At 36.3% G+C, this 63,058-nt stretch overlaps 1 protein-coding gene and 1 long non-coding RNA gene across 2 annotated transcripts; both read left to right on the top strand.

Moving 5' to 3' along the window:
- The first annotated feature begins 6,748 nt into the window (after nt 1-6,748).
- Nucleotides 6,749-31,684, top strand: LOC121728258 (D(4) dopamine receptor). The gene is made up of 2 exons (XM_042116399.1): nt 6,749-7,041; nt 30,227-31,684. The coding sequence occupies exons 1-2, from the start codon at nt 6,917-6,919 to the stop codon at nt 31,443-31,445; spliced, it is 1,344 nt and encodes a 447-aa protein (XP_041972333.1). The 5' UTR covers nt 6,749-6,916; the 3' UTR covers nt 31,446-31,684.
- Nucleotides 31,685-41,023: 9,339 nt separating this feature from the next.
- Nucleotides 41,024-58,534, top strand: LOC121727981. Its single transcript, XR_006035753.1, has 3 exons — nt 41,024-41,143; nt 51,141-51,143; nt 58,524-58,534. It is a non-coding gene; the product is annotated as an uncharacterized LOC121727981 (long non-coding RNA).
- Nucleotides 58,535-63,058: the final 4,524 nt, after the last annotated feature.

Genomic DNA, 63,058 nt, shown 5'->3' with positions numbered 1-63,058 from the left:
CGCACTTTTACACAAAAAAGCTTTGGGAGATAGATTCCGCTGACCTGAAGATTATATAGAATAGAAGAGTCTTAGAATATAATGATGGTAGTACCCCCCTACTCACTAAAAACTCGGCGGTAGGTACTCTACGTGGTTTTTATACCCAGGGTTTATCTACAGCCTACATCATCTTACATCCCATCCAAGACGTTGAGTGAAGATCAATTTATCTGAGGTGTAATACAATGAGGGATGAAATTATATTTGTCACCGGGTGCCGCCATGTAGGCGTCAGGTCTATCGTGTCAAATCGACATATTATCGTGATAGATGGCAGCTATATCGTGACATGTGACAGCAGTTTGACACTATAGATCTGACGGCTACATCGCGGCACTCGGTGGCAAATTTTTAGATTTTCAACCTCTATAAAAAAAAATCATTGGATTTTATTAGAAAAAAGTTTATTAAAAATTATAACAACTAACAAGCATTCTATATTCTAGAATCTAGAGGAACAAAGAGGTAGTAAGTCTGAATAAAACTAAATAAACAGCAAAATCAAAGGTAAAATTAATAAGGACCTTGCACGGAAACGTGGAATATAAATGGTTTAATCATTTTATAATAGCATCTCGCTTTATAAATCAAACCAACTGGAAGACAAAGCATATTTAACATGACACTTTCGATTTTTCACGCCGTGATGAGCAAAAAATTAAAAGTAACAAAGAACCCGTCACACCTTATATAGAGTGCTGCGTCAGAAAGTCAAGGGCCATAATGATGACGTCAGCCCTTTAGGGCGAGGAAACTTTTTAGGGATTTTAGGAGTTCCGGTGTAGAAAAGATCCTAAAATTTCCAACGCTTTTGGAAAATGTGTGTCATTCTGTCCCGCTTACACCGAAGTTAGCGTTTCCGACAGTTTATGCCACAAATCATAATCTTAGTGTCTGCGGCAGAAAAGTTTAAGCCTGCTATGGAGAGTTGCCAGTTGCCACTCATCAAAGTGATGAGGATATAAAAAGAGTATTTACACTTTGCAATAATCACAAAGTATTTAGTCAATTGTACGAAACGCGAGTCCGACTTACACTTAACCTGTCTATCTTTTTTTCTCTCCGCAAAACATTTTATTTTACCTATGAAAGGCCTTGAAAGGTTAGACTCATCCGATGACGTCAAAGCCTAGGAAGTTCTAGATTATGTATCATGCTGTCGGGGTGAAAAATCGCCTGAAGTTTGGTCACAATTATTTGGATCATAAATTCTTGGATTATAGGATTTAGATGTGGGGATTTATAGTCTATACTGATAAGTGAAGTATGCGATTAGGTGTTATCTACTAATATGAAAATATTTCTGTCAGTATGTTTTTATACTTAATTTGTGAATGGAGTAATAAGTGTAAAAAAATTGAAGTAATATTTTAAATTTCAAAAAAGGAGGCAATTAGTATTTTATAACATTTGTTTGGGTTCCGTAGTGATTATTTTACTTTTCTGACAAAATATAATATTTCGAAAGCAAAGTTGGGTTAAACAACTAGTCTTATGTCTATTACGAGGTAAGTCTCTTCTATCATACAGGGATCTGGAAAAGGCCACAGTTGCGATTTTAATGATTACAATTCAGAGCCTTGATGACATAAGTTTATGGCTTACATTTATTCTTTGTTGGATATCATCTTTATGACTTCGCAGTGAATCTTGATTCGTGAGTCGTGACTCGTGGGTGCGTTTGTTATGTCAAAACTGAAAATAGATGCAGAGATCCTTTACAGCAGTGGTTCCCAACCTGGGAGTAATTACCCCCGCGGGGGTAAAATAGCTATTCTAAAGGGGTAACAGAGGTGATACCTAAAATAGATGAATTGGCAGAAAAAAATATAAACTCTGTACATTTTGGAGAATAACAGCAACGGAATACCCTATCATTGCAGTCAGAGATCTGAAAATGTTGGTACCGTTAGCTACCACTTGTAAATGCGAGAGCGGCCTCTCAACTCTGGTAATATTTAAAAAAGGCAAGAAACCGCCTGAACGTGGATCATGATAATATGAGATTATGAGATGCGCGTTAAGTATAACTGAAGCCTGAACCTAATTATATTAAAAAACTTGAGAATGTACCAATACAAATTTATAAAGTTGTTTTCAATTGGAGGGGTTACATCAGTTTCTTCAACAGGCCATAGGGGTAACAGCTCTAAAAAGGCGAAATTATGCAAAGATTCCTTATAGTTAGCACAGAACCCTAAAAATTTAAGTAACCAGCTGGTTAAAATTCATAATGGCCCCAGGAGTCCAGGACTTTTGGTTCTAATCATGACATTTTCGCTATACGGATGTTGGCTTTGACCCAGAAGCTTGGTTCGGTCGTTTACACGCGTCCACCAGCAGTGAGCACCCTGGACTGTCGCCAAAACGCTTTCTTCGACATATTGTAATAGATCTAAGATCGAACATTGGGATTTTATTTCACAATGGAACTTAGAAAAACTTTCTCACTTCGGGGGAGCCGGCAGAAGTGATAACGAACAACAGAGAGAGAAGGAGAAAATTACTTACGCTCGTACGCCGCGCCGGCGGTCTATACCTCCTCTGTTTTACAAATTTTCGCTCAGGTCACGCTTCATGACGAGAATTTCACATTTTTGTACCCATCCCAAACGCTCAACGGCGCTTTGTCTTCAAAAACAAAACTCAAATGAGTGAGTGAAATATAATCAGTATAATATGGAATGAAAAATGAGTAAGTAGTTAAAATATTGGCAATCAGCCTGGTCGTTCAGATGGTTTCACCATAATATTATACTCATCTGCATAGAGTATACGTAGGTAAATATAAAATTGTGCTTATACTAGACAGAATGGCTCTACACACAAGTCGTTGGGTTTATATAAACCTAAATCTGAAATACTGAATAATTGAAAGCTGTACAGTGTACACTATACCAGCGGTTCTCAAACTTTTTTGTGGCGGAATGAACGTGTAACGAAGTGACATTTTTGACGGACCACCCAAAAAAAGAATATTCAAAGACCATTGAATGATATGTCTCCATCTTCTGTGGTCTCCATGCTGTACATAACATTTCTAAAAATCGGCCAAGTGCGAGTCGGACTCGCGCACGAAGGGTACCGTACCGTTATAAGAGCAAAAATAGCCCAAAAATGTGATTATTGTATGGGAACCCCCCTTAAATATATGCTATTTTATTTTAATTTTATTATCAATTATTAAAGTACAAATATAATTAAGGATTTTGTAAAAATTTCAAGTGCCTAGCTATAGCCATTATTGATATCGAGCAAAAAAATGTTGTATGGGAGCCCCACTTAAATATTAATTTTATTTTGTTTTAGTATTAATTTGTTGTTATAGCAGCAACAGAATAAATATATACACATTCTGTAAAAATTTCATAACTCTACCTATAGTTATAGCCGATCTAGAGATACAGCCTGGAGACAGACAGACGGACAGCCCCCGTAGACAAGTGGCAAAACGCTTACGCTAACGCTAACGCTAGCGCTACAAAATGTATGGATTTGACATTAGTATTCGCTAGCGAAGCGATGACTTATGTCAAATCGCATACATTTTGTAGCGCTTGCGTTAGCGTTAGCGCTTTGCCACTTGTCTACAGGCCCTGCAGACATCGAAGTTTTAGTAATAAAGTCCCGTTTTTACCCTTTGGGTACGGAACCCTAAAAATTACGAATCTCAGACCATACTTTGAGAAGGGCTGCACTATACAATAAACATCATACAGTATACGGTATACGACATACAGTAAGGGTCAATTCAGACCGCATGCAACGTGACGAGGCGAGGCGCGGCGCGACGCGACCTAAATTTGTATGGATTTGACAGATGTCGTCAGCGTGAGACGGCTTGCGAATCTGTCAAATCCATACTAATTTAGAAATGCATCTACGCATCGCGTTGCCGTCTGAATTGACCCTAAGCTTTCATAGGAGAGCTTTTTGAGTAAAGTTATTAGTAGCACATCTCATCAATCCCAAATCACAAAATTCATCATAATGATAATAAAATCTTATATTTGCGATTCATATTTTGTTATCGACTGCAAATAATTCATGTTTTTGTTCATGCATTAAAAATTAAAGTGGGGGCAGGGGGCGTCTGTCGAACATACAATGAATTTTAAGGAGTTTAGGATTCTACTCAAAATTCAACTGAGCTCCGAAATGAAAATATGTAATTTGAATATTTTTTTGTATTATTATACAAAAAATATTCATTACATTTCATTTCGGATTCTTTGCGGAGCTTCGTATTTACTCGATATATTTATCGAGTAAATACGAAGCTCCATTAATAATGCTACATTAAAATATTATTATGTACCTAGTAGAAACGTTTACGGAGTAAGGTTTTGCGTTCGTCGCAAACATCTAGTTAGTTGAAAAAAGGCAATTCTAAAGACAATAAAAGATTAAATCTTGATCAAATCACAAAACAGACTTGAGACACACGGAAAACTATGAACCGGAAAATGTAAACCGACAGTTTTCGTGAAAATATTGTACAAAACAAAGCAGAGGAAAATTGTTAGAGAAGTGTCCTACTTGCAAACGCAGAAATTAAAATTGACTTGTTTTTTGGGGTTCCGTAACTTTAGCAACTGAGAGCTGTTTGTTCGTCTGTCTGTATCCTGTATGTAGCAGAATAGAAGATCACATTAAATATTTTAAACAGAATAAAGAAATATTGTAAAACCACATACCAGTACATAGTGTATTTCAACAGAAAATAAATTCATACGCGAGTACAACAGACCCTTGATCGGTTTAATCATTTTTTTTACTTTTATCTTTTTTGGCCTCATAGTGATAAAATATTGTAATAATTATTATAATCTCGACATCCTTCAACAAAAATGTATACCCCTAAGAATCAAGGCCCCCTAAAACTAATCCAAGTATACACTTGGTGCTAATTAAAATAGACTTAAATAGATTAACAATGGATTTGTCCAATACAAGACATTTGTATAGGACAAGTCCATTGTTGCGTAAGAAACGTATAAATTACTCATTTCATATTTTACCTAATCCTTGAAAGTTGAAAATTAATGCTCTTGCCGTAACTAGCGTTGTAAAAATGGTTTTTCCCACAATATAATATTATATGGTTTTTCAGTGATATTATCTCATTAGATAAGTGTTATGTATTATCAATTATGTTAAGGCGACGCCTTGATAATTTGGCTCTAGCGATATTTTTTCTCAGCAAACATTTTTCTCAGCAATGACTAAAGCTAAGGAATTAAAGTTCATTGTCAGTATTTATCATGTAAATATCAGTCTTTGAATCACCCATAGCATAACACGATTGGTCAACTTTCCAAAAAAAGGATTCCTATTTAGCCAACAGAGGAGAGTGATTAAACAAATTTTGACCGGCCGGGCCGGCCTCTCATAGAAAACAAGCAATCGAAAACATATCCAACACGGTTTTTTTACTTTAACGCGGCGTCACCTTAATCAATATGTACAAGGTACCGGCCCGGCCGGCCTCTCATAGAAAACAAGCAATCGAAAACATATCCAACACGGTTTTTTTACTTTAACGCGGCGTCACCTTAATCAATATGTACAAGGTAACTTTTATATAATTTTATATAATTACAATAAACGTAAGAAGGTGAGGGGAAAATTCTCTCAAAAACGGCCATAATATTATACTAGTTCTTTTTATATTATTCTGACCACAGCGACATTATGTAGAGTATCCCTAAAATATATTATCTGATTCTATAGCAGTTGTACCTACAGTTACATTCGTTATTTATTTACGTTATTAACCATTCAACTAGCGATAAGAAATATAATCAAAAGCCGGGGACCCGATGTAGCTCCTTGCGGCACTCCGATTCCGGAGTAAATGACAAATTGTAAATATGTGCACGGTATTTCCATTCCTCTTATCTTTTTAATTGTCATCCCGCCTAGCGTAAACATATTTTGAATTCTGTAGTAAGATTGCGATTCCAATGTTATTTACGTCTTGGAAATAATAAATTAATATTTTGCTCACAACGAATTTTTAGATTTACAAAAACTTTTTAACTTACTTTCCTTGGAGGTTTCAAAGCAGTTTAGATGATAATACTAAATAAAGGATTGGTTGAATATTTTGCAGTATCTAGAAAATTACAAGTAAAAGTAAGGAATGAGACTCTACAATCTGGCAAGAGTTCAAAGACCGTAAAACAAGTTAAAGAGAACGATAATTCTTAATATTACACTAAAGGCTGTGTCGATATTTTGAGCTTGGGAACGAATAACGATCAATTTTTGTACGTAAATGGAGGCTTATATTATGTAGAGACGTATGCAGAGAATAGAGATTTTCAAAGGTTAAAGCAAAAAATTTGAAATCCGACTAAATTGTTATTGAATTTTAATATGGTAGGTTATATTTTATTTTTGTTTCAGTTTAATCTCATATATATAAAAGCTACAGCCAGCCCGCAGCAAAAACTCGAAAGAATAGATACACACAGATTTTACGGATAGCCTGATTTTCTTTGTCCATCTTTCACTATTCAACCGTACATACTCTTTCAATGGCGGCCACGCTGATGATGCTAGTGGATATCTTTCCACGATTTTGCAAATGACTGAAATCGCTTTGAACTGTATCGCGTGGACGATAAGGTCGACGTGCGAAAGCTCGGCGCTGCTCTACAGCTCTACCAGGCGTCAGAACTCAGAAGTGGGGATGCCGCGCGCCACGCGCGTCTCGCGGCGAGCGGCAGACGGCCCAGTTGTCATCCGACAGTGCTGAGAGAAAGACGCGGTCGCTCGATCGGCGTGTTCTCCAAACTTGACGAAACTTTGTGAAGTGAAGTGATGAATCCCACCCGGATCCGCCGGACCCTGGACTAAGTCAGAGGGGATGGCACAGGACCGCCTGGTGGAGGAGATAGTGCTCCTCGCTCTGTTCCTGGTCTCCACGGCGGGAAATTCCCTGGCTCTTTTGGTATTTTACCGCCGACCTGGATTGAGGACTGTTTCGAATCGGTAAGTTATTTATATCGGACTAGTTCTGCTAAGGGAATGGCGAAATCGAATGCGATTTTCTTTAGAAAAGTTTTACAACGCGAAACGATTTCGCTATTTTCGGCGATAATAAATATTCGAGTTTCTTAGAATACGGAAAATTTATTGTCTAGTTTGAAGCTGGTAACTATAGTTATAAATTTATATTTATTAAAAATATTAATTCTGCAAATTAAAATATAAAGCCAGTATAACGAGAATAGTAAAGATTAATTGAAAGAGTTAATAACGAGTTTTATGAGGACATCGAGACGAAGGTCGGCTCGGTGGTTAAAAAGTCCATTAATTTACCTGATACATACTTCTAAATTCCTATGCATCATGGATTCCAAATAGTGAGTCTACCTGCACAAATGTTTTGTTCCAAAACATGTCTTAAGTCTTGGGTCCAAGCGTCATATTTGATCAACTGTTTCCAAGAAAAAAGGCAAAGATCCGTTCGTTTCATCAGAAGGTCATGTCGTAAAAACTATCAATGAAACAATTGATTGTTAATTGAACTGATTGTGATATCAAAGGCTTATGTAAAGTCCTTTCCGATGGAAAATTTCGCACCGGATCCATACTGCCATTGACAAATAAAAATTAACTTACAAATATATATTGTTTTTGTCTTATACGTTGGAGTTGACTGGCAAATTCAATTTTTAAAAAGGTTTTAAAAAGGTAGATTGCAGTAATTGACGTCAGTAAAACTGTAGATTATTATTGTCAAAATTATCATTGGCTTCGATATAAATTCTTTCTTACTATCGAAAAACGATAAAATATAATTGGGTGCGTTTGAATTCCTTTGTTTATTATTGACTATAAATAATCCATTTTAACATCCAAATCATTATGCAGTTTTTAATGATGTAAAAAGAGCCTAGTCGAGTCGTTTTGTTTACCGCTTCTTTATAGAATCGCCGATCACAATGTATGGGATTGACATGAGCATTCGTAAATATAAAGTTGACGTTCGACTAGTGCTAATTCCATACAATTTGATCGGCAATTCTATAAAGAGGCGATAAAGAAAACGTCTTGACTTGGGGCTAAGTTTCTTTCATTCAAGTCCCTGGTCAAAATCAGATAATATTGCGAGGTTAGATTCTATAAGATATCGTTATCGTAATTCAAGGGACTACCCTGGGATGTCGTAACGACTACACAATCGTATTTATTACATCTTACGACATTGTACTACACAATTGCAAGGTGGCTCTAAGAAGTCTAAGAACGGTATTCTTTTGTTTTGCTATTCGCACCAAAACGGACTTAAAAATGTCACTTTGAAATAGATTTGTTTCGGTCTCATGGGGGGAGAAAACTAAAATATTTAGATTAATGGCAGTTTTTTGCCGGCTTTATCTTTTTTTTTGTTTTTAAATTACCGAAATAGTTCACTTGCTAACTAACAAACTTGTTTACAAAGTTTACCATTTTCTTCTAGGTTTTCATAATTTGTAATGTAACGAAAATTTACATCACCATATTCTTTTGTAACTTACAGTTAAATAATACGCATTTTGTCATAAGTACATCTCATGTGTTTTGACTCATCGATTTTTTTGTTAATACTAAAGCAATGATTAGGCATAATAATAAAACGTGGTATAAAACGACGTCTATAAACGCTTTAGATCTTAAGAAAATGAAATTACGGTTACTGACTTGTAAAGTTTTTATAACAGTCATCGTTATGTGCACAGTTTTGTTTTGGGGTAGGATAACTCTGAACCTTAGACTTTAGACATGACAAAAAACGTCCTCAAAATATGGGACCAATTCGTCATTGTTTGGAGCCATTTGATTATGTGATTTTTTGCACTGGCGATTTACGACGGAGCTATTTTAAAAAGTGAAGAAGAAGAACATTTTTTTAAATTTTCTGTCAAATATATGAATACGTGGCGCCTTCCCGAGTTTTTAACTATTTGCTCTGAATGGAAAATGTTTAAAATAATAAAGCGCAAATTGAATGCTGACCACGTGCCTCTATGGAAATAATAAAGGGACTTTGATCGCATTAATATTTGGCCGTCAAGTCCTAACTCCTAACCAATCAGTTATTGATATCATTAACAAATAAACATAGTTATTAGTTAATATGCGTAAATATAGATAACTACTTAATGTGTTTTTCCTATTTGAGTGCAATACTCAAATCGGGACATAATATTACTCTACTAGAACTCTATATTTTACTTTATTTAGTAGCTGTGCTATAAAATAACAGCTAGTCATAGCTTCAGGTCAGTTCTGTTTACAAGGAAACATGCCTTTGAACTTTAAAATAAACTATTCTCTTTTCAAAAATAGACGCTCTCCCCAAATTGTTTCTGACCAGTTAAGTGCATCCGCTCGCTCAATTGAAAATGGAATTGCCGTGGCACGAGCTGAGCAATCTGCTTCTCACATAATTGTTGCCAGCCAGCATTTGACGGAAAAAAATATGTTCTTCTCTTCAAAAATTCAAAAAAACTTGTTATTGGCCACTAATATAATAAAAAAATATAATATGATTCTTTGCCCAAAAAACTAATAAAAAAAGCTATTGTGGCCAGCCACCATAATATATAGTGAAGGAAATAAAAGAAACATTAATAATACATTCTATGCGAAAAATCGTTATTTGGAAAAAAAATGATTGGTCAACTCAAGAATTGTTGATAACATTCATTTGTTGTTATTATGCAATTATGTGGTGATTTACGATATTTTGTTTGTTTTCAACAAACCGGTACGGAAGTACGCGTTTTGCGGAAGATTTAGAATTTCAATACGTTGTCACTTTGTTTTTATATAGAATTGGCAGAATCTCAAACCCGTTTCGCGATTCCCGAGATTTTAACATTAATTTCGTGGTTGTATAATAGTAAGTGTAATTACGCAATACTTACAAATATTGCCGGAGGACAAACACGCGCCGACGGCTATTGTTTAAGATATCAAACATACAAAACTATATACGATAAATTGATACAGATGCTTAAATTGTGTTAAAATGACGTACAATGATATTATATGAAAAACTCAAAGATGACGTGCATAATATCAGTTATCATACGTACTATTTAAACAAGAAGCCAGTCAATAACAAAATAAAACAAAAACGCAACTTGCTACATTTTCAAAGGCGAAAGAGAATAATATAAACTATGTATGTGGTAGAGTTACGGTGGGTTGATCGTGTCCGTGAATGTGCCTAGATAGTAGATCCTCGGAGAGTCCCACATACCCCGGCCGATGTCCCCAATCCACCGGGGATGCGCAAAGCATTTCCCCATGTAAAAAAAAAGAAAAAAAAGGCGTATGAGGAAAATACAGTACAAGCGTTGATTTTTAAGAACCCTTCCATCTTGAGTTGTATCATTGTATGTCAATTCACTAAACACATTTTAATATTTCTGTATAATTGTGTCACAATAGCTAGATGATCACGTACGGGCGTGTCGAAATGCACCGAGATACTTGTATCTAATCACGGAGTTCTCCACCACTATCTCACCTAAACCTTTGTTTGACACGAAACATGCGAATTCACGTGCAAATTACATCACTTTGGGTATATCAGAGTTGACAGAACTAAGGCTATTACAGATTTTAAAATTAAAAAAGTCGGTATTTAAACGAAATAATTACGATAAAGTGTGAAAAAACTCTGTTGCTTGTGTATTATTATTTTACATACATTATTATTATATTCTGTATTTTATAGCAAAAACTAGTTCCTTGTTGAGTTGGGTCATACGCAAGATAGAATTCTTGAAGAATGAAATAAATCACGTGATCAAAGTTAAGTAATAATTATTATACTTACGTCGAGTGCGATAGATACACAATTAAAATGCCATAATAAGATTACAAATTGCATTTTAACGATTTGTTTTATTTTCTAAGAAAATAAAATGTAACTTAATAGATAAATATTTAGCGTAATTTTCATAAAGTAAAATTCGTAAGTATTAGAATACCAAGCGAATACAAAAAATTCTGTCATATTTTTCAAATTTGAAAATATGTGAAACCTAATTTTATAATATTGTAGTTTGATTAAAATGTTAAACTTGATTTAATGCATATTTTCAGCATTAAATTTGAAAATAGAGAAGATTCCATCTCAACCAACATATTTTCATGTAAAATAATGCTAAGACCAAAATATTATCTGGGAGCACGGCAGTGCTCCAGCCATTTGTATTACAGCAATAATTATTATCAACAATAATAAGCCTAAAAAATCAATATCTGACAAAATAGTTGAGACCGGTTATATGTTTATTTATAAAACTACCTAACAACATATCATTATAGAGAAGGATATTAGTTTTGCCTCAATATTATGTAAATTAAATTTGTTTATAAATCACTTTACTTATTAAAAAAAAAATGACACTTGAACCAAACTTTTGTAACCACGAGGCAATTCTAAAAAAACCTTACAAAACCAATAAAATTCGTCTATGGAGGTAACTATATACATTTTTTTATACTGTATTTAACTAGATGACCCGGTGAACTTTGTTCCCCCCTAACAAATATCCCTTCCTTCCCTGGACTCCCACAAATATTTCAAGACTAAAATTTGCCAAATCGGTTCAGCCGTTCTCGAGTTATAGCGAGACTAACTAAATGTAAAATTAATATTTGTATAGATATTCGCGACCAAAACACTCGTTCGACCTGGAGAAAGTTTAAATGACCATAACTTTTATTTTGGCCTTTGTCGACAATTTTTCCACAGAAATGAGGACGATCAGAATCTTGTTCATTGTTAACATATTGTTTACAACAATTATTATCCATTCATTGTCGTTACAATTACGAACAAGAGGGTATCCATGCGGAAAAAGCACTTTTTCTTCATTACCCCTTCATGACATTTTGTCATGAAGGAACAAAGTCTTGTTAAAACCGACCTATGTTCTTCTTTCAAAAAAAGTCAGAAACAGGTAATTATTGTTATCATAAAATTAGGTAATTTTATGATAACAATAATTGTCATACCGCCGTACTCAGGGACATTTCATTTTTAATGAAGAGTTTGACCAATCATATTCTTTACGTTTTCTTATTATTATCATTGAGTTTGACAGATAATGTATGGGGTTTATATAAAAATTTTGAATTGCTCTATCGACTCCACCTATTTTTTAGGTTTATATACTTTATAGTAAAAATAAAATAAGACGTTCCGTTTATCTAAGAAATGCATAAACGTCGGATCATATCGAAACATGTATGTCAAGAGCATAATGTACTAATTGAAATAAGGTCGTGCACACACTCCGTAAACATTGTAAATTATAAATTATGAAACAAACGAATAAAACCTTCAAGGTGTTACCACAGAGTATTTAATTACTAAATAAATATCAATCATAATAATATTATGATCCATTCTGCTGCTTAAATAGCCATTTTTCTCGCATTTTTTTAAAGTGGACCATAGACTGATATCTAATATGATATGGCATGTTACAAAATGTAAGGAAGTAAGAGGTATACCGTATACCTAAAGGATATAAAAATAATATGCTTTTTATCAGATATCATTGACCTTTCAGAGAAAAACATAATATCAAGTCCAAGCCCACAAACACTCATCAACTTTTTACTTCCTACGTACTTTATTACGGATTTATTGCCTTATGGCTTTTAGGTGGATAAATTTTAATACTTCGTAAACTTTTTTTTTCAGGAAACCGTTTTCTTATTGTAATGAATCGTGTCTTAATTTTTACAGCTTCGTGAGTACAAAATACAAATACATTATCTGTGACTGAAATAACTAGAAAGTGTTACGAAAGTTATGTAATTTTACTACAAAATAAACTCTAGTGTTGAGAACTTTACAAGGTAGACAGTTGGTCTCCCAGAAATACGTTAAAACTGTACATTTTGTGAATTAATGTTTCTAAAACGAGTTCTAAATTTGAAACTAGAAAGAACCGGACATATCTAGGATGATAATTATTTTAAATTTATTTTAATATTGCTTATGAGTAAGTCAAATTCGAATAAGGCTTTGATTATAATATTATTTTTGCCTCCTACTGGTTTATAGGATGAATCAGCACAGTCTGTCGAGCCATAGTTACTACAAGTTTTTGTAACGAGCGTTTTTTTAACCTTATACTTCAACTAGACATTTGGTATGGATGGTTTGTGGAAAGATTTATCTAGCATGTTTAGGTCCAGGAAAACAGCACATGTTGGGAAAAATATGAGATTTTAATTTTATAACAGACAATGTTCATAATACAATTTATATTCCAAATAGATATAATACCTACTTGAAAGCTGAAACCTAAAAATAAAACAAATTTGGGAGTCGGGACTAATATCCGTTAATTTGTCGATTCGTCTCGAACCTAATAATTATCATACGTTAAATATAGAGACAAATCTTGCAGAACTTAGTTGGATTACCGCCAGGCATTGTTCACTGGTTGAAATAAATACTTTTGCACATTTCACGAAAAATCAAACATTGATTTACTAAAAGCTCTGAAATAGATCACATTGTTGAAGATAATTATTCCAGGGTATGTGTGATTCGAATTTCAAATGTTTCGCTATGAGCTCTACCGAACTCTGCTCTCTGACAGCTGAAAAATGTTTCTACGCATTTTTGTGTGACTATCCTTATAGTTATTGAGTTGAAATAGTTATATACGCAGGTATTCAAGTATTACCATATGAATAATTACTGGATTTTGTAACTATTTTAAATGATTTTGCTTTGACGTATAAATATTATATATTATACACCTTAGCCGGAAGATCGAGCAAGATAAAAAAAATAACATTCAAAATTTAAAACATTTTAAGAGTGCTCCAAATTCGAAAACGTGCATAAATTTAAATGAACGCTCGAAAAATTTTCCATTCAGTTCAATCACCGAATGCCTGGATATTGTCGATCGCCTGCTTAATATGCTACAAAAGTCACGACATAATTAAAACTAATATATTATGGCAGCTGAAACAATATAACATGACAATGGCTTATTGTTAGTTTTATAAAAAAAGAATGTGACGAATTCGACGTTCAAAAATTAAGGTGCCAAACATGAAATGTCAAATTTTGCCGCGAAAATACATTTTGCCTAATTTATTCGATGTCACTGACCTCTTTAAGCGTATACTACCAAAATTCTGGCTACATTCCTGCTCCTATTTAGCTCATTAATATTAAATTATTTTTAAAGGTCATCGAAGATGGTTCAGGCGGATATATTTTCGTGTTTAATTTGCATTTGAATCACAACGGAAACGAGTTAAAGTGATCTTGACTCGATCATTTCGGTTATTGATAAAGTATTTTTTATAAAAGACATTCTTCTTGTTAGTAGGTAGTTTAAAATAACTTTATTAAAAAAATCACTGAACTCGTGTCGAGTTCAGTGATTTAAAAAAAAAGGTATATTTTTTAAATTAGGAAGGGTGCTCTACGTAGATAGAGAGGAAGCGAAGTTGAAGTTCTCTCTCTTTCTACTAATTCTAAAACGTCTCAAATTCTGCAAACTATAATACAAAAGCAAGTTGTCTAACAATGTAAGAGTGATTAAATTACATGATCTTGGAAAATTGATGAATGAACGAGATTAGAATCTGAACCGATGACTCATACAAATAGTATTGATCATTGATGTCACGGCTAGACGGTCTGTTACAAGACCCAAATATTATTTTAATCTTCATTAGCTAGAAGAAGCAAGAAGCTAACATTGCATAATATCTTTCAGACCTATTTCTAAAATAAAAAAAATAAAATGAGTGTAAGATATTATGGAACATATAGAACAAAATTTAGGTTAAAATGTTTATCGAAGGCTATGTGTGTCTGATATCGGAAAGCCAACGCCTATACTATCACTTGATAGACAACTTTGCGAACGAAGTTCGAAAACTCACGCCCCCGTGAAAATGTCATCCCAGTGCCGCAGCCAGTGCCTCAAGTTGTCAGCTTATAGACGGAAGACTCATGAGTTAATCACAGACAAAAATAGACTGCCGCCCACTTTTTCTTCCTTGGCAACTTTTTATCCGTCTGTTTACGTTTTTAATTATCGCAGATTAATAATAATAATAATATCTATGGACGCTTCACACCACGTCAGTCTGGCCCCGTGCTAAGCACCTAAAGGACTTGTGTTACAGGAACCAGACAACGGAAATATATTTAATACTTTTATACTATACATATATTTAAGATTTTTATTATATCATACACATATTTAATACACATCCAGACCCATTGAAAGAGGGAACATTGAAAACTATTTTGTTCCGTCGGCGGGATTCGAACCCGCGACCCCCGGCTTGAGCTACCAACGTGCTCACCACTGAGCCACAGAGGTCGTCAAATTAAAAAAAAAAGTCGTAAAGATTATAGTATCGTTTGCTACGAATAATAAATAGTTTTTATTATTCGTAGATCGTTTGGTTATTTTTATCGATCGTTTAAGACAAAAACTTGTAGAGAAGTCTATACAATGCGGTTACTTAGTCATCACACGTTTGTGCCCTTAAAAATCTTTATGTAACTACTTCTTATAGCGTCTGAAATTTCAAGCATTTTAGTTTACCTATTGCTAGTTTATTTGATGCATAATTACTTAATTTGAATTGCGAAACAAAATTGGAGGCAAGATAATTGACGTAGAGTAGACCTGACGTTCACTGCCAAGGTGATCCCACAGAACTGACATTGCAGTGTCGTTGGCATATAACGAAATGTTACGTTTTATAAATTTCATGTGAAATGAATTCAGAAATTGAGGACAGATTTTTTAATCAGTACCTATTAAATAACTATAAAAAATAAATTTTGCGTCAAATATTTAATTCGTATAGGTAAAAGTTATTCAGCAATTGAAATTAATCCTAATTGAGACTATCTATTCAGTCGATTTTAGATTTTTAAGAAAAAAATAATCATGACGTTAAAATATGGCGCCAATTTTGTGATATTTTTGACAGATTCTGACTGCCGTGCCATGACAGGTGTTCTTTACTTCCCGCTAAAACGTTTAAGCCTACCCCACACAGGCGATAATAACGATCGGTCGATGATATCGCATGCGTTATTGCGATAATATCTATTCCTACTTCCATTGCGGCGTTATTATCGCAGCAGTGTGTAACTAAATGAACATCATAATACAAAATGTACTGAAAACAGATATTGCAATAACACATGCGATATTATCGACCGATAAGAACGCGCCTTTATGAAAAACTATACTATTTTGTATTCTCATTATAAAACGATTGCTATATTACTTAAATGGTTTCGTGATTATTTACATTAATAACAATTCTGCACGCTTACCAGTACCACACGATATTTTTTTAATTGTCTGACCATGAGCACAGTCGGAAGTTGGTATTGACAAGCGTTTATAATTTTTATTGCCAAATTTATTGCATTTTTAACATTACTAATGCATTTACATAAATTAAGTTAACCTATTTATCGTATTTACCCTCTGTACTTATATAAAAAAACTGCTAAAAATTAATAATATAGACGTGACGAGAACGTAGCGAAAAAGGAACCAACGCTGCCGTCATACGGAAACCCCATTTTTGACATGTTTTTGACAGTTCTCCTTTACCGGCAGGCTGGCAGGCGGCAGCCCACGTTCATATATTTAAAAGCCTTGTCGGTCTATAAAATCCTTGTTACTGTACTTAATTTTTTTGGCTTCTTTAATTATTAAGTGAACACAGAATTGCTGTAATCACTAATCAGTTAATCAAAAAGCAAAAAAAAATAAAAACTAAAGTGATTTTGTTTTCAGTTATTCAAAAGTAATTCAAAAACAAAAAGTTTTAAGGATTTATTCATTTTGAAAATCATTTAAATGGTTTATACATTTTTATTTTAATGGTTCATAATCATTTAAATGGTTTATAAATTTTTATTTTATAAAATCAGTAAAATATGTTTAAATATATATTTAAACATATTTTACTGATTTTATAAAATAAAAATTTATAAACCATTTAAATGATTTTCAAAAATATGTTTAAATATTAATATGTAAACATATTTTACTGATTTTATAAAATAAAAATTTATAAACCATTTAAATGATTTTCAAAACGACATACGAAATCAAGTTTCTCTGGTTTGTGTCACACATTTGTATGACACTGTCGTGCAATTTGCAAATAACCGATTAAGTATACTTTAATATTAATTTTAAATATATTTTGGAAAGTAGTCTAGAATTTAATCTAAAATCTTTAGAATAATTAATAATAATGAGAAAAAGTTCGAGCTATTTAAAAGTTAAGTTTTTTGAAGTTAGAGATTGCAGTTTGTAGAGTAAGAGACTTGGCTCCATTTTTGTTTCATTTTTGCTGTCAAAAACTTTTTGATTGGACATTTAAATATTAATTAATCTCTGAATAACAATTGCTTACATAATAATTATTAATATATTCAATACTATTAATTTACCTAAAGTTGTAAATACAATATTGATTTTATTATTGTTGCACATTAAAATGAAACAAAAACTTTAATGTTTTTATAATTGACATTATTAATATTACATTCATATTTTTTGTTTCTCTTACGTAAAGAGTTTGATTAGAATGACTATTGTGAGTAATATACAGGACTCTAGTTTAATAGTCAGAAATTCTAACTTAGAATATCAAAAACAACATAATATTATTGGAAAAGTTTTGGGTTTTTACGCGTTCTCATTTTGTAACGTAAACAAGACAATTTTGCGGTTGGATACTTTATAGAACGATTTAATAGAATAAGATAAACATTATAAATTATACTTGGTACAACTCCCAAATGTAGAGTCGATTTTCGTAGTCCGTATTTGAATTAGAAATTAGAATGTTACAAATTACAATAGTATTTCCGTAGACATATTGTGTCTTTTAGTAAGAACCTGGAGGCATGGTAGTGCCCCGCCAAGATTATTCAAAGCACAAGGGCACTATCACACTATCTATATCGATATATATATAAAACTCAAAGGTGACTGACTGATTGACATAGTGCTCTATCAACGCACAGCCCAAACCACTGGACGGATCGGGCTGAAATTTGGCATGCAGGTAGATGTTATGACGTAGGCATCCGCTAAGAAAGGATTTTGATAAATTTTAACCCCAAGGGGTTCAAATAGGGGATGAAAGTTTGTGTATAACAATACTTCTTAACGCGAGCGAAGCCGCGGGCAAAAGCTCGTATGTATATAAAACTCAAAAGTGACTGACTGACATGGTGATCTATCAACGCACAGCCAACACCACTGGACGGATCGGGTTGAAATTTGGCATGTAGGTAGATGTTATGACGTAGGCATCCGCTAAGCAAGGATTTTGATCAATTCTACCCCCAAGGGGTCAAAATAGGGGATGAAAGTTTGTGTATAATAATACTTCTTAACGCGAGCGAAGCCGCGGGCAAAAGCTCGTTTTATATTTATCTCAAAATATATTATTAATTTACTAAGCGACAATAGACCTAGTCTCGATAGCCATGACAAATGCTAAGAATTGCGCCGGAAAATTCTCATATTTTCCCGCTTTTACTCTCAGACTTTTCCGAGTGGTAATGATAGTCCTTCATTACTATTGACCTAAATATTAGTAAAATAATGTTGACAGTTTGTAGGGCTGACCCTGAAATTACTATATTAACTCGACCATTACAAAATAATGTTTAATGTTGAATTTTTAGTACCTGCCTACCTAATATTATAACAATAAAAAAATTATTGTTTGTTGTATTGCAGTAATAACATTCATTGTAATAGTATAGTATTAAAAGATGAATATGATTTTTTTAAATAATAGTACGTTGACAATATACAACGTTAACAATAGCATAATATAATACTTTATTTCTATTTATTTTTATAGATTATATAATCTTGTTATGGTTATTTTTTAATAGATAATGAATAGGTTAACCCTCGATTAAGAAAATAATATTAGAAACTGACAGAGAAGGCTATTGGAATTTTTGTTCCCGACAATGCATTCTAATTTAAAATCAATGATGCCCATACGATATAAATATGTTTTAAATGAAATTAGGTCACGACAAACATATTCAGTATTTCTAGGTTAAGGTTATTCAATACTCCTGTATTCATATTGATAGGCATTAGAATTTCATACGCCATTTGCAAGTTAAAAATAAGAAATTAGTAGTTCGTTGCATGCAGCCAAGTGTGAAAAAAACTTTCTGTCACATTTTGAAAACTGCGGGCCCGAAAAGGAAAAAAAATGCTAACGAAACTTGAACAAAACCCTCATATCTTATTAACTTAATTATTTCGTTTATTTAAGCACAAACATAATTTAAATAAAGGCCTGAAATCTGAATTTTTTTTTGCTACGGTAAACCATTTATAATTTGGCATAACATTAAAGTTTAAACTATTTGAACCTAAGGTTACGAGTGCCAACAAATCGAAGGAAAGTATAATTTTGTTCACGGTCTGGTTATAAGTGCGGCCAGGAAAGTAACTCGTAAACTATACGGAAACAATATTCCGTTTCAATTCATTTTGTTCCTAATATAAACAATATACATATAATAATTTTAATGTTACGTTATATTTAAAGAATTAGCAAAATCACTCTGCATTAGCAACTTGAAACAATTACATATTCATTAAACGCTAATGTATTATTTTTAATCACAAAATAGCACGTGTTTTTATTGCTGGGGAGCGGGGGCACGGTAGTAACACTGCCAATATTAGGTACCATACCTTTAATCGTTTCGCCATATTGCGCTACATACTCGAAATATGGGTTGAAACTAATAATGGTTGGTAGTTAAAATGCAATAAGGTAAAATTTCCCAACGTCCTTTAAACTAAAAACTCATTACCACAATCACCATTCGTTCAATGACACCAAAACACTAGATAAAGAATACTAACATTTTAGGCATTAAGTGTTTGAAACATTAAAACAATTGGTAAGGAAATTAATGCAATTCATGTGTTACAACATCACGAACGTGAAAGTGTTACCTCTTCGCGCCTAAACCACTAAACCGATTTTAAATAAATTGAGTACCAATATATTAAATAGTCCAGGATTGTTTTTAGAAAAAAAAAGTATAGCAATAAATGAATGAATTAATAAAAACGTCTTGTAACTATAATATAATTTCTCAAGATATAAGAAACCAGTAAGTATTGCAGATTATTGATACATAAGCGGTACTTAACTGAGTGGCGTGGGTCGAGTAGCCCAAGTACGCGATACCGCGAACGGTCTTTGTTATCACCTGATATGGTCGTGCGCGTGCGCGAACAATGCTCTTCCGCCATTACATACAATTCTTATGAAGCAATATTTGCAAACAAATACGAACCGGTCTTGGCGAATTCGTTTTTATACATCACTTGATGTTATCGAGTTCATGACGCCGAAATTGATTTATTTTGTGGATACTGCACATTTAACGGGATAAAAAACTAAAAACTATCTTAAGTCCTTTCACGGGACTCACAGTACCTCTCCACACGCACACAGTTTTACTGTAAATATACTTACGTAGGTATTATTAGTGTGGATGTTAAGTAAAGTGACTAATTTGAGGCGAACAAAAGTATTCTTGCAAGTGACTTTAATTTTAGCCGCAGTTTATACTTACCTTAAGATATTTTTTAATTAAAAATCATATTAGATAATAACTAATAATACTTCTGTTGTGTCCTGTTTCACGGTCAGTGACATACAAGAAAAATTTAATTTAAGTATGAAACATCTACAACATACCGCGTACAATGAAATTTCAAAGAAATATGACGAACTTACATGAACTTTATTAGATACGAGCTTTTGCCCGCGGCTTCGCTCGCGTTAAGTAGTATTATTATATACAAACTTTCATCCCCTATTTTAACCCCTTGGAGGTGTTTTGTTGAGGTGTTGAATTGATCAAAATCCTTTCTTAGCGGATGCCTACGTCATAATATCTACCTGCATGTCAAATTTTAGCCCGAACGGTCCAGTGGTTTGGGCTGTGCGTTGATAGATCACCATGTATATATTACGAGCTTTTGCCCGCGGCTTCGCTCGCGTTAAGAAGTATTATTAAATACAAACTTTCATCCCCTATTTGAACCCCTTGGGGTTGGAATTTGTCGAAATCCTTTCTTAGCGGATGCCTACGTTATAACATCTACCTGCATGCCAAATTTCAGCCCGATCCGTCCAGTGGTTTGGGCTGTGCGTTGATAGATCACTATGTCAATCAGTCAGTTTGAGTTTTATATATATATATATATATATATATATGTCGTAGGATGATTTGATAAATCCGTGTTTTCGCGAAATCCCTAGAATTTTCGCGAAAATTCGATTTATCAAATCATCCTACGACATCGTAGGATGATTTGATAAATCGAATTTTCGCGAAAATTCTAGGGATTTCGCGAAAACACGGATTTATCAAATCATCCTACGACATATATAGATTAAGTATTTCAGCGAAGGAATTTTCTATTTTCTCAGCTAGGGTTGAGTTGTTTTAGTGAAAATAATTACTAATTTTAACTTAGGCGTACTTTACATTTCTGTAAGGCTTAATTTTTAAATTAGAACTTGGGTAGGTATATTATTTAACTTTTTGTACGAATTTTTGAAGGGTTTCAATTTTTAGGTAGTAAGTAATTATACAAATCGTAAACTACTAACAGCTAAATACTTGTATCCGGCTTGACTCACTTAATATTGTCAGTTTATTTGATAACAAGTGACGTCAAGTTCTATGACACAGGTTCTAAGGAATTATGAATAGCAATTTATGAATTTAATAAATTGCAAATAACTAATCATTTAGTTAAAAATAAACTATACTGATCAATCACGTAAATGCTAACATGCTGATGTTTCTAAGCAGTGCTCTTTGTTACTGTCAAAGAAACATGTTAGACCAACACATTTTTATTTTTATTTTTGTGTTGATTCCAATGTTCTGCGTACTAAAAACTGGTAGAAAAGTCAGCTTGAGTTAAGTTTCGATTCATCGCAATGATATCGCCATGGATAGAAACAATCGATCGTGGATCGTTCGGTTGTCTAGATTTCAAAACCGTGAAATTCATTAGTTCCTGATAGTCTCTAGTGTTGTTCAGTAGTCGATAGTAAACAACAGTTACATCAGTTACGGTTATTGTAACATTATAATTGGACCATTAGCTCGACAATGGCCTGTGACTTGTAATTAATTGAATAATACATTAAGCATTACGATATTTCTTACTCGTCGCAAGTCTACGGTCGCACTTAGAAACATTTAGCCCGGCCGCACATTGTCCGAATTCTGATCAGTTCGAGCTCACACGGCTCAGTACAAAATGTAAGAGACAGCGCGGACGTTCAACTGTTTCTGATCAGAAATTTCGGACAGTATGCGGCCGGGCTTAATTATGAATTAACTTAAATTTAATAACGAGTTTGACAGATAATGTATGGGGTTATGTCAAAATCTTAATAATCAGTTAGAGCGCCTTCACATTGCGTCGCAAGCAGAGCGGCGACTCTCTTTTGTATAGAAGTCGCGCGGCTGCAGCGCTGCTGCCGCAGTGCTCGCGTCGTAATGTGAAGGCAGCCTTAAGTAATTAATATTCGTCTCTGAGTGTGGCAGTTAAGCTCGATGTATGTTTAATCAACATTTTTGCGAGATCAAAACAACTTTTACTCGTCGGTGTATTCTGTTATATATCATACGTTAAAAATAACTCGTGGTACAATTCAAGACTTGGGTTTTTGATGTTTTGAGAAACCGAAAACATCTCGACCTAAACAGTTCATCAGTGATGAATCATCCAAGGTTTTAGCTCTATATATCGATACTGCTTATCTCGTCGCACCTCATCCCTCACGCTCCGAGTACCAAAATACGTAAATAAACATGGAAACTTTTAATGGCCTACTTAGAAAGATTTAGACTATATTGAGTGATAGTAAACGTTTAGAAATAACAACTACTAGTTGTTATTTAAATACAAAATAGTTTATCGCGCTTGAACCGTACGTACTTTCGTACCAACAGACAGACAGACAAAAAGACAAACACACTTTCGCATTTTTAATATTAGTAACTACTAACTAGTAAGTGATGGACGTATGTAGTACAAACAGAGCTAGGTATCTAATAGCCATTATTATAGTAGTTCCAGGTTACTATTTCTTGTGAAAACCCGAGCAAGTTGTTATGAAGGAGCTCGTCGATGTGACATGAACATAGTTCATGTCACATCGGTTGATGCTAATTGGTTGGCACTTGGAAGGTCGTATGCCTTATAAAGACATGATTTAAAAGTGCTAGAACAGATAGTTTCTTTAAGTATAATGTTTACGGATTTTGCTGCGAAGCACTTTTCTACCCAATGTTTCGGCTGCTTTTAGCCGTGGTCACGGCCCACGGGTGGACTATGGACTGAGGTGACAGACGTCAAACTCACTGAAGTTTTTCTGTGCTGAACCCATTTGCATACAGCAAATGGGTTCAGCGTAGATCGGTATTTAAGTAATTAAATTAGAAACAATAGAAACATAATTAGATTTAAATATACAAAGAATGATTTTACACGTTTTAGACATGCTATTTAAAAATAACGTACTAAATAAAGGTAACATAAGGAATTGAATCCAACAGTAAAACTGGAAAGAGTTATGTGAGAGTGAAAGGAGTCGAGCGTTAACTCCTTTGGCTTTTTTATTTAAATCAGTCAAGAAAGTCAGAGAAACTACACAATCTAAATTAAGACGTGTTTGATGCTAAACTAAAACTTTTTAAATCACTAATCCTATATGTTTTTCTAGGAATAAAAAACCTGCACTGAGGTTGCGGTTTAAATATATTATATATTTTGTGATTTTCTAGTATTTCATTCATTGAAAAAACAATATTTAAACAGTAAATTTTCTACGGCACTGTGCGTTGAGTGACGCAATTTTATTGGCAAACGTTCAATGATATCTTTAATTTGTCATAAAAGGCGACAAATCATATTATATTATATTAAGTATATTATTATAATACAGTTATATGATTTGTCGCCTTTTTATCGATCAAAAGATCGTATCAAAGTGATATATTAATTTATATAATCATAATATAAATTAATATATCACTTTGATACGATCTGCTGAACAAACATAGTATTAGAAAGTCCAATTTCTAATCACGCATTGTTTTGTGGGTTAAAGGCGATTTAGGTCGATAATCGCGTTTTACGTGTTTATTCGCATTAAAAAAGGTTCTTTGTTTAATAGAAATACTGTGGAAAGGTTGGAGTAGAGGGCGTTACTAGCACATACAGTAAAAAAAAAAGTCCGATATGTTGATTACGTCACATCAGAATATTGACAGAAGCGTTTTCGAACGTCGAACAAAACTTCTTGTTTACTGTCTATTCTTGGTCTATTCTGGGTGCTGCCTTTAGCGTGAAAACATTGCAGTAATGTATTGCCATATTAATCCTCTTTTATTCATTCAATCAAGGATTTTTAATATTCTAAGAATTCTGGAATATTACGCTCTACATGTTGACTATGTAGATCTTTATGATGTCATCCAATTTCATGGAGATATTAGTACTGTCGCTATTCATGTGTTTAATAAATCTTCTGATATTATAATGGGATATCTGCACACATATGACCTCATTGCGTGACGGCGAAAAAACCGGAAAAACTTCCGCAAAACACTCTCGCCTTTCATGTAAATAATTGCACTGGCCTTTTTTAAAATCGAGGCAAAGATTTTTCTGGTTGTAAACAACTGCTTAAAAATATTCGAATATTTTATCACTTTCCGTTCTTCTTGTTTAAAAATGGCTCCGGAGTAAATCGCAAAAATAGAGAATGGGACTTTCCGTCTACGAAATTCCCAATGAATAAGGAAACAGATGGAAGCGACATAACTACAAAAAAGTGTGGCCGGCGCCATATTGCCAAGAACTAAACATGGCGGTCTATAGTGATGGGACACTCGGTTGATATTTGTCGAGGATATCGATAAGTAAGATGTTATAAGTGAGCTATTAAGGTTAAAATATTTTAAATAAATGATCAGATTCTTCACCTTATATTTTTTAAATTCGATAAAAAAGTACATCACTAAACGTCAAATCTACTAATTTCTATGTTGATTAAATATCGAAAATCAAGCCATGTTATATTCTATTCTATCACAAATCTTATTTATTGTCTAATTATTAACTAAATTAGCACATACGAAGTCAAGCCATCGGTAAAATAACAAAAATTTTAGTAAAAATATAAACGTACCGATCCAAGGACAACCTTTTTTTAATTTCTTCACTTTTTTGACGGACTATAAATTAATTTAAAAAAAAGCAAATTGGTCGAAAAATTTGACCGATATATCGATATTTTTTTCGCGATATATGGTCTCGATATATTGATATTATAATATTGATATTTTTTCAAATATCGATGTATCGATATATCGATATTTTCTTTCAATTTCGACATCCCTATAATACGACACTTTGACAGTTTATGTACCTCGGAGAACCGGAACATAAAATGGCGGACCGGCCACAGTATTTTGATTTGGTAGAGACCATTATGCCGCGTCCACTTATAAAAGTCAATGGAAATTCCTTTTCAAATTTATGTGACAGTATATTTTTTCAATTGATTGCAATTAAACGATCAATCTCTGCCGATTGCGACTTGCGTCAATGCTATTGTCTCGAAGGTTAGGCCAGAGACAAGCAGGTGACAGGATATTCGCGGTTTTGTTCCTAATATGGCGGGAATACGCTTCAAATAAGGAACATAACATTCATTAGCCCTAATTCATATTATTTATGGCGGAGTTCCAACTTCAAATGCTAATAGGGATGTCGCTAATCACTATCGATAAATCTTATCGATTAAGTATTATATAAAATCGATTAAAATTCAACACGGAATATAACCAAATCATTTACAGTTAGTTAAGTACAAAACAAAGTTGTACTGACGTAATTATTGTAAAAATTTTGGACTTACCTATATCAACAATACAATCATTACCGTAGTTATTTTCCACTCTGTTCTTAGCCATTTAAATAATTATGTACACATGTAAAAGAAGCTCATTTGCAAACGTATTAAAAATATCGGTGAACACCTTATAACAAGGGCAAAAAAATGCTCATTTGTTGGACTCCACCTGTCCAAGTCTCTACATTTTTGTACATTGCTCCATAGTAATATTTATAAAAACTAATCTCATTTAACCTGAGCGACTGTTATCTAATAAGTACATGCAGAACTATTGTTTTGAGCACACTATATTATAACAATGAAAAGGCCACGCTTTCTAAGCATTTTCATAGACGAGGTGTCTCTACCTTAGTCTGTATAAAACGAACTACAGTAAAACTACATACAGGGACTATTCTGACAAATCATGGTGACTTGTGTAAAATATTATTTAAGTATAAAAAATAAATAAAAAGTAGTATATATGACATTATCTTTGGTAAGTACTAGTTGATTAACAACATGTCGCTCCCAACAGTTTGTTTAAAATAAACTTTTATTTTGGTTATTTATAATTTCTAAAAGAAAGATAACCAGGAAAGTATATTTGTTGCAACTTGCAAGTTGCGTAAATAAAAAATATATTATTTTGCAACAGAAAATCTTCCACAGTTTAATCAGCGAGAAACCATGATAATAATCGAAATTATGTAATTATCCGTAAAATATAACAAATAAGACAGTTATAGCTGATAAATATAATAATCGGTGGAAAAGTTTGTTAAAAATTATAGCAAATTTTTCCACCGATCATTATTTTTAAATCATTAAAAGATAATAGTAAACGTTGAGATTGTACAAACAATGAAATAATATTATCCAGAGGTTTCTTAATTTTCAACAATAACCAATATTCCGTACGGAAATTATATGTTTGCAGAAATAATGAGAAATGTTTCAATTATATTATTAGTTAGTTTTTCCAGGTTTTTCCTTAACGAATATGATTTGAGATCATATTTTGGATGTTACTTAAGCTGATTCTTGGAAGCACATCGTACGCACAATCTTATTCTAAGGAACTTACACATTTGTCATCTGTTTACTGACTTAAATATATAACTTAAATACAAGTAGGTACATATTGTTATACTGCATAAATTATATTATATTGAACTGAGATATGTTTTCGGTTCTAAATCTTAAAATTTTCCTTTTACACAAGTTGTTGCATAATACGAATTGACGTCAAAAGTAAGATTCTGTGTTTAATACTTAGTATTAAACACAGAATCTTACTTTTGACGTTGAGAAATTCCAGTTGTTCTTCCAAAACAAACGGTCATTATTCTAATTACTCGCAAATTAAGTGCGGAATATTTTTGTAATGTGTTAGTTAAATACGTCTGTTTATCTCGATAAGTAGAGATCAGGATTTTCCCGCTTATATTAAACACAACCTCGGAACTAGTCTAGATGATTTCAAATATTTAAATTTAGAATATATTTTATCTTGTTTATGGGCGCAGGTCTTTAACTGACTATTTTAGCATTTTATTAAATAACCTTAAGTCGCGAATGACGACCAATTGACACACTTAGAACTTTTCTAGGTTAATTCATTTTGGCTCTAAACACTCATAAAATTTATAAAAAAACGTACATGTTGTAGTGTATGTCTAAACTTTTTTACATAATATTTATTCGAAATGTTCGAGGAAAATATAAAATTTACTTTTTGATACTTTTCTTTCCCTATTTTTGATGTAGAGCGACATTATTTTGAATAAATTGAGAGAAAGCAAATCGAGAAATAGAAAAATGCTGCGGAACGTATTTGATAAATAAAATATTTACATTGTGTTTTTTTTCTACGTTTTTACTTAAAAATGTATATTATTAAGTAAAAACGTAGAAAAAATTACTTAAATATACTTACATAAAATATGATATTGCGCTAGCAGCTACGTGTATAATAATAAAATTAGAAATAGTAACATTTTTGGTACAAGGACCATTGCGCTTACGAAACTATTTTTTATTTACATGTCATTTTTAAATAGAGTGTGTTGATAATTTTAAAATTGCTCAAAATAATGTAAATGTGATAAAAAACAGGACAGAAAAAAGTTTTTTTTTAATTATTTTTGTTTGTGTTATTGGTTACCAACGCATCTGGCATGCATTTATGCCAAGTTCTATTCCGCTTCTAGCGTCTGGCATTCATGCAAGTTTAAACGTCATTTGTGTTACAAATGGCATATCTATATGCCAGAAGGTTGTGAGGGAAGCAATGTCACATCCAGAAGGACACCCATGCATATGCATGCAGGACCTTTCTGGACAGCATTTATTACTGACACAATATTACGAATATATTAATAGAAAACACGCGCTCTTATAAATAGTTCTTTCTAGACGTTTCAGTTTCTATGGCAGTGGTATTTTTTCTATAGAAATCAAAATATTTATTAATATCTTATCGACATTTGAAAAAGTCGTCACAACCCTAAAACTTTTTTGTTACTTGTTCTAACGACGCGGACGTTAAGTTTTTTATTAGTTATAAGACGATTACTTAGTTCGAGAACTAAATATTTTGCCAGCAGTCTGCATTTTTTTTCTTGACTATAAAAGTTAAGCGTGAGTCAAATGTACTAATAGTTTGGAGAAATTGTTTATCGGCAACTGATAGCCTTGCCTTGGAGTTTTTATAGTAGTGATGACACATATTTTTAGTATTTTTAGTAATTTCAATATTTTAGTAAAAATATTATATAAATTAGAAAATAGAATTTATACATAATATCTCATTTTGAGGCATTGGCATATTTTTAAATTCATTACTTATACTTACTAACTTATTGTTAATCATATTTTGTTAAGTAAGTAGGTAAGTATGTAAAATTCGGCGACTGTATTTGGTGAAAACTAGAAATAAAATTTTTATAAATATTATATTCTTGAATAACACATATTATAGTACGTGTACAATAAATAATACAGACTTGCTTTTTTCACACTTGTTTATTTTTAGCCTTTAATAATGCGAAAATTAAATTATTATATTCATACTTTAAAATTAACACTTTCTTATATAATTATTTAACTCGTTATTTATTTTAATCAGTAAAAATTGATGATACCTTTAATCTGTAAAAATGTAATAATTCTCTACACTCTACATTCAAACTGAGAATATTATTTTTTGCGAATTCATAGAGTTGGTAAAAAAATAACACACATTTTCATCTTGAATGTCAGGCTCCTAAGTTTTGCTTAAGCGCGCGTTCAGACGTGCGCGTTTTCTGCGCGTTTTTTGCTCGCGCGGATTCAGCACATGTGAAATTGCTATGAATGATGAATCCGCGCGAGTAGAAAACGCGCAGAAAACGCGCACGTCTGAATGCGCGCTAAGGCTATCAATATCACCACTTTGCCACTCTGGTGTTTAGTCAACATAGCTTCAGAACAGGCGATCGATTTGCTAGCAAAACTGTTGTTAATTAAAAAAGGGAACAACATCAAATCTAGCAATAAAGTTGCGTACTTATCAAGAACCTTGCACGACTTCCACCGATATGATCTAAACACATTGCGACAGAAGTTACATTTCCATTGTGTTCGGCCACACTCAAATTATATAGCTCATTGCTCAACATAATATTCTATATAGTATTTTAAATTATATAACAGCTGTTTAAATGTAAAAAAAATACTACTATAAATCGGAATATTGTAAATCTTTAGTTTAACTGGTTTGAGCAGATAAATGAGAATAAACAAACGTTTTGGACAGGAATCTGTTAGATACTCAAGGTCATTTTGTTGTTCTACGCAGAGCTTAGCGAGGGCTAATAAATAATGCTACAAACGTGACCCATGTAGTCACACCTATTTCCAATTGTTGACTTAGAGCTGCTTGTCGCACATGTTTCGGGAACGGTCTGATTAATCGTTGTTTTGAGTGGCGCGGAATTAAGGAATTCCAATTGGCTCTGTCGATGGAAACCTAAATATCGTCATGTAGCATCGTGATGTAGCCGTTGCTAGGTCTTCAGTAACCTACGTGGGTCATACCAATATCCCCATTAATTTTGGTTTCCTGCCACAAATTAACGTTCTGTTTCTGTTGTTACAGATTTGTGATAAACCTGTTAGCGACGAACTTGGTGACGACGTCGCTCCTGGCGCCGGCGCTGCTGGGCGAGTACTCCGGGCGCGGCGCCGCGTGGGTGGAGGCGGGCGACACCGCCGCCGCCGCCTGCAGCCTGGTGGCGCTGCTGGCTGTCACGCTGGTGGCGGTGGATCAGCACCACGCCGTCACCGATCCCCTGCGCTGCCACACGCGCCTGCTGCAGCGCCGCCCCGCAGCGCTGTGCGCCGCCACTTGGCTGGCCGCCGCCGCCGCCGCCGCGCCTCGCGCCGCCCTCGCCGCCGCCCGCCTCGCCTACCCCGCCCACCCCGCCGTCGCCGCCGCCGAGATCGCCTACTACGCGGCCTACCTGGTCGCCGTGCTCGCGCCCGTCGGCGTCGTGTGCGTCATGTACTCCCGCATCTATCGCGCGGCGCGCTCGTCCGGGCTCCGCGCGCGGGCCAACGGCGCGAGCGCCCCGCACCTCGCCGAGCCCACCATCAACTTGCCCGACCTCATCGAGGAGGGCGAGGGCCTCACCCTGCGGATCGACGTCCCCGAGGGCGCGGACGGCGAGCACAAGTTCGGCACCTTCCTCGTGCCGCCGGAGGCGCCGTCGCGCTGCCCCTCGGTCGGCAGCCTGCGCGGCTCGCGGCGGGACGGCGGGGCGCCCGAGAGTCTCGCCCGGAGCCTCCCGGCGGTGAGCTCGGCGCCGTCGCTGGCCGCGCCACTGCTATGCGCGCCGCGCCCCCCCGCGCCGGCCAACACCGGCTCCAAGATCACCTCGATCCGCTACCGGATATCGAACGCGTCGCTGTTCCGGTACCGCGAGGAGTCACGCGCGGCCCGCGTGGGGCTGCTGACGGGCGCGCTGGTGGCGCTGCACGTGCCGCACGCGCTGGCGGCGCTGCTGGCGGCGGTCGCGCCGGAGACCGCCGTGGCGCGGGCGCCGGCGCTGGCGCTGCTGCTGCTGGCGTCGGCGGCGTGCCCGTTCCTGTTCGCGCTGCGGTCGCGGCGCGTGCAGCGCGAGGCACGGCGGATGTTCCTGCCGCAGAAGTCGGGGTGGGAGCGCGGCGCGGCGGCGGCGGCGGCGGCGGCGGACGGCCAGCGCGCCCGCTCGGCGCTGGAGCTGCTGCGCGCGCTGTCGCCGCGCGAGGGGGAGGCGGCGCGCTCGTCGTTCAGCTCGGGGGGCAGCACGCAGGTGTCCTCGGCGTCGGAGGAGTGACCCGCCCCCCGCGCGGCGCCCCCCGCCGCCCGCGCGCGCCCTCCGCCTCCCGCCCGCCCCACCGCGCTACTCATCTGTGATACTAGGTTAAGTCGGCCCGCGCTCGGCGCGACCGTTAGACTGATTTAGGATAAGAACGTAATTTATTATTGTGTCCATGTACCTTTCCGCTGAGCGGAGCCAGTGTCGATACCTGATGTGAAAATGTATGAAAATATAACATTTGTATTGAAGTGTAACCGTTGTTTCATTCCTGAATCCCGATCCGCATCAACACTAAACCTATCTGCATTCTGAAATGATTCATCGGGGAAAAAATAATTCATAATTTTCCACAGCCTGCTATCGGCGATTGGGTAATTCTATTATTGTCTCTACTACTGAGAAACGTTGACTAAGCGATAAAAAACCTATTCAGTAATACTGCCCGACATTCATTCTTATATCAAAATATATTAAAGGATCATCTGCCTAATCATCACTCCTCGTCTCCAAAGAAACATGAAATAATCTCGATAATCGTGATTCATGACAAGAAATCACATGTATGAAGCAGGTGACAAGTATCTTTGATCTCCCGTTGGCAGCCGCCCAGCATCAGCTGTAGACCCTAGCACCAAGCCACCGGTATCCGCTTGCTGGTAAAATGACCTCTAGTAGACTTTCTATAAATTAGACTGAAATAGAATGTAAAAAGTCTGGACCTATGCCAACGATAGCTTTACCTCGTCTGTACCTGAGATAATATTAAGAAAAACTAATTAAACGTACCAAAATGGCGGACCATCCAGGAAATAGCCACCTGACAAATTGTCAGCCAGATAATAATTAAACTGAGACGAATCATCCAGGGAGTAGGAATACGAAGTCGAGTTCCTGAAAGAAAGCTAGACCTGAGAGTAAGTATCTGGCTATCTGAGTGAGTATATCGGAGAGCAAGGCTGAGAGTAACAAATAAGTATAACCGCGCAAAGAGAAAATATATTAGTATCGATATAAATATATTCTCAAAAGCTTAAATCTACTTTTTATTAAAATTATAGAAATTATAAAGAAATATATTAAGTATACAAAATATAGGTACTATATCCCTAACTGACCGCTTGAATGCTTGACCGCTCTCTTAGGTCCCTAAATAGGGTGTAACAAAAATAAGTGATAATACTTTAGGGTGTGTATGTGTTCCTTGTAGAGAGTTCACTGTGAAAGTAGCAGCGCTGAAAGACCAAAAAATTTTTTCACTTTTGTATGGGAAAACTCGTGACGCTCGGGCCCTTGCCCATACAAAAGTGAAAAAAAAATTTCGTCTTTCAGAGCTGCTACTTTCACAGTGAACTCTCTACAAGGAACACGTACACACCCTAAAATATTATCACTTATTTTTGTTACACACTGTATTTAAATACTATACATAATAATAATAGCTCCCACACCGGTTTCGGTGACGGTGGCCGGTTTCATTGGAACCAGGCCAGTTACGCAGTAGTAATTTTATAGTGCCCAAGTGTGTGCGCAGTACACAAGAGCACTATCTATTACTTTAGTCTCATAATCCAGTGGGACGGAAGACCGACACGACCGGCGAGAGATCAGGCGCAGGACTGACTTTTTACATGCCCACCCGACGCATGGATCATCTTACTTGTCAGACAATCAGGTGATCAGCCTGCATTGTCCTAACCAAACTTGGAAATAACATGTTTTCAACGCGGGAATCGAACCCACGACCTCCGAGTCAAGAGCCGCGCTCTATACCACCAGACCACGGAGGCGTTCAATATATTCCAATACTATACATAATATCCCTGGCACTAGCTATATTAATTTGGGATATTATTAAATGCACATCAGAATAATTTTTCAGCACACTACATTAACTCCGCTAATTAACTGAATGCATACCAGAAAAACTAATGCTGATCAAAAAAACAATTCATTAACTAGACATGTCCTTCAAAAAAAACTTAAACATCATACAAAACGAGACGACCTTTATAACCGAATTCACACCAAAAATATGTTTCATACATCGGATATATTATTTGTAAAACTAAAATTTATATTGTTTATCAAAAATACTAACTTGCACTCTAAATTGGACAATGTTACAACGGAATTTCTAAAAACGATATCGAAAGGTGCACCACAATAAAATCAATTTCTATTATCAAAACAAATCTACAAATTGACAAATCGTGCAACTAAAATATTTTTAACCTAACTTTATTTTCTTTTTGTTTCTCTGTTTTACTGAAAAACATGTTGGGGCCTCCTCATCTAACGCCGCACTCACTCCTTTGCGCTCGCTCTTTACTCTTTAGCGACCACAGAAATATCCTGATCTATTTCTGTGTTAGCGACAAAGATTTTTGATAATTATGATGAGATATGGTGAAAGATTTTATCATTCCAAAACTATATAATTCAAGGTTTCTTGATAAAAATTAAAAATTAAGAAAAATTATGAAAATTCACTACTGTATTGTAATTGTATGGGTTAGTAAATTTATTAATGATTCTTAAATAATTAATAGCAATGTTGGCCCCATACGACTTGATTGGGTTAGGTTAGGTTAGGTTAGGCCTTAGCCATCGTGGTTATCTTTTATGAACCACCCAGAAGTAGGAGCCCCGCGTAGCGGGGCTCCGTCGACTCATAATTGAAGCCAGTTGTTTTTTTCTTTTTTTTTCTTTAGTAGCTTGTCAACCCCTAGAGTGCAATAATTCCTAAGCCGGAGGCTTAATTATTTTGCAATATATCAGTAAGGAACCCTTTGTGCGCAAATCCGACTCGCTCTTTGTCGATTGTTTATTATTATTGTTTATAAACTGAGTTACCATTCACTATATTTAGAATAAATGATGTTCCTAAAAGTAATTTAGGTGATGGTTTTCCTTTAAAAAGTTGTAGTATGTTTGTTGAACTAAGAAATTGTTAGATATACTATTTTAATAATAGTTATTCGTTCAGTAAAACAGTTTCGCAAATAACTTTAAATAGTATGCTGAATTCGCATTATTTAGGGTGCATAATTAGTGTGCAAGTCAGTATTTTTGGTGAAACTTTCAAATATTTTGATCGAGAAAAGGGAATATACAGATATTGATTTAAATACATGCCTATTAATTTTATTCCTAAAATAAAACAGGTGAGCCTCATAAAATTGTCATTCAAATACCAATAAAATATATTACAACCGAAAATTATGACGGTGATGAATTGCACAAGACCGGCTTGTTACAATAATAATTCTAATGCTAACAACAGCTGTGTTATAAACTTGTGTTATGCTAAGTACTCACATACGGTTTTGCTCGTTCGAGCAATAACGTCGAGCAAAACCCGCGGCTCGGGATTTCGTCCACACATTCAGTATTGGTCGATAGTTTTATTCTAAATCGATATTATATTTAATTCCATCGAGCCGGCTCAATGCGAGCCTTCGAGCGGCTCGATGCGAGCTTTCGAGCTGTGAGTTTTGCGGTCTACACAGTAGTTATTGCTCGATTTGGAGTAAAGTGATAATAGTAAAGTACTTTGGAGTGAGTACTTAGCCATTATACATACCGAATACCGAATTAGTAATGGCCACTGTCATGGGCGTACCCAGGTTCTGGGCCAGGGGGGGGCAAATTACCCAGGTTCTGGTGCCAGGGGGGGGCAAATCACCCAGGTTCTGGGCCAAGGGGGGGCAAATCAGATTTTTCATAAGCTAGGTGTTTATAAAGAATAAAAAATTAATAATTTTTAGGTGTAAAAATATTGTATTGCAAACAAATGGCAAAAATTCGTTCTTAATTTTTTATTTTTATAGATAAAAGTACTAGATAATATACTTAGTAGGGACGTCAACATGATCTAGGGGGGGGGCAGCTGCCCCCCCCTGCCCCCCCCTCGGTACGCTCATGGCCACTGTTTTCAAACGACTTCCAAAACATAAGGGTGCTCCTCACCGCGAGCATTCACTTGTAAATTGTAATGTAACATTAAAGCCGGGTCCAGACGAGTGTAACGTGTAATGTAAGATTACGTGTAATTTAGCATCAACAGTGTGGACGGCACACGAACTCAAAGCCGGTTCCAGACGAGTGTAACGTGTAATGTAACACGAATTCTACGTGTGGATGGCACTACGAGCATTACATGTAACGCACGGGGTTTATCCATCGGCTGTCGGTTTTCGCGCGAGCACAAAGACACGGTGAATTACATTACACGTTACACTCGTCTGGACCCGGCTTTAAGATTCGACTGAACATTACATTACAATACTATCTGTCTGACTGACGAGCATTCGCGTGTAATGTAACATTCGACTTTGAGCATTCCATAGCTAGTTGACGTTACAAGTTGTATCAAGATATTACACACTGTATCAATGTATCATTACAAGGTGCGTATTCTTTAGCATCAATTTACAATTATTGTAATGCTTGGTTTTGTATCATTACAAGGTGCTAATTGTAATGCCCGACTATCTGTAACGTTACATTACAATTTACAAATGAAAGCTCCCGGTGAGGGAGCACTTTAAGGTTATCTATACGAACCCTTAATTTTTACCCGACTGCAGCGAAGCCAAAAGGAGTTAAAGTGTGACAAAGTAGCAGCGCTGAAAGAGGAACTTTTATTTAAGTACTTAGTTACACAAATCACAAAAATTGCTGTTTCACCGCTGCTACTGTTACAACGAACTCAATACAAGGGACAAATAAACACCCTAAAGTATTATCATTTTGTAATGTTACACCCTGTAAACTGATTTTTTTTTTATGAAATAAGGGGGCAAACGAGCAAAAGGGTCACCTGATGGAAAGCAACTTCCGTCGCCCACGGACACTCGCAGTATCAGAAGAGCTGCAGGTGCGTTGCCGGCCTTTTAAGAGGGAATAGGGTATTAGGGGACCGTAGGGAAGGAAAAAGGGTAGGCGATTGGGCCTCCGGTAAACTCACTCACTCAGCGAAACACAGCGCAAGCGCTGTTTCACACCGGTTTTCTGTGAGCCCGTGGTATTTCTCCGGTCGAGCCGGCCCATTCGTGCCGAAGCACGGCTCTCCCACGTCAAATGTATCCTCGTAGAGCTACTAAACTATTGATCTAATTTGAACAGTAGTCTAGATTTTTTTACATCGAGTTATAGTTTTTACAACTTGTTTGGAAGAAGGAAAACGAGAGAATATCTAGGCCTAGGGCTTCGATAGCGATCGAAGGCCTAGGGCGCAGATAAATTGACTAGTCATTTACCTTGACTAAACTGTAATATGCTAAGCTAAGCATGAGTTTCTGAAAATTCCTACCAGATTCACTTTTTCACATAAAATTAGGTAGCAAACGGGCAAGGGTCACTTGATGGAAAGCAATTACCGTCACCCGTGGACAGTGGTCACTCACAACATCAGAAGAGTTGCAAGTGCGTTGCCAGCCTTTTAAGAGGCACATAATATTTCTATTTATGTCATAAATAGTAACATAAGTCTACACTTTACTTAGTAAAGCATTTAAATGGTGTTAGCATGTGCAATGCCAGAGTGTTTACCAGGTATTTGAAGTAAACAAATTAAGGAAATATTTAAAGTAAGTAGATATTTGGCTAAATAATATTTAAATTGTGTTTGAAAATAGTAAGACTGACTTTACTTAATTTCGAGAATTTTCTAAGTGCAAATTATAGTACTTAAGTACATACTAATTACTGCATAGTAACTATAGTGACCTACCCCAAGTATGTGTAAATAAGTACTGAACATTGTAAACAGTAAACATTTAATAATGATTTAAATTAAAGTTAATGTAGATTGTAGAGTTTGACAGATAATGTTAATACTGTTCGTCTCTGATTGCGGCATGGCAGTAAGTTAGCGATTGAACATTATCTTATATATAAAATTCTCGTGTTGACAATGTAAGTCACCGTACTCCTCCAAAACGGCTTTACTGATTTTTACCAATTTTTATATGCATATTCAGTGGGTCTGAGAATCGGCTACTGGCTACTTTTTATATTAATACTAGATGACCCGCGCGGCTTCGCCCGCGTAAATTAGGAATTTTACAGAAAAAATATTATTATATTATTATTATTATATTATTATATTATTTGCAAAGAATGTTGTTTACAAAGATCTTAGTTATGTTATACAGTATCAAACATTCTGCTTTAGAAGCATGCAAAATTTAATACTATAATATAAATATTTACCTACTTAATACAGTGATTATAAATTTTCTATATTATTTGCCTGAAAGAAGATAAGCCGCACAATAATTATTAGTAATAATTGATCCAGATAAAAAAAACAACTTATATATTAATATCAGTGTCAACCAAAATAGTGTCAAATAATTCAATTTGTTCGCCATGACTTGAGATTTTCATCAAATCTGCAATATCATCTACCAGCCACGTGGCGTTTAACATGGAATTACACTTTACAGACAGCAGTCTATAATTATAATATTATGCTGTGTTACAAGTTGTGATGTCTTATCCAGCAATACTTCGCTACCCTGACTCCTCAGGTACACACATACGGTTAGTACATAATATTATAGAAACCTTCGTTCTAATTGAGGGTCTTACTCATGGGCGTACCCAGGTTCTGGGCCAGGGGGGGGGGGGCAAATTACCCAGGTTCTGGGCCAGGGGGGGGGGGGGCAAATTACGCAGATTCTTGGTCAGGAGGGGGCAAATCAGATTTTTTAGAAGCTAGGTGTTTATAAAGAATAAAAAATTAATAATTTTTAGTAGTAAAAATATTGTACCTATTGCAAACAGATGGCAAAAATTCATTTTATTATTTTTAATTTTTATAGACGAAAGTACTAGATAATATACTCAGTAGGGACGTCAACATAATCCAGAGGGGGGGGGGGCAGCTGCCCCCCCCTCGGTACGCCCATGGTCTTACTAGAGTCTTATTCTAATTTTTACTTAGTGTTTTAGCACCCAATTGTCAAAGTAAGTAGCTGTAGGATGTGAGATTAGATGAAGAGTCAAGGTCAACTTGTTGCACCATGACCTAAGGTTATCTACAAAAACTACACTTATTATCCTGACCACTACAAAAAAAAAAAAAAACATTGATGGGTTAATGTTAGTTATCTAAGTACTCATTTTTAATAACTTTTATACCTATTATACTATGTCATTCTTATAATACTAAACATATTGCTAATAATTTAATTAGTCTATGATAAGTAAAGTGTAATATTATATAATTATAGAAAACATACAATTTTAAGAATATGTCATGATACAATTATTAGAATAGTCATTAGAATATAATTATTATAAAGGATCAATTTATTGTATGTCAATATTAAATATGTACACAGTTTAGATGTCAAGTGAGATACTAATTAAGATTAAAAAAAAAAAATGTCAATGGAATTTTAATTAAAATTACAAATAATATGTCAGTCAATAATTATATGAATTCATTTAGGGAATAAAACACTTCTCTGCCAGCCAACTAAATAGTTTTTTCTTTAAAATAGATAGTCGATATTCTTGGGATTGGGTAATTTATTATAAATTTTGATTGACATAATATTATAACATCCTTTACTTCCTAATGTTGTTTTTGAGTTCGGTAAAACTAACTGGTCTGGATACCTAGTATTTCTGTTTAGAAACTGGGACTTTTTTGTATAATATTCTGAAATATGTGTTTTGACAAATATGCTTATCTCTTAAATGTATAAACAAGGCAGTGTGAGGATATTTAACTTTTTAAAAAGAGGGCGACATGATTCCGTAGGGTGAACACCACATAACTCATAAGGCTCGGATACACTTTTTCTGTCCAATAAATAGTCGGGATATGTCTACAGAGTTACCCCATATTATTATGCCATATCTGAGTGCTGACATGACAAACGCATGATAAGCCATTAACGCAGTTTCTGCCGTTGCGGTTTTGTGAAGGGATCGAAGAAGATATACGTATCGGTTTATTTTTTTGCAGGTTTTGTCAATATGTGCCTGCCATGATAGATTATTGTCAATGGTTATTCCTAAGAAGTTCACAGTTTTAGCCTCTTTTAACACTGAGTTGTCATATTTTACACACAAGTCCTTTCCTTTGCCTTTCTTGCTATAGAATTGCATATATGTTGTTTTTTTTAATATTTACATTTAAATTATTGTAGTTCAACCATTCGATTACGTCATTTAATACACGATTTATTTCTAAATTATATGTCAACTCATTTAAGAATTTTATAATAATTGATATGTCATCAGCAAAGAGTGTGAGGTTGTGAGTTATAAATTTTGGCAAGTTATTTATATAGATAATAAATAAAAGGGGGCCCAGAATACTCCCTTGAGGAACTCCTTTTATGTTCTTTCTACTTTCTGAAGTAATATCTAATATTTCATTTTTATTGTTCAATTTAGTAACCTTTACCTGTTGGCTACATTCTGAGAGATAACTTTTTAGCCATTCAAGAGCTGGACCTCTAATACCATAGTGCTCACATTTTAGCAAGAGTTTCTCGTGATTAACATGGTCAAAAGCTTTAGACATATCAAAAAATAAGGCAGTCACTGGTTTTGTTTTGTCCATACTTTCTAAAACTTCCTTTATTAAGGAAAAGCTTGCTAGAGCGATGGATTTACCTTTTTGGACGTTTGCCGGGGCAGCTAGTTATTACATAAGAAAATTGAACTTTGTGCTATCAGTAGTAATAAAAAGTCACGTATGTTACTCGAATTGCGTACTCTTCGCTGACAAAATTATTATAATTTTGACAGCGAAGTTCTCTATAGAATTTGACACATTAAGGGCCATGTCAGTTAGTGGTGCATTATGTCAATAACCACCATCACACTTTCGATCTATTTTGAACGTGCAGTCTATATTCCCTAGAACACACCAATTACAACATAGTTTTAAAAAGCGTGATTGGGGTGCGATTTACCCCCTGTGGGTGGCCGGACACACCCCGCTACACGTGGTGTCGCGGCACGTGTGACAACTTTCCACTCCATCTGCATAAGGGACCACACCTACGTGATGTCCATTCTAATGACTAACAGATAAATTAATTTATAGACAGAGTGCAACTTATGCCATTTGGTCGGCTTATATCAGCCCAGCCTGAGTGGTAACACAACATTGACTTGGCATAATCCGACCAAATGAAGCTGGTCCGCGATCTGATTGCTGCTGATTGTGCTATCAGAGAAGTTGATTTCTAGGCAGATGGCGGACCTAAGTAATTTGGTCGCATTGTGTCAAACTCACCCGACCGATCACAGCTAACTATTGAATTGACATAAGCCGACCAAATGACGTAGGTCCGTCAACTGCCTAGGAATCAATTTCCTCGATGGTACAACAAACTACGTATACACAACGTAAACATCATGTGCTGGGTAGAATATGCTCCAGCACGAACCACCGGGTGAATCGTGCTGGAGCATATTCTACCCAGCTTTTTGGAACGTCACGTCATAACTCATATTTGAACCCCCATTTTCGTTTCTAACCACTTTTAAAATACTGTCATATAATTGAATCGTTTTGATGTTCTTTTGTCACCAATCACCATTTACAAATTTTTGACCAATTAAAATTTTTTTAGGACAATTTTGAACTAAGTTAAGTAAAATAAATAGGGTTCTGGTGCGATCTCGGCAACGCGGCAAATGTATGGCCTAGGTCGTTTGCTTGGGGGACGGCCTTAACCGTTCAATCACCATCGTTTACTTTTGATTAAAACACTTTTGCCACGAGCATATTGTCATCATCATCATTATCAACAAGCCGATTTCGAGTTCCTATAGTTCTAAACTATCTTTTTTCATTAAAAAAATCCATGCACACTATGAGGGCACTTTTGAGATTGACAGCTGCCGTACCACAAGAGACATATTATTTTGAAGCTTGGAAAGAGTTTGGCGAATCCTGCCAATTATTTAAGACGCGGATTACAAAATAGTGAAATAGCTTGGGTTTATACTTTATTCATATACATACTTCCATACTAATATTATAAATGCGAAAGTGTGTCTGTCTGTCTGTCTGTTACCTCTTTACACCCAAACCTCTGAGCCGATTTAGCTGTTTGGTATGGAGATACTTTGAGTCTCGGGAAATCACATAGGATACTTTTTGTCCCACGAAAATGTACGGTTTCCGCGCTATAAGCGAATTTTGGCGCAACGGAGTTGCGGACATCATTTAGTTTCTAAATAAACGTAACACATACAAATCTCATTATTTATCACATTATTGTTTTCCAGTTCTATATATAAATAATGTTGACAAAACATATTTGTTGTAATGACATCGACCCACAGGTGCTTATCACTGTTATCAGTAGACAACATGAATGGGTGACGCAGTATTACGCACGTAGTACGCGAGGACCGATTAGAGTGAGGCCATATTGATTGAGTGCGTTGCGGTACCTTGTGGTGAGTTGACCTTATGGGCAGACCTTCGGTTCGCACTCCTTGAGGGTGCAGGTTCGAACCCGGGTGGGGACGTGTACCTATGAGACATTTTCTGATCTCAATTCTCAAGTACATAATACGGACGCTCGTACGGTGAAGGAAAACATCGTGAGGAAACCCGCACATAGTTGGTCCCAGACGTATTGACTAGTTCTTTCCTCTGAACTAGGCCGACCATGATGCGAGAATGCCGTATGCGCTTGGGCAACCATACGGATATTTAAAAATCTTGTCCCGGGCACTACAGTATTTGAGGAGTGGATACTTCGCTCTGAAAAATACTGTATAAATCATCCACAACGGATGTAAAGGCCTAGTTTTTTTTTGTGTTGAGTTGCGGTATTTTGCGGTGCGTTGTGGTAACACACCACAACGCACCGCAAAACACACAACAAACACGGTACATTGTGGAATATTGTGGTACGTTGTGGTGAGTTGCGGTGCGTTGTGGTAACACACCACAAGTCACCGCAAAACACACAACAAACACGGTACGTTGTGGCGCGTTGCGGTACGTTGCGGTATGTTGAGGTATGTTGCGGTACGTTGAGAATTGAGATGCGTGACGGTTCGTTGCGTTTTGATTACTATGTACCTCATGTTCTCTCTTTTTCGTGATCAAAACTTAATGTTAATACTTGCGGCGGTACAATTCGCCTAACATTCCTGCATCGCGCTATAGAAGTTTTCTAAGTGCATCGGTATATAATATACGACAGCTGAAATGTATCACGTGGGCTCCGGCCTGACCGAGCATACCACCTCGTGGATCGTACATTATCCCACATACTTAATAATCAGAGAATTTGATTTATGCGCAGATGGCGGACCTCCGTAATTTGGCCGCGTTATGATTACATTAATAATGTAGTAAACCCGAGCAAATGACGTAGTTCCGCCATTTACCCATGAGTCATGACTCAATATTTTCTTCGATATCACATATAATTATTTTCTTCGTTGCGGTGACGCACGTCAACACAATACAAGATCGTATCCTCCCACTTCACTTCCTGTCTGTCTTTCCGTCAAATCATCACCATCGCATCAATGTGATAAAACATAATACTATATTATGGCATGGCACATCATAAAATATGTAAAGCGACGCTACGCAACAAAACAATCATGGCCTCACTCTCAGTTCTCGTAAACACGTTAGTATTTATGTCATATTTATATGTCACATATAAATGGACTAAATACTCGTATTGCTTGCGGCTTCGCGTAACTACTGCACCTTACTGATAAAAACTTTTACACAACGAATAGCTAAATAATGTCTCATTGTCTTTGCCTGGCACGTTAAAAAGCCTTCTGACAAACCAAATAGACAGCGGATCTTGAGCTATAGCGAAATTGCCCCTGAAAACTTTTATATTATGTTTTCACAAAATAAAATAAAATAAATAAAATAACACACTTTACTTAAGAAAGTACCTGTTAAAAAAATTCAGTAGGTATCGGGTATCGTAATGAAAGTCATTGTCATATTGTTATAAGGTCTGCTTATCCAAGTCTGGTACATTGGAAAAGTCTAACGACAAATAAAGACAGCGACAGAAGTTATTCTACGCTACTACTTTATTAGTAAAGGGTACTAATAAGTTTTTGCTAATACTTAGTTTTTATTTTTTTATTATGAATATTGGGGCCGTCTATGGACTGTTCGTCCATATCCTTTTTTTGTTATTTTATTATTTAGATTTTTCGCACCAAGGATAATTGAAATAATATTATGAATTTTAATTGATTGTGGTCTAGCTAATACTTAGTTTAGATTGTTACTTGTTGTTTAGGTACTGTTCCTAAAACTTAAATTAAAATTAATATTTGACAGGCCGAAGTTTTCTAATTTGTTGCTGACTACAATTGCCAGGTCATTGCTCCAAAAGTCTGTCTCCAGACGCCATAATAAAAATGAAAAAGTGAAAACTCTTTGTTGTTAAGCTTTTTGATTGATGAACTTAAGTTAAAAATTAGTATATCTATTTAGAAATTTCTACTACCTATATCTATACTAATATTATTATAATATTATAAAGAGTTTCACCGTCAGTCAGCGGCACCAAGGCGAGGGTGCGTGTGCGGGAGGAGGACAATCTGTGCAGTGTCAAGTGTGCAGCCTGCGTATAATGACTGCGTCGTCGATGTTAGTGTCGGAGTCTGTGAATTGACCTGGCAATCATTTTGCTGACCGTGTCTTTCCCGTGCGAAGCCGGGGCGGGTCGCTAGTACCTTATAAGATAACGCCCGCAACTCTGTTGCGCCAAAATTCATTTGCATGCGGGAACTGTACATTTTGCAGGATAAAAAACTACTTCTATTTAGCATCTTGATTAAATTAGCCATGACCTTCCCAGTTTGATCACCAAAGCTGATAATAATTTCGATGCATTCTGCGTAACAGGTATTGCAGGTTACGGCTATTTGTAAGGATTTATATAATTGTTTGTCTATGCCAGAAATTCTCTTAGCTAACCGGTTAAATTCTACTGTAGCCACTAACCATAACATGAGGCTTTTATCAAGACTGTCCTAAAGAGGGACTATATTTTGTTGTCTTTTGGACCTATAGGGGCCAAAAATACTGCCCTAAGGGCTAAGAAAAGCCCTATACAAGGGGAGGATAAATACCGCGCCCCTACCCTTCCCGAGCGCGGTGTCCATGCGTTGGGTAAATAATTATTTAACTTTAAGCTACATTTACTCAGTGATCAATTGATATAATTTTTTATAATTTTTTTTCAACTAATATATAATAGCCAAATATCACGTCCTCGAGTATTGAACATGTCTCACAGTCATGCAGTATAAATTTTCAATCCAGTCTATACCTAAGGATTTACTTGCTAGGATGACATTTTTGAAACCATGCTACCCTGTGGTTTCCCGTCACCCGCAGCCTACAAAATCACGTGTTCGCAACCAAAATAACTGGTTGCCGTCAACATTATCTTCAACCACTGGTTGCGAATCTTAACACGCTGGCGAACACGTGATCAACCTGTTACTGATCTTCGGTAAGGAGTTATTGACCTTAAGAATTTTTTATTAAAGAAAAATAAAATAAATGTTTTGGTTTATCCTAAACGTCTAAATTGGAGACACAATGAGTCTACTACCTAAGGCTTTTGGCGATAAGGCACAAAGGACACAAACTATATTATAGTCTATATAATATAGTTTGTGCCTACTATTCTTATTATATTGCGTTAATATTCGTTTGTCATGCGCGAACCGTATATATATTTTCGACATGAAAAGTATTCCTAAACTTACCTATCTTTTACCCGGAACTCAAAGTATTTCCATACCTTTTAGCAAAGTCGGTTCAGCGGTTTGGACGTGAATGTAACAGACAGACAGACAGACACACTTTCGCAACCGTAGCTGTAGGCTAAACCGATTTTAATTTGTTGTTATCATGTTTACTGCTTCACTATTATTTGTACTAACATTTCGGGGGTTACCCTAAAGTCCAGATAAGTATTTAATTTGTTTACAACTTGTTCGGAAAATTGTATGACTCAAACTGTTGAAATAAAAATAAATTAAATTTATGTACTCCAAATTAAACAAGAATTAAATAATTTTTCTTAATAAACGTGGAAAACAAAATAATGAGTATTTTTATAATTTTGTTCCAAACTTTCCAGAGGTTTTATTCCGTAAGAAATTGAATGTTGGGATTAAAAATAACCGTGGAATAAAATTATTAGCTCGTAAAGAAGATTGAAGACCTTGTTTATAGTAATTTTGACTTTATGAATGTAATGCCTGAAACCTTTTTAATTAACCGAATTACGTCCGCAACTCTGTTGCGCCAAAAATCGTTTGTCGCGCGGGAACCGTAAAAATTTCCAGGATAAAAGGTATCCTATTCCTTTCCCGGGACTCAAAGTATCTCCATTCTCCATGTCAAATTTCATCAAAATCGGTTCAGCGGTTTGAGCGTGAAGAGGTAACAGACAGACAGACACACTTCCGCATTTATAATTTTAAGTATGGATATTGGTTGTCTCTACTTATGTTAGAGAGCCATAATTAGTCATAATCATAATAGTCGCTATATTTTGTAATCCAGTCATTCAATCCTGTGTGCTTTTTTTAATTGTATTCCAGTGCCTGTTTAAATTATTACTTTATTTATCCAGCGCTGGATTGGAATTATGTAAACCGGGCATAATATCATCAATATGGAGATTGGAGAGCCACAAAATCCCAAAATTCCTTATTTTCCTTATGAAATTTTAACGTTGTTCGTGGCGGCCGAAAAGGAAGATCTTCCGACCGAGCGAGATAGCATGCTCGGTCAGGCCGAAGCCCACTGACGTCATTTCAGACGTTGTATATATCTTGCTGTTCTCAGAAACTTCGATAGCGCGATGCAGGAATGTTAGGCGAATTGTGGGCACCGCCACAAAATCATAAAAAATCGACAGAGAGTTTCATCGTGCTACAGACTTTTTGTTAAACACGCACACGAAAAAGAAAATAATTGTTCTCTCATCCCCTTAGCATATTAATTATTTTATTTTGTTTCAATTAATAAGCTGACCAACAAATGAGAAATAGACCAACGTGTTGAGAAGGCATGGAGAAGCTTTTGGTCAATGAAACATCTGATGAAAGGGGACCTACCAATATGCCGAAAACGTAAACTCGTGGACATGTGTATCTTGCCTATTCTGACCTACGGTGCCCAGTCCTGGTCTTTGAACGCAGCATTCTAGGTATAAAAAGGATTGACCACCCTGCGTTCCCAAACGAAGCTCGTTGACGTAAGCAGAAAGGCAGCTAGCAGCTAGAGCTGGACAGGGCACGTCTCCCGTATGAACCCGGACAGGTGGACGCGTCTAGTTTCGGAGTGGCTACCGACTGGTCGGCGTAACAGAGGCCGACCCAAGAAAAGGTGGCGCGACGAACTAGATGCGTTTGATAAAGCGTGCAGGCCAATAACATCACAGGATCGTGAACTTTGGAAAGAGAGAGGGGAGGCCTTTGCTCAGTAGTGGGACACTGTAGGCTGATAATAATAATAATTAATAAGCTGTATACTTTATTGACAGAGATAAAATGTTATATATTTGTAAAAAAATAACTGTCTATACTGCCTGGAGAACAGACAGTAAAAGTTTAGAAATAAGATTTCGTTTTTGGAAACCTTTTTATTAGCCTTTAGGTTAGGCAGTGACTGGGTACAGGTTTTTTAGATATTAAGGGTGGGTTGCACCAACTTACTTTAACTGTAACTTTAACTTTAACGACAATGCAAAATGTCAAATCTTTGGTTAAAGTAAAAAATGGACGCCATATTTAACCATAATCATAGAGCTCGACAAGGCTTTAAATGAACGTGACGAAAAAAGGAACTTTACGCTGTCATCATGCAAAACGCCATTTTTGACAGTTCTCCTTTACCAGCAGCGCCCCGCCCACGTTCATTTAAAGCCTTGTTGGACCAGCAACAGACATCTGTCAAATTCTGTGGTCAAAGTTAAGGTTAAATTTAAGTAACCTTTAACTATAATGGTCGATTTACACGGGTGACTAACGGGTCGATTTTAGTCACCCGGCAAGTCACCAGTCAACAGTAGTATTCTACGCTTGCGCCTGAGCGTTTGCGCGGACGATTTTAGTCACCAGCCATTGGCTGCACGACTTTGGGGCTTGCAACTTTAGCCGCATGCGGCGTAGTCGAATTGCCATTTACACGGTCGATTTTCGCCGTGCGGCGGAAAACGTGCGGCTTTAGTCACCGTGTAAATCGACCATAACCATAACTTTGACCATAACTGTAACTATAACCACGCCTCTGGTGCAACCTACCCTAAACATCGCAGTCATTCTGTCAATATATCACATTGAGTTTTAACGAGTAGAGGCTTTAACGAGTAGTTTAAATACTCACGTTTTCGTCACGTTTCAACAAAAAAAAAAATGTTTTAGTCTGACGATTTAAAGGAAACATTATATTTTGAAATTACAAAAATTATATCGCTTACAACGTGGTACGCAACGTGATTGATAATAATTACACAAATTCTACCTTGTTAAATACAATGATTAAAATCTATTATAATGAATACTTGTACACTGTACAATGATTACAATTTAATATATATGCATATTTTAACTACATAATAATAATTATGATGTTTAAACCAGGCGTGATTGGAAAGTCGCAGTGGACATGATATTAAAATCAACTTAATTCCGTTTATTGGCCAATGGCCAGTTTACATATTATATTATCCTATCCAGTGATTCAATCCAGTGCTAGATTGCTACTGGAATAATTTAAACGGACACTGGAATTGCTTTCGATTATTTTGGATTGTAATAATATAAACCCTCAATCATGTAATATATAAAGACTCAATTATGTAACAAAACTACACCGTATACTGCTACTGCTATTTTCACAGTGAACTCTCTACGAGGAACGCGTACGCACCCTAAGTATTATCATTTATCACTTAATATTGTTACACCTTGTTTAATGAAAGACCCATCTAAAACAATTTATACCCTTCTCCCAGAAATTGAAAGAACGAGCTGCGGTTGTGCCTGATGTTTCTCTTCTTGTCCACTAAACCGTCTCCTGAGGAGAGTAGATTACTCCTACCCTACTATAGTAGATGGGCAGATGAGGAGAGTAGATTTCATATCCTACTAGATAGTGGATGTTGCATTTGCCCGCAACTTTGCTGTTACGAAATTAATACAGCACAGAACCGTACATTTTTCGTGGAAAAAACTTATCAGTTTTTCGTCCTTACTCGCGACCAAAGTATCTTTACACCTTTAACCAAAATTGCTGCAGCGGATTAAACGTAAACAAGTTCGAGATTGACAGAAAGTCACATTTCGCATTAGAACATCTTCTTGGAATTATTAAGTGTATTTTTATACACGTACATAATTGTATTTATCACAGACAAAGTCAAGACAACGACTAGTGTGCATGTGTAACAAGAGATTAATTATCCCAGAAACAATGAGTGGTAATAAAAAATATATTTTAAATATTTAAAGAAATATAAAATCAATTGTATGCAATTTATTGACATATTTTCATAATTAACAACTTTTTATGACTTTAAATATCATAATTAATTTTACGATTTTTTAAATACGTATTGTTTCAGAAATTCACAAATATTTTCCTTTTATTGTAAGGAAAAGTTGTAAAAACATTTATTGTGTAATATTATGTTCTCTGGTTTACGGGTGCGACTTTTTATTTCATCAGCGGCGAGAAAAGACAATTTAAAGGAATAATAATATGCTAATACATACATCCACGACTTGAAATTTTCCGCTGTAATATAAGTATCCTTTATGCCAGCCTCTTCCTGAATCCTGAGGTATTGTTCTACATCTGCACCGTATTTTATAAATCGGTAAAATTTCGATCCCAGTAGTTTCATAAAATAATGTTTGAATACTAAAAATGGGATCACTTATTTTATTTTGTTATTTTTGTATATAACACCAGGGTTTATTTACCAGCCCACTTTTAGCACCAGGTAATTTTGTTATTTTTCTATATATTTATCTAGCTGTCACAAGTTCATTTTACCATTATTTTTTGTTTTGTGAAGACAAAACATCAAAAAATTGGTAAAATTAACCTTTGTTTTAGGTTTTGGGGAACTTTAATTATAGTAGTTGTATGTATGTATCGTCTGCACCATGCACGAAACATACACACAAATATATTAACACACAAACAATGGAATTAAAATGCTTCTAGAACAATTGACAAATCAGTACCGGGTATCGCCTCTACACGTTGTGAATTACAATTTACTCTTTGGAAATTATGAGTTACTGGCTTACTGCATGACGTCGCAACTCCGATGCACAGAAATAGATTTTTCACGTGGGAACCGTACATTTTTTGAAAAAAAAAACTGTCCGGGAAAGGAGTAAGGACACATTTACCGTATCTCCTAGTAGTTCCATACCAAATTTCATCATAATCGGTTCAGCGCCTGTCGTTCAGGAACCGTACATATTTCCTGGACAAAAACTGTCCTGTACGCTCTCCCGTCTCTGATAATACTTCCAAACAAAGTTTCACCAAAACGGGTTCAGCCATTAATGACTAAAAAGGTAACAGACAGACAACTTTCGCATTATAATATTATGACTTATTGGAGCGAGCAAACCTTGCTAGTAATTGCCATCACCTTGTAGACTGCTGGGCCATTTTCGACTTTATACTTTTGTAATAAGGAGTAGGACCTAGGAGATACAATTTTTATCACAATACTATAACATCTTGATAAAGTAATATAGTATGCATGTGTGGGGGTGAAATCGGATCGCAACGCAAGTATAGTGATAAACGAAATGTTGCTGAATATACAAAATGGATGCTCCAAATTAGGATTATTACTCCTTAGGTATTGCGTAATTGTACTCGTCATTTTTGGTCTACTATGCACTATTATTATCTGTATTGAAAACTACTATATTTTTCTAGCTATGAGCTATAACTTGTGTTAGGCGTTCTAGTGTTTCTACTTTCTATGACAAATATTATGTCTCATAATAAAACTTGAGAGGTGTCAAGGGACATCCGGATATTATTATTATTATTATTAATTAACTTGACAGATCAAGTATGGAGAATCTGTCAAAAAAGTTGTGAATAGCCTATTAGGCACTGTATCAAAAAGTGGTGAAACAGGCCCTAATAGTTATATAATTTAAGAGTAACATTGTCCTACAAATAAAACAATCCATATTTTAGGACCATCAAATCATAGTATGAAATCCTTTCTATCTCTGGCTCTGTAAGCTACCACTTTCAAGATTTTTCGCAAATAAAAAAGTTGTTTGTCTTATCAAAATGAAGCTACTCACAAAAAATTTGCTTGTTAGTAATTAAAAAAAAATGTTCTATCCCTCACTATTAGTTTACCATACAGTACCTATTTTAATAGACAGACATGATAAACTTATAAGTCCCTCAATTTTTGTCGGGAGTTAGAAAATAAACACTATGACGTTATTGACGATTGACGAGTTTAAGCATGATTGTTCTTACCCAGAAACTTCGACTGGACCAATTTTGACAATTTTTTCACCAAACATTATTAATTAATACGCTATCTTCACCATCATTGTTGGTTAACAGTTATTACCAGTAGAAGTATTTTTCAGTTTACTAAATTAGTAACACATCAGCTTACAACTTACTCAATATATTAGGTAGTAGTTAGTACCAAGGTATTTCACCTTCTGTCGAATGTCACTTCACAAGTGCAAGGATTTTGGCGAGGGCCGAGGCTATACAATATAATCTTATGTACAGTATGGACATTGAAGAGGCAAATCACTTAAGTTGTAGAATTTATTATAAAAACTAGATCTGAGCAGAGCTTGTTCTGTGTCCTAACCTAACCCTAAGATCCATACTAATATTATGAATGCGAAAGTGTGTCTGTCTGTCTGTCTGTTACCGCCCAAGCCGCCGAACCGATTTTGCTGCTTTTGGTATGGAGATACTTTGAGTCCTGGGAAAGGATATAGGATACTTTTAATCCCGGAAAAATGTACGGTTCCCGCGCGATTAACTTATTGACAGATGAATAGAGTCCACGGTGCTGGCCGTCATGTTACAGTTTTGAACAACTCATTTGAAAATCCTGGACATGGTCTTGTCATGTCGCAATGTGTACTGATCTTTATTTTAAAAATGGTTACAGTGTAACAGCGCTTAAATCCATAAGGGAAGGTAAACTTACTAAACAAATAAACGCTAACAAATAAATTTTCTTTTATATTGAACTAATACTTGCATTTAGAATGTAAATATAACAATTAAATCGTTTTTGTGACTATCAAATATCGTTTACGTATTTTTATTTTTGAACGTCAATGTAACCTAAATCAACCTGTTAGTATAATTTACACAATGGTAATAAAAGTATACGTTATGCGCGTGCGCAAATCTGACGTCAGAATGACAGAAAAAATGCAATAGGATATCATTATGTTACTGCAATGTTTCCTCGCTGGAGGCAGCACCAGCACAGACAGTAAACAAGAAGTTTTATTCGACGTTTGACAACGTTTATGTCAATTGTCAATATTCTGATATGACATGTGCAACATGTTTTTTTTATGAAATAAGGGGGCAAACGAGCAAACGGGTCACCTGATGGAAAGCAACTTCCGTCGCCCATGGACACTCGCAGCATCAGAAGAGCTGCAGGTGCGTTGCCGGCCTTTTAAGAGGGAATAGTGTAAATTGGGCCTCCGGTAAACTCTCGGTAAACTCACTCGGCGAAACACAGCGCTAGCGCTGTTTCACGCCGGTTTTCTGTGAGACCCTCGACGCCCGAAGCTCCGCAGTTGTTGTTACCTGTTGCCCAAAATAAGCCCCAACCAGTATGGCTTCATGCCCCAAAGGAGCACCAAAGACGCCCTCTATAGGTTTGTGAACCACATCAGAAAGCTGAGGGAGGAGAAGAAAATTTCTGTTGTGGTATCGCTGGACATAGAGGGGGCCTTTGACAGTGCTTGGTGGCCGGCCATTAAGGTTCGGTTGGCTGAAGTTGGGTGTCCGGGGCGGGTTATCAGCAGCTACCTGAGTGGAAGGTGTGTGAATGTTAGGTATGCCGGAGTAGAAGTGAACAGGGGGACCGACAAGGGGTGCGTGCAGGGTCGGTGCGTACGTGGTCCTCTTCTGTGGAACCTCTTGTTGGACCCCCTGTTATGGGTGCTAGAGGAGATGGGTGTGTTTTGTCAGGCCTTCGCCGATGACATCGTGCTTGTTTTTGAGGGAGACTCGGCTTTAGAAGTGGAGTTAAAAGCAAACCAGGTCTTAGATCTAATAAAAAAATGGGGAACAGCTAACAAGCTTAACTTCGCACCACAAAAGACTTGTGCATTATTGTCTACTAGACGACTTAAATACGACACACCGCGCTTGAGAATGGGGAGTGTGGAAATCAAGTTCTACAATGAGATAAAGATTCTAGGTCTTATCATTGACAAAAGCTTGACGTTTAACGCCCACGTTAGCAGCGTTTGCCAAAAGGCAATCACGTGCTACAAGCAGCTTGCCAAGGCCGCTAAAGTAGGGTCCAAATAAGGCTCGACTCCGTTCAACGGGGTTTTGCCCTGAAGATCTGCAAAGCATATCGGACTGTCTCCCTGATCTCTGCGCTGCTGTTGGCTGGGAAACTCCCTCTTGATCCCAGAATACTCGAAGCATCGAGACTTTATGAGATCAAGAAGGGAGTGTCATACCCGGCAGTGAGGGACAGGGAGGTGGAACGAATGGCTTCTGCGATTGAGGACCCACATCCGGCAGAGCAGGTAGAGCTGAGGTTCGGGATGGTAGATGAGGACTCGTATGCTGATGTGGTTAGCAGCCACATCCATAGGATCTATACGGATGGCAGCAAGATTGAGGGTCGAGTCGGAGCTGCACTCTCCGTATGGAAGGGTGAAGCCGAGACTAAGGCCGTCAAGCTTGCTTTGTCACCGTATTGCACCGTCTACCAAGCCGAACTTCTAGCGCTCCAAAGAGCAGTAAGTATAGCCTGCAAGAGTGGAATGGCGAAGGTCGGTATCCTTAGCGATTCCAGATAGGCTCTCCAGGCTGTCACCCTTAGTTCCCCTCATCGCCTGGCAGTGAAAACAATGGCGGCCCTCCGAAAAGCTGCCTTGCAGAGGCGGGAGGTCTCCCTGTTTTGGATTAAGGCGCACGCAGGGTTAAGATGGAATGAGAGGGTTGACGAACTAGCAAAGGAGGCCGCGCTGGGATTGAGAAGGAAACCTGACTATGATCTGTGTCCTGTTTCATTCGTCAAGCGTATCTTGAGAGAGGATACGATTGAGGAATGAGACAGGAGATACGAAGTAGGTGGGACGGCCGGAGTCACGAAGCTCTTTTTCCCAAGCGCTGCTGCTGCATACAAGATAGTCAAAAAGATAGACATCACACACCACGCCACACAGATGGTGGTGTGGTGTGTGATGGACACTGCGGATTCGCCTTCCACTTGTACAGATTCAAGTTGAAGGAGGATCCGTCGTGCCTGTGTCAGCCAGGAGTTGAGGAGACGGTTCCTCACCTGTTATTCGAGTGTCCAATTTTTGCTAGCAATAGACATGCTATTGAGCAAAGATTGGGCACATCGGTGACGGGTGAGAATCTGCCTGCCATCCTGGGGGGGAAAAGAGGGATTTGTTTCTCTCTTGTTGCAAGAGAATAGTGTGTGATACTAATAAGAGAAATTCGAGTATGTTATTGTGATTCTAAGCTGTGATACTAGGGTAGTTAAATGTTGTGCTGTAGGTATTTTTATTGTTTTTATTAATTTTGACATTTATAATTATTTTAATCGGAATGCTATTGATTTGAATTGTTAATCATTAATCGTTAGTTAGTTTAATTGGAATAATTTTATAAGTTTAATATTTGAATGTAATGTACTTAATATTTAATGTAAATTTATTGTTATGTCGCATACACAACCTAAATGTTAACAACAAGCCCTGACACCGTTAGGGGGGATGAGCAATTAAAAAAAAAACAATACCTAGTACAACAAAAAAAGAATTACTTGCATCGGACTTGCAGTTCCGGAGATATGCGAACACAAATATAAAAACATACATACATACACATACACTTTTGAAATTTGGCACATTTGTTCTGACACTGAAATAGACTTATATCATCATCTAATATATAAAATTCTCGTGTCACAATGTTTGATAGCGTACTCCTCCGAAACGGCTTTACTGATTTTAACCAAATTTTATAATATGCATATTCAGTGGATCTGAGACTACTGGGTACTTTTTATATTGATAAGTGCATATTTTGTTGATTAAATAATAGTAAATTATTACAACTCGAGATTGACGGCGACCATTGTTTGTGCGACGGGATAGCGATGGACGTTGCCATGGTGACATACTTATTTAGTCACTTCAATAAAATAATACGGGCGAAATACTTTATATGGCAAAGAAACGTTTGCCGGGACAGCTAGTATTAAATAAAAACTAGGCAGTTCTGGAAATATTACATACATAGGTAGGTACGCGTCGAATTGATAACATCCTTTTTTTGAAGTCGGTTAAAAAAAGAATCCCGACGTGATTTTAAAACATAAATTACTGCCCCACTGAGACGAATATTAATTGCTTGAATGTAATTCAATTAAGATTTTGACATAAGCCTCATACATTATCTGTCAAACTTTTCGTTAAATTGAAGTTTGTGTGCGGCAGTTATCTTATACCAGACTAGCTGTCCCGGCACGTAGTATATGACATTCTCTTTGGTCCCGGCAAACATTGTTTTGCCCATATTATTTTATTGAAGTGACTAATATATTGAAGTATGGCGCCATGGACGTCCGACCTGGCTCTCTTAGGCATTTTCAAATATTTAAGAAAATGTTAATAGCGTGTAATAGGTATTCTAGCTCTGAAAAGAACTAAGATCTAAACTCCCCTCTCGCACGTGCACCCCCGCCTTGATGACGCCCACTTCGCAACGGGCCGTGCAGTAGAAATCGTAATACATATTTTAATTTCGCCATAACTTCAAAACCAAACGTCCAATTTTAGTCATTCAAATACCAAATATTATCTACATAAACTGTACTTAGTGATTAAATAATTTATTTTGATAAGGTTTAATAGCATGAGTAAAATAAACGCGTTTAAATGTGTCCAAAAAAAATCAAGATTATTTAAATAAAAAAAATGTTGTTGTGCCTCACTCGACATAGATAGGTATAGTGTGTCGCGGATATCATTTTTTTGTAGATATTTATAAGATCTACAATTGATTAGAACATTTTATGGTTCTATCTTTTATAGTTTAGGCAGCGTACGCAAAATAAGTAACATTTCTGGTTGATTTTTTACACCTTGTCTCCGAAAAACCCAAATATCTTACGGAAACCTATTTTTTCCAAAATAAAATTTAGCCTATATTACTCGTGGATAATGTATCTTTCGAATGGTGAAAGAATTTTTAAAATCGGTCCAGTAGTTTTTGAGCCTATTCATTACAATTATACAAACAAAGTTTTCCTCTTTATAATATTACTATAGATGTTACTTGACAACGCCTGGAAAAATCCAGAGTCACGGAGTTCCAGTGATTTGACAATAGTAATTGGTATGTCATGGAAAGATGGCAAATGATAGTTCCCACATCCGGCCGATAAACATACATTTGCAACTGCATGTTGCAACTACATACATGGTACCGATTTACATATACAGGTAGTAAGTTAAACGTAGCCGCAAATTGGCTCATTGCTCGGCATGTGCTGGTACACCCAGAGGTATATTCAGCGCCGGTCTTCCGCAAGAGCCGTAGGTGACGACATGGATATCATTATAAACTAATTAGGTCTTACAAACAGCTTGCAAACAACTAAAATAACATAATATAACATACAACAACAATAAAAAAAATTTACTGAAATTACCATCCAGATCGTCTAATCATCGTGACATTTTGAATATCTGTGTAATACAATATACGCATTACGCCGATACTAGATATACCACGAACATTTCAACACTAAAATTCGATGAAAAAGATCGGTTCAGTCGTTCATGTAGGCATTATTGGGTAAATGTCGCTACTACCACAGAAAACATTAATCCGACCAAAATCCGGCATGTTGCACACAATGAGTTTCTAAAATACTAGAGTAGCAATGTCTTACAAAAGATTCTCAGAAATGCGTAACCACTTTTTTGTTCAAAAGACAATGTCAAGTCATATATTCGTTATGTCATTATGTATGTGAGATATGCCTGCAGGCATCTTCGAAGTGGCAACGCGTTGCTACCGTAAACTTCCAATCTAGTTACGTTAGTAACATAGAATATCATTGGTAGCACACGTCATAATATAATCTGCAAAGGTCGAATCAGAGGCCGCTACTACCACAGAAAACAATCCGGCCAAAATCCAACATGTTGCACACGTCATAATATAATCTGAATAATTAACAGAAACGTCAATCGTCGAACAAAACTTTGTTTACTAGGTGCCGCTTACGAAAGTCCAGCGCGTATAGGGTAAGTGCGCAATGAAGGTGGTGCGAAATGCTTTACACCAGGGTTTCTCAAACGAACCCCTAGGGGTTCGCCATTCGACGGCAGGGGGTTCGCGACAAGATTTCAGTAAGCGCGCGTTCAGACGTGCGCGTTTTCGGCGCGTTTACTACTCGCGCGGATTCATCATTCATAGCAATTTCACATGTGCTGTATCCGCGCGAGCAAAAAACGTGCACAAAACGCGCACATCTGAACGCGCGCTAAATGGTGGCTTGATAACTGGCAGGCACGCGCGGCACTCTTTTGGCACTTTATCTTACATCTTTAAACGAGCAATTCTGGTATATATCTCTCTCGGTCAAATAGCTAGTAATAATAATATGTTACCTTTTATTCAAATAAAAACCTTATTTTCTTCAACAGTTTTCTTCTTTTTTTTACTTTCTTGGCAGATAAAGCTTGCTTGGATTTCATTACTTAGTGAGGGGTTCGCTGTCGCCTGGAATATTAACAGGGGTTCGTGGAGCCAAAAGTTTGAGAAACCCTGCTTTACACGAACTTGGTCTTGGTCAACCTATAATTCCCGCACCTTCCCTATAGCCCCATCTTTAGGGATACGTAGAGATCACAAAGACCCACATCTAAATAGTGATCAGGATCGATTTTTTTTATACTATGCCACTTTATGTAATTGATTGATTGACGTAAATGATTTCATAACACTCCCGCATAATATTATTAATTAATTATTATACATACATCCACATTGGCACGGCGGTAATTGTGTATAATATTATTTAAGTCGCAAAGTATTTTAGCTATGTAACCTGTGTTTCTTAATTAAAATAAATAAATATGATATTAATGAATCCTGACCTCGTCAAGAGTCGAATTTCTCTGTTGGTACCAGTTGACTCGCCAGACATTGTTGATTGTTTTGCCGTATATGAGTTGTAGGATTTAGGAATAATTAATGCTTGAGGCTCTATAAAGAAAATCATCCAACCGAGCGTGGTGGTGTACTCGGTCATTTCAGATGTCCAATCTCACGCCGATCTCAGAAATTTCGATAGTCTATCCACCGAGCTCAGAGGACAACAGCTGTATAATTTTTACCATAGGGTAAAAAATTGAGGAGCTCAATAATTATTATAGAATAATTATTGAGTTCCTCAATTTTTTTATTGTTGGTACTCCGGCTTTCAGGACTTAAGGTGGCTTTCCGATCCTTACGGCAAGCGATTTTGTTTTGCGCCACTACAAAGCAGCGGCAGCGTATCGCTTGACGAATGCCATTAAAAAAAAATGAAACCCATGATAGCCTACGAGTAGGTATGTCATAAACTAGTTGCTTACCGCGAGGATCGGACAGTCACCTTAACAAGCTATCCTCCAAAATATTTATCTGCAATCGTCTCTTATCAGGTTGAATATAACAAGCTGAGCTTTGACAAAGGGCACCCTTACAGGGTCATTGCTATAGAAGATATTTCCAGAATCCTATTATCACCTTTATGGCACTCAATAAAATATTCCATAAAGAATTCTATACATCAATAAATTCAATTTTATGTACAAAATCTGAATATTAAATGCCTTATTGTGATTCGAAAGTCACATAATCGCTGAAGTTAAAAAATACTAAGAACTTTCAAATTTAGATTTCTGTCCGTTTAATGGACCTTACAAAACTATTTTTTGGAGAAAAAGTTTGAACCTTTTTGGCATAATAAAAAGTATCCTTTAGGAATAAAATTAAAAATAACATGTTGAATATCCAAGAGTTTTGTCTCTGTCACTTAATATAAAGAAAATAGCGAGAAAATTAAAGTAGTTTGTCACTAATAAGGAAAAAAAACATAGAAGCGTTTTTAATAGAAAACTCATTTTCAATTGTTATTTTCTTGTGAAATGTTGATAGTTTTACAGATTTGGAAGCAAAAATACTACAATAATTACATAAAATTTGTAAAACCATTGAAAAATGCAGTCCTTATAGCGGTGCGTAGGTACTCAACCTTTTTTTATACTAACACTTTGGTCTTGGTAGTCTTTGTCCTAGATTTTGCCGCCGGGTGTGAAATTCAAAATGGTTTAACTTCGCGTGGGCCGCTGAGATATCCCGGCGGGCCGCAGGTTGAGTATAGCGGCCCTATAGTCTCTTGTGCCTGCGAATTTGTCGTTAGAAATTCGATTCTTCATAAACAAAATACAAATTACAATATCATTTCCTAAACCTTTGATCCCAGTTTTTATTTTATTTTATGAAATAAGGGGGCAAACGAGCAAACGGGTCACCTGATGGAAAGCAACTTCCGTCGCCCATGGACACTCGCAGCATCAGAAGAGCTGCAAGTGCGTTGCCGGCCTTTTAAGACGGAATAGGGTAATAGAGGAGGGTAGGGAAGGGAAGGAAATAGTTGAGGGTAGGGAAGGGAATAGGGTAGGGGTTAGGGGATTGGGCCTCCGGTAAACTCACTCACTCGACGAAACACAGCGCAAGCGCTGTTTCACGCCGGTTTTCTGTGAGAACGTGGTATTTATCCGGTCGAGCCGGCCCATTCGTGCCGAAGCATGGCTCTCCCACGTATAAAAGGATTGTTGACTGTTAACATTGATACTTGCGACTGTCAATAATATGGGAAGCGTTGACACATAAATGTAGCGCGCTCAAACGTGATTGATCCTCGAGGTATCAACTGTCAAGATATGGGCCGTCGCCCCGGGAAAAGGGAGGCGACCCTTGGTGTAAACACGGAAGTACAAAGGTCACGAATTACGAGGGTCAAATAGCACAGTTACAGTGCAGTCATGGGCGTACCCAGGATTTCAGCTAGGGGGAGGGGGGGGGGGGGGGAAACTTTTATTAATCTGACTGAAAAGATATTTAGTTTCCAACACTTTGTTTTGCGCAGAGTAGGTAACACGTTTCTTATTCCCATTTGCCAGCTCCATTAGCTCCATACCAAATTTCAGCAAAATCGGATAAGCGGTTTGGGCGCAAAGAGGTAACACACTTTCGTAATTTATAATATTAGTATGGGTTAAACTTAAAAACGCGCATCCAATGTTAGATTAATACTTTCAGGACATGAATTCAGAAAACGGACTTGAATGCCATATTATAGGTATAAACAGACTACAAATATTTTCCAACGTGTATTTATAATTTTACAAGTCAGTAAAGATGATTTCTAAAAGCCTTAATTATTATTCGTTTATAGCGGGCTGCGAGCCTATGTTTAGCGACCTACATACGAAGGTTCAAATCTGAGGGCTGAGGGCAGCTGAGGGCGTGACACAAGTACAACCTGTCACTGAACTGAGGTTCAAAGGTATAGGGCCTTCCCGAAAATTCGATGCTTGGCATACTGCTTTGGCGAGTTTCGCTAGCGATCGGGTCAAATCAGACAGCAACGCGACGCGTAGATGCATTTCAAAATTTGTATGGATTTGATCCAGATTTTCTGAGGATTTGACAGACTTTAATTGCGTGAAACGTCATGCCAATCTGTCAATTAAATAGAAAAGAAATCATCTAGAACTGCCCCGGGGCAGGGTTGGCCATAAAGTTAATAAGTATACCTAGCGGAATAGAGAAACAAAGGCCTGAGCTAGTGAGATGTCACTATCAGTAACACTGCGTGGTAAAAAGAGACGTGTGATATATGACAGCAGAACTCTTTTTTTGACGTCCAGTCGGCACTTATCGGCACGTTGACAATTTAATCTCATACAATTGAAGTTCAATCATGCTTGTATAAGTGTATATGTATTACGTACACACATTTGTACTTACACACAGATGTAAAGCAATTTCGGTTTCGTTTGGGAACTCGAGAATTTTGCTCTATTGCGCTAGGTATATTAACTTTATGGGGTTGGCCGAATGGATACGAAAATAGCCGAAGTACTACTACGTATTACTAGTACTTAAGTCTGTGCTTCGTGGATCACCGGTTTTGTTCGGCTATTTCCGTATCCATTCGGTCTGCCCTGCCCCGGGGCAGTTCTAGATGCCGAAAACGCTATACGCGTCGCGTTACAGTCTGAATTGTCTCTTAGGTACGTCTATCGAAACTAGCGAAAGCGTTTTGACTTAGCTCAGGAATCTTAGTCGAAACTAGATATAGTATTATGTAGTAATGGGATTTAACATAGAGCATCGCAAGAGCCATGTAATTCAGATATATAGAACTAGCTTAGAGCCTTGTAGGCTCTAACTTCTAAGGGACCTATCAGACGGTCACGCGTTCAAACGTTCTGCGTTCCCATTCTGCTTGTATGTGTTCTACCAAATTTTGGCGTAATGGAGTTACGGCCGTCATGTAGCAAAGGAAATAGTCAACAAATTACAAAACTAAAACAATACCCTCCTATATAATTTACTATGTACATAATATTCCTGTGCCATACAATTAATATAACTGATTTACTAGTTAATACTATATGACTATGGAAGATTATACGAGTATTATGCGCACTATGTTGTTTAGTATGTTTGCGGTCAGATCACGTTGACGATACTGAGGTTTGGAGCTGCTACCAGGAAATCAGAAACGTGGAGGTGGTCTTGAGAACGTACTATGACGAAATTACACTAGTCGTAAAATTAGAAGACAATAATGATTCTACTAAATGCGGGTAGTAGGTATGTATATTTTAGTAGAATAGTAATGCTGTCGTTTATTTTTCAGGTCGAGCGAAGCGAGCCCTAGTGTATCCCACAACGTACATTTTGAGGTACACTTTACGGAAAAACTATCACGCCTATTGACTTGTGCTTTAACATAGTAATTTTTATTTATACTAGAGATCGCCCAATGGTCGAAATTCAACCTTACTTGCAACGACATTAGGACTACTACCTATATTTTGTAAAAAATATTGACTTCATCATAGTTTTTTTCAATTCTTGTCTCTGGGACTCAGCTGATCTCAGACTGGCCGTTGCATTGTCTAATTAGTATCAAAAATTAAATAAAAAAAAAACAATAATCCATTTTCAATTTGTCAACTTGTTGTCAACAGACTTCAACCATAAATAAAAAGAGTATAATTCGTATGATGTTCGTATGTATAGGCTTGTCACTCAAAAATCTGTCATTTCTCATGTGTGTGTGTTGTAGTGTATGTAATGTTTTATTTGTTAAAAAAATATATGATAAAAGCATAATTTCAAAATAATATTAGTTCGATGCACTCCTTCACCATATAAACTATAACAGCTGTGCAAAATTTCATGCACCTACGTTTCCCCATTTTTCGTAAAAAGGGTTAAGTACAAAGTTTTTCCTTCGCGTCTTAATATTATGATTTATATGTAGATGTGATATCATCAGTCAGCTACGTGCAGCATCTTTTACTGAAATCGCTACAATTATTTATTAGTAACATTTAGTTATAGGCCTCTTGGATATCTCTAGTGGCGCGGCGAGTGGCAGATTCAGGCAACACGTGGGTGTCAGAGTGCGATCAGCTGTGAAATACGGTTTACTAGTTAAAAATGAAAACACGTTGAAAACGTTAAAAAGTGATCTGAATAAGGAAAATATGGGCGGTACGAGGTACTGTTGTGTTGTAGGGTGCAAACATTCCCAATCTCGGATTCGTGAATTAACGTTTTATTCGTTCCTGAGACGGAATTGGGAAACGTATCGAAATCAACATGCCGATTAAATTAATCATCCTTAAATCCAAATCTCGCATGAATATTTATAAAATATCACGTGCAAGTTATTGTTAATATCATTGTTTTATGTATAATAATATATTGTAATTGAAAAAACTATATAATATAAAATTATTGTCGGTTCAATATTTATTACTAATTCCTTCAATATTCACTTTCGCATTTATAATATTATCATATTAATATAGTAATTACTGATATTACTAATTTACTAATAATATTATAAGTGCGAAAGTGTGTCTGTCTGTTACCTCTTAACGCTTAAACTGCTGAATAGATTTTGCTGAAATTTGGCATGGATAACTCCATGATATATTCATAAGAGTCCCGAAAAAGGACATAGACAGCGGCGTAACTATAAGATCCGGGGCCCGTGGAAAATTGA

The sequence above is a fragment of the Aricia agestis genome, chromosome 6 (assembly GCF_905147365.1).
Source record: "Aricia agestis chromosome 6, ilAriAges1.1, whole genome shotgun sequence".
NCBI classification, from domain to species: Eukaryota; Metazoa; Arthropoda; class Insecta; order Lepidoptera; family Lycaenidae; genus Aricia; species Aricia agestis.
The sequence above is the reverse complement of the archived record's forward strand: the minus strand, read 5'-3'. Positions and strand labels throughout refer to the sequence as shown.

What these genes read in the sequence shown, in the direction of transcription:
- LOC121728258 (XM_042116399.1), top strand. Translation starts at nt 6,917, where the DNA reads ATGGCACAGGACCGCCTGGTGGAGGAGATAGTGCTCCTCGCTCTGTTC. An exon ending in TTGAGGACTGTTTCGAATCG is followed by an intron (nt 7,042 to 30,226) that starts GTAAGTTATTTA and finishes CTGTTGTTACAG; the next exon opens with ATTTGTGATAAACCTGTTAG.